Below are 72,089 nucleotides of genomic sequence, written 5' to 3'. Positions count from 1 at the left end.
ATTTCCCAGAATACAGTCATAGTATACAAAATTTGGAACAGAATTGGATGATAGTTATAGTTCGAGTCCCTTTCCAGGTATAAATCCCCCCTTTAAAGTGGAAGAGTATACAAATTGTGTAATACAGGTATAAATTATAGACTATACATGACTGGAATTTCAGAGGCATGTATGCAATATGAGTTTAGCATGGAGAGATAGCCAGCTGGGTAAACATAATTGATTCATGCTGCTATGAAAGATAATCAAAGCGGAAGTTGATTTCTAGTTACATATTTAGATGTTTTGTACAGCGAATTATGATAAGCAGATGCAGATTTCCTTGTTTCAGGCATTTCCCCTAAAATCCATCCTACATAAGGAAATTTCCTTTATGAATATGTCAGTTGTTGTGTCTGTTACAGGTGTTCCAAAACATACTATCGTAGGATTTGTGAATAAATATAATGGATGGAAGCAAATTAATTTTTTAGAATCTAATAAATTTTAAAAGTCATCTTAATTGAGGTTTACTTTCAACACAATAAAATATATCCAAATTAAGTACAAACATATAAAGTTATGTGGCTCCCACCAGAATCAAGATATTGAAGCTGTCTATCACCTCAAAAGTTATTTTGTACTCCTTACCCAAACCTCTGGCTCCAAGCAACCATTGATCTGCAACCTGCCACTATAAATTCAGTTTCCAGAATTTCATAATAATAAATTTGTATAATATGGCTACTGTTGTTTCATTCTCTCAATATGTTTTAGGCTAACTTATGTTGCAAAAATCAGTGGTTCATTCTGTTTTATTCTATTGTATGGAAGTACCACAATATGTTTATCCTTTAGCCTGTTGGTGAACCATTTGCAAATGTTTCTATTCTTTGATTATTACAAGTAAAGTGGCTACCTTCATTTGTATGCACATGTTTTCATTTCTCTTGAGTAAGTATCTAAGAATGGAATATTCTGGGTCAAATGGTAAGTGTATGTTTAACTTTATTAAAAAAGCTGCCAAACTGCAATCCAAATTGATTATGCACTTTATACTCCCACCTAAATATGATAATTCAGGGTGTTGTATGTCCTCTCAAACATTAAGAATTGACATTTTCTGGATCCATTATAGTTTCTGTGCAGCATTATTACATTTTGATTTTAAATTCCATTCCCAGATGATTAATAATGCATTTTTAATGCTTATCAATCATTTACATATTTTTTGTTGTTGTCTACTCAAATCTCTTGCCCATTTTGTTATTGGTTTGTCTGACTTCTTACTATGGAGTCTGATATGTTTTTTATATATTCTCAATAAAGTCTTTGTCAAACTCTTTTTCTTTGTTTTTCTTCCTCTCTAACCATATCTTTATCTATTCATCTATATCTATACAATTATAAAAGCACAAACTCATACGACTCAACAACATTACACAAGCAAGCCACAATACAAGTCAGAGATAGGAAGTCTGCAGGGTTTAAAAAGTGCATAGCAGGCAGGGCTGTACATCAGGTCTAGGCTACAATGCGAGCAGCCCTGCTGCTTGGGCCGTATGATCTGGCAGGACCTGTATCCTTGAAGGTGCCAGTGGTGGGAGCAGCATAGCACACATGGCTATTCTCAGTGAAAGAATTACAACACCAGCTCTTGGGATCCTGAAACAAAGCCACGCCCTCCATAGCAGAGAATGCTGTGGACCTGGGAGAGATGCTGTGCTTGACAAGTGACTATGCATCTGGCACTGTCTCTTGCAGGCTGAGTTCTATTGGAAACACCAAGTCATGACATGGGAAGGGGCGAGAAGTAGTTCATCATGAGGTGGAAACCGTAAATATGAGACAAAGGCTAAGCAAGATGACAGCAAGTGAATAAATTGAATAGCAGGTAACCCAGATCCTCATGCTACCCACCATGTTTGCACCAGCAACCTTCCTTCAGCTCACACCTGTGACTGCATTTGTGTCCCTGTGGCCATCCAAAAGGGGGAGAAAGGGGAAATCTCTATTTAAAGGTGTGGTTGCATTACAGCCTAATGCAAGAGTGACTCTGGAAGACAGAAGGAAGTGACAATCTTCCCAATAAGCAGTACTGGGAGCAGTGGCCCTGGCCATCTACTTTACATAGAAGGAAACGTGGCCCGAGGCAGGCATATAAACATATTGCTTTGCCCTGGTCAGTGGGTGAATCATCTGGTCAGAGGCTTAGATAGAAAAGAACTGAAATATCTGAGACAAGGAAGCCGGGTTAGAAGCATGGGAGTGGACATGCAGGAGCAGGCACAGAGTGTAAAGAATCTTGTACCACACATTAACACTCACAAGAAAGTGCTCGGGGCTGTGCGCGGTGGCTCATGCCTGTAATCCCAGGACTTTGGGAGGCTGAGTCTGGCAGATCACCTGAGGTCAGGAGTTTGAGATCAGCCTGGCCAACATGGTAAAACCCTGTCTCCACTAAAAATACAAAAATTAGCTGGGTGTGGTGGCTGGCACTTGTAATCCCAGGTACTTGGGAGGCTGAGGCAGGAGAATTGCTTGAACCTGGGAGGTGGAGGTTGCAGTGAGCCAAGATCACCCCACTGCACTGCAGCCTGGGAGACAGATGGAGACTCCATCTCAAAAAAAAAAAAAAAAAAAAAAAAAAGCACTCACCACAGAAAAGGCACTGAATAACCAATAAGACAAAATGACTTGACAAGCTGTCAGCTTTGGAGATTGGCTTTCCCACAATAAGCACAACAGTCACACATATGGAGTCACATGTATGACCACATTGGCAGACATGGACGATATATATGGGCCCCACAGCCTGGACTCCTATGTATCAAGGTTGATCTAACCACTGCTGCCTCTGACTGTCCTACTTTTCAGCAAGGTAAATCAATATTGAGACTCTTACCTGACAAGTCTTTTGATTTTGAATGACCACCTGTTCATCCTCAGAGGGTTTGGCCCTTCTGTTCACAGAGCCTGAGCCAGGACCACTTTTCTGAGGCTTCCAGGATTCCCGATCCACAGGCGTAAAATCTCACATGATATAGCATCTGACCAGGGCTCCCTGTTCACAGTGAAGCATGTGCAGAAGTGGGCCCATGACCATGTAATCTACTATTCATATTCCATATACACTTCAAGAAGCAGCTGAACTCATGGAACCCTAGAGAAACATTCTAAAGATGCAACTGAGGCACTATGCCAAAGGAGACATTCTGAATGCAGGGAGCACCATCTTTTATACATATTCTATAACAGATCTTTATATAGTATTCTTCCTCCATAGGAAGAATCTATAAGTTTGGAAAACAAGAGGTAGAAACAGGAATGTCCCTAATTACAAATGTTCCCAATAATCTTCTAAGGTTTTCCTGTTCTTCTCATCACTGCAGCTCTGGGATCTGGAAGGCAGGCAAGTCCTGCTCTCTAAAGAATGTTATCTGGTGGGTGCTTTAGATTCCCTGGGTCCAGCAACCAAAAGACAAGAAATACATTACCACTGGGGCAGGATGAATACACCCTGATGAGCAGGAGGAGGTAGGCTGCTTTTCCACAAAAGAAGCAGAGATAATTCTCTCTTTCTTTCTCTCTCTTTCTCTCTCTCTCTCTCTCTCTCTCACCTCTCTCTCTCACACATACACACACACACACAAACACTGATACACACACACACAAACACTGATACACACTCTCCCCACTCCCATACTCTCTCTCTCTCTCTGTCCCCCTCTCACGATTGGGCATTCAAAGGCAGTTCTGAGACCAATTGCTATAGCTTGGGCTAGAGCTGGTCTCATTAACCTTCCTTTTCTAAGATTCCCCTTGGGAAAGAGAGGCTTATGGGAATTTTGGAAGAACTGGTATGAAGAATGTGTTAGGACAAATATGTCTGTGCAGTGGTGGGGTTTGGAGGTGGGGATAATGGATTTTAATGATCATGGAAATTTTCAATGCGGATATTCTGACTTGGACAGCATAAGTCAATGACAGCCTTGCTTTAGCCCTCTCTCTCTCTGGAAGCACTTCTACACTTGTGCAGCAGTCATGTTTCCACAGTCATACAGCACAGTGGGGATTGTATGTGAGGACCTTTCCAGTAAGTTGTGAGATTCTCCAATGGCTAACTTTAATTTGAGGAGTCCCCACTGACCTGGCCAAAGCATTCTTGGAACCATGCTGCAGTCTCTTTCAATGCCAATCAGCCTTCCTTCCCTCTTTCCCTCTACAGGTGCACCATAGTCTGAAGACTCTTCCCACCTTCTCCCACTTCCTCCTCCTTCACTCTTGCAAATTTAATTCCATGGTAGTGTTTGCCCTCAGAAGATCTAAAGCTTAATTCAAGTCATGATCAGATAAGATGAAAAATAACTTAAGATGTCATTCATAACAGGTAAGTGGAGAGCTCTGCATGGTGGTAGGGAGGAGAGAATTCTGATAGAAATTAATTTGGAAAAAACGATGTTGTGCATCCCAGCAAATACCATCCCATCTTATCTCTGCTATGAATATTTTTTGTAGCATGCACATAATTCACTTTTGCTTCATGAAGTAAATTTATATTTTAAGAATACAACAGCAATTTGAGTGATGTTCACAGCTAGTGTGGACTGAAATTTGAGGTTGGTTATAGAAGAAGGTCAATGACAGATGGGTTAGTAGAACAAGAAAGATAGAAATAGGAAAAAGTGAAAAATCAGTAAGACAATATATTGTAAAGGGGTACAGTAGTTGGAAGAATTAATGATTCACTATTTCTAGCAAGAGTCCCCATTTAGATGATTCAAAGAGTATCCATGAAGAACTGCACATTTTATTGACTATACGGAAGTGTGATTAGTGGGGAAAGAGGGTGGATTCTGTTAGTCGTGTGACTAAGACATGTAGAGAACCTCCCATTCAAGGTGAGTGTGCAAAAATATTACAAAACGTGGAGAATTAACTATTAGAGAGATAATAAAATAATTACACAAAGAACCTTTCTAGAGATGAATTCACCATAGCAAATATGAGTAATATTATAGCAAACTAAATTTTCCTTTTAAGTGAGTACGCTAGGAATTCTCAATTGGCTTTTTAAGAAGAATAAAATTCAGGGCCAGGCATGATGATTCACGCCTGTAATCCCAGCACCTCCGGAGGCCAAGGTGGGTGGATCGCCTGAGGTCAGGAGTTTGAGACCAGCCTAGCCAACATGGTGAAACCCTGTCTCTACTAAAAACAACAAAAATTAGCAGGACATGGTGGTGGGTGCCTGTAATCCCAGCTACTCAGGAGGCTGAGGCAGGAGAATTGGTTGGCCCTGGGAGGCAGAGGTTGTAGTGAGCCAATATCACATCACTGCACTCCAGCGTGGGTGACAGAGGGAGCCTCTGTCTCAAAAAAAAAAAAAATCATCAAAAAAAATAGAAGATTTAAAAATAAAAATAGGCAAAAGACCAGGTGTGGTGGCTCATGCCTGTAATCCTAGCATTTTTGGGAGGCCAAGGCAGGTGGACCAACTGAGGTCATGAGTTCAAGACCAACCTGGTCAATATGGCGAAACCCCATCCCTACTTAAAATTAACCGGGCGTGGTGGCGGGTGCCTGTAATCCCAGGTACTCCAAAGACTGTGGTAGGTGAATCGCTAGAACCCTGGGGGTGGAGGTTGCAGTGAGCCAAGATCACACCATTGCACTTTGGCCTGGGCCACCGAGTGAGGCTCTGTCTCAAAAAGAAAAAAAAAAACAGTAAAGATTGATACCAAAAAAGTGGTCCAGCACGGTGGCTCATGCTCTTTACTTCTTACTCTTATAGTACTTTTCTAAATTTTTAAATAATAAAATTAGTGTATTACAAATATCAAGTAAAGTCTAGAAATCAGAAAAAGGCATATTGCCAAAGGAGGACTGAGTTAGTAGATTTGGGGCTCCATTAAGTTTTGTTTATGATCAAAAAACAAACAAAAACCAGGCAACAGCAGCAAAAAATGTCTCACTTTCTTGCTGGAAAAATAAACGAAACTACAAAGGATTTCCAAACTTAAAAACTGTACATTTCAAGTCCGTTCATAACTAGTGAAGTCACAGTTTCTAAAAACAATGGTAAAGTTTTAATTGATATTTAATTCACGTTTTTTATTTTTAAAAAAACTACCAATATTGAAAGACTAATTTCATGGGAAAAGCATTGAATCATTAAGTTTTGCAGTCACAAAAGTAAATATAATTTGCTTAATGCTGCCCTCAGTTTACAATGCGTCTTTAGTATTTTCTAAACTATAACATGAGTTTGCCAAAATATAGCATTGATTTGCTACATAGAATTTGCTCAGTGATAAAACACAAAGGAGTTACTTACGTGAAGATATACATGATAAATTTATGCAAAATTTAGGAAAGCGTAAATTGTAAGGACAATAAATCTTTCCATTAAATTAGTGGGAAAGGAGTTCAAAACCCAGCCGGGTGATTCATTATTTTAATGACTTCCTGCTTTACTGCAAAACCTCTCTCTTCATTTGGTGTTTGGCAGTTTGAGCCCCTGTTAAGGATTTAGGCTCACAATGAAGCTTCTATAAATTTCTGGATCTCTGTCATGCTGGCATGTAGGTCATTCTCCTTTAGGAATGATGAGGAGGCTGGAAAGCAGTTGCCCCAAGGGAAGGGGGAATTTTTCAAACCTGAGCTGTCCAAGCTCAGCATGAATTGGAGTAGGCTGCTGACTCAGGGGCTGGCAGAGGCAGCCAGGAAACAACCAAATCTGCATCTCTTCTGCCAGGTCTGTCCCAGCAGGTGTCACTAAAAGGCAGTCCTGTATGCTTCTGTCACTGTGACAGCTGTGAGAAGGAAGGAGGAAGGGAAAAGAGACCCAGGACTGAACTCCAAGCAGAGATGGGGCTTTTCTCTCTGCATATTTTCTTTCCCCTCCTAGCCTGCATTTCCAATAACAGATTGATTTGTATTTGTATTATGAGACAAAAATGATTGTAAGCAGCTATTCTTTCCTTTTACACACAATGTAAGTTCATATTTACATTCCTAGGTGAACAATGTCTAAAAAGGTACTTAAACTGACATAAAACACAGATGATCTTAGTCTGACCAAATGCTTAGTGCAAGAAAAAACTTCAAATTGGAAGAGGAGTCCCTGCAAATTTTAAAAGGACCAGTATTTTAAGAGGTATGTTATCTAAAATGTGAGGCCAGGCACGGTGGCTTACGCCTGTAATCCTAGCACTTTGGGAGGCCGAGGTGGGAGGATCACGAGGTCAGGAGATCGAGACCATCCTGGCTAACATGGTGAAACCGCCTCTCTACTAAAAATACAAAAAATTAGCCGGGCGTGGTGGTGGTGGGCGCCTGTAGTCCCAGCTACTCGGGAGGCTGAGGCAGGAGAATGGCGTGAATCGTGGAGGCGGAGCTTGCAGTGAGCCAAGATCGCGCCACCGCATTCCAGCCTGGGTAACAGAGCCAGACTCCATCTCAATAAATAAATAAATAAATAAATAAAATAAAATAAAATGTGGCAACGTAAGGAGCAGAGCAGAAAGAACCTTTAAGTTCGAAACATAAAACAAGTCAATTTCATAGTCACTCGTTTCCGTGGTCCTTCCAAAACAACCTCTGGCATCTGTTTTCTCTACAATGGAGGTAACAATAGTAGCTATTTCAGAGCATGAAAAGGCTTAGAGCCTTGCTAGACTATGGTTTTAGATATATAAAGTTTAGCTATTTGTATATTGTAGCAAGCCTACAATGTATTTTTTTATTGGTAGTCGATAACAGATTTCCTTTGGAAAAGAAGCAGCCTCCTGTCCAGGGAACACCTGCCATTTCCACTAAGTGAACATTGGTGCCTGCTAAATGCTGCCTCTCTTTCTCTCAATAATAAAGTGTCAAACTGTTTCCTGATTTAGCAATTTTATTTATTTTCTTTTCTTTTGTTATTTTGAGACAGGGTCTCACTCTGTCGCCCAGGCTGGAGAGCAGCAGTGCCATCACAGCTCACTGCAACCTCGACTTCCTGGGCTCAAACAATCTTCTTACCTCAGCCTTCAGAGTAACTGGGGCTACCTGCGCGGCCCACCACACCTGGCTAATTTTTGTGGTTTTTGTTTTGTTTTTCTGTTAAGAAACCGAGTTTCACCATGTTGCCCAGGCCGGTCTGGAACTCCTAGGCTCAGACAATCTGCCCTGCTCTGCCTTCCAAAGTCCTGGGATTACAAGGGTGAGCCACCACGCCAGGCCAATTTATTCCTTTCTGATTAATAAATTGATTGGGCGCCAATTTGTCATCAAACAATATGGGTTACCTCACTAAACCACCTCTCAAACCTCTCCTCTCGGTTTCCTGCATTGGTTACTTTGGAATTTTGGAATTTTTTTTTTTTTTTTTTTTTTTTGAGACGGAGTCTGGCTCTGTCAACGAGGCTGGAGTGCAGGGATGCAATCTCGGCTCACTACAATCTCCACCTCCTGGTTCCAATCAATTCTCCTGCCTCAGTCTCCCGAGTAGTTGGGATTACAGGCATGTGCCCACCATGCCCAGCTAATTGTGTATTTACTTTAAGTAGAGACGGAGTTTCTCCATGTTGGTCAAGCCGGTCTGGAACTCCTAGGCTCAAGTGATCTGCCCCGCTCAGCCTTCCAAAATCCTGGGATTACAAGCATGAGCCACCATGCCAGGCTGATTTATTCATTTGTGATTAATAAATTTACCGTGCACTAATTTATCATCAGAAAATATGGGTTACCTCACTAAACCACCTCTCAAACCTCTCCTCTCGGTTTCCTGCATTGGTGACTTTGCAATTTTTTTCTTTTTTTTTATTTTTCTTTTTTTTTTTTTTTCTTTTTAAGAGGGAGTCTTGCTCTGTCACCCAGGCTGGAGTGCAAAGGCGCGATCTCGGCCTTCCGGGTCCAAGCCATTTTCCTCCCTCTGCCTCTGAAGTAGCTGGGACTACGGTCATGTGCCACCATGCCCGGCTAATTTTGCATTTTTTTTTCAGTAGAGATGGGTTTTCTCCATGTTGGTCAGGCCGGTCTGGAACTCCTAGGCTCAAGCGATCCGCTTCGGTCAGCCTTCCGAAGTCCTGGGATTATAAGCGTGAGCCACCACGCCAGGCCGATTTATTCCTTTCTGATTAATAAAGTAACCAAGGGACAATTTATCAGAAAATGTGGATTTTCTCACTAAACCACCTCCCAAACCACTGTTCTTGGTTTCCTACATTGGTTACTTTGTTTATATATATATATATATATATTTTTTGGAGAAGGAGTCTTGCTCTGTCATCCAGGCTGGAGTGCAATAGTGCAGTCTCGACTCAGTGCAACCTCCGCCTCCCCGGTCCAAGCCATTTTCCTGCCTCAGCCTCCTGAGTAGCTGGGTTTACTGGCGCGCGCCACCAAGCCCAGCTAATTTTCGTATTTTTAGTAGAGGTGGGTTTTCACCATGTTGGTCAGGCTGGTCTGGATCCTGACCTCGTGATCTGCCCACCTTGGCCTCCCAAAGTGCTGGGATTACAGGCATGAGCCACCGTGCCTGGCTGTAATTTTTTTTTTTTTTCCTTGAGACAGAGTTTCACTCTTGTTGCTCAGGCTGGAGTGCAATGGTGCGATCTCGGCTCACTGCAACCTCCGACTCCCAGGTTCAAGCGATTCTCCTGCCTCAGCCTCCTGTGTAGCTGGGATTAACAGGTATGTGCCACCATGCCCAGCTAATTTTGTATTTTTTTTAGTAGAGACAGGATTTCTCCAGGTTGGTTAGGCTGGTCTCAATCTCCCGACCTCAGGTGATGTGCGCGCCTCGGCCTCTCAAAGTGCTGGGATTACAGGCATGAGCCACCGTGCCCAGCCTCCCGGCCCCATGGTCCTACTTGTTATGTTTCTCTACATCTCTGGCGGATGGGTTGCCCGGTTTCTGCCTGTTAGAATGTGTACCTCACAGCAGGAGTATGAAGTGAGCTCCAAGGTATCTCTCCTCCCACTTAAGGGATGGCAGTTGGCAAATCTTGCATAGTTTATAATAAACAGTGCAGAGCAGTTCAGATCTATCAGCCTTGAAGACAGTGAAACATACTCCTGGCTCTAAAAATACTCCCATGTGTATCATTGGTTTTCAATGCTATTTGGATTTTTATCTCTTTTAAGGCATTTGATATTTTAGCAGAGTTACATTTGGGTAAAGCAGGAACTTGTAACATTTCCAGGTTAAACATTTTAACCTGGAAATTAACACTGGATGCATATTTTACAAAAAGGAGAAAATGCTATTATTTGGGCTGCTGGCAGAATAATTTTCCTTTGAGACCTGATTTTGTTTGGAACAAGCTTTGATGAGACAGTTTGGGTTTGAAGCTGAGCCTCCAGGAGTTGGGTGTAGACAGGTGGTAGGCTACAGAAAGAGTGAGAAGGTTCTCTTAATAATAGAAGAAGGGGAATAGTTGTACAGAGAAATGTGTGCAGAGAATCCTGAATGTGTACAAAGAAAGAAAGAGAGTGCTGGTGAAATTATATGTAGCCACTTTTTATTAACACCCAACTTAAATCTAGTGTTTTTAAAAATCAGAAGGTATTTAGTATATTTGGATTATTGAACAAAAGATGGTGAAGGAACTATATTTTGCAACTCAGGGACTGGTTGAAACAGGGAAAATGAGGTGGAACAAAGCCAGCATGCTCTTCTTCAAGTGCTTCAGGACAGCACCACAGTGGATCCACAGACTGCAGCAGTTTATGTGGAGTAAGTCATCACTTTTTATCTCTGTCAAAGGCAGCAGCCTTGATTCTGCTGGAAATAGAGACAACTGACATGTTGGATGGCAACATCACTTTTATTAGGTTACTGGTTAAGCACCAAGTCAAATACCGTCCCCAGACCGCTTAAAGGACAGGGCAGTGACCAACACGTGCTATGATCCTCCAGAACTCATGCATGAGACTGGGGGTCCATTATAATGGAAAGAAGAGCTTACCTTTCTCAAAGCCAACTCCTGTAGCTACACTCCACTGCCCTCACAGGCGAACTTCTTCACACTTACTATGTTTATTTTTTCTACTTAGCGCACACTCACCAAGCAATACAGGACCACGTCATGGGAGGCTTTGTAAACATGGAGACGTGTTTTTATTACACTCCTTAAGATACACTTTTTTGATTTTAAAAGACACCAAAATATACCATTTTCTTTTTTTCTGGACCATAACACTATACTGTCTTTATCCCACCCACTCTGTTTTAAAAACTGATGAGAACATAAGCAAACATTTTATGGCTACATAAAAACTTTATTGAAGTACATCATATTTATAAGTATAGAAGGAACAAGTCATGTCTTGATAAATTATCAGAAGTTGATCACGTACATGTAATCAGCACCAAGATCAGAAACATCAGACTCCCAAAAGTTGCCCATATAGGTACATTTGTCTTTCTCACGGTAACTAATGTCCTCACTTCTATCAGCATACATTTGTTTGCCTGTCTCTGAATTGTATACAAATAGAATCACACCAAAATCACTGTTTTCTGTCTGACATCTTTCAGTCAACATCACTTCTGAGATAAATGCCTGGGATGTGTCACAATCGTTTGTTGGCTTCATTCCATAGAATTCCATTGTGTAAATACACTCCAATATTTTAATGTTGATAAATGTTGGATAGTTTCCAGTTTGGCAGTGTGGCTTCTATAAACACGCTTGCCTGTCTTTTGAAAACTGTATGTACGTATTTATGATTATATGCCTGAGAGAGGAACTGCTGGATCATAGGGGATGCCCATGTTTAGCTTTTAGTAAGACATTGTTCAAGAGTTTTTCAAAATCATTATATTAACACTCCCACCAGTTGTATAAGAGAATTCTTGTTGCTGTTTATGTTTGTCAGCACTTTGTACTGTCTTTTTATTTTACCCATTATAATGAATGTCTTGTGCTATTACACTGTGACTTTACTTTGCATCTCCTGAGGATTATTAAACATGGACATTTTTTGGCCAGGTGCAGTGGCTCATGCCTGTAATACCAGCACTTTGGGAGGCCAAGGCAAGTGGATCACAAGGTCAGAAGATCAAGACCATCCTGGCTAACATGGTGAAACCCCGTCTCTACGAAAAAAACAAAAAATTAGCCCAGCGTGGTAGTGGGCACCTGTAGTCCCAGCTACTCGGGAGGCTGAGGCAGGAGAATGAACCCAGGAGACGGAGGTTGCAGTGAGCAGAGATGACACCCCTGCACTCCAGCCTAGGCGACAGCAGGAGACTCCGTCTCAAAAAAAAAATTTTTTTAAAGGGTATTTTTCGTATGTTTGTAAAATAGTTAATGTCATATTTTTTGAAGTACTTGTTCAAGTTGTTTGGCTATCTTCAAAATTACATTGTTTTCTTTATCTTATTAATTTTTAGGTATTTTTTATTTTGGATATTTATTTTGGATATGAGTGTTTAGTTTGTATACAACACACTGTGGCCTATCTTTCCACTCTCTCAATGGAATCTTTTGATAAAAGTTTTTAATCCTAATATAGTTTGAGTTATCATTTATTCTCCTGTGGCTAACTAGAGGTTCAGTTTATGAACTCATATCCTATTCTAAAGTTATAAAAATGTTTAATATTTTCTTTTAAATATTTATTGTTTTGTGTTTCATACTAAGATCTGAAATTGATTCACTTAACTTTTTGTTCTTTTCAATTTGCTTTAAGGTAGAAGTGAAGATATTTTGTGTTTCCATGTGGCTGTCCAACTGGTTACAAATCATTTATTGAAAATGGTGCCCTTTCCCTATTGCAGTACACAGTCACCTTTGCCATTAACCATGGTCATATATATGTGGATTTGGTTTTGGACTATTATTTTCATTGGCTTATTTCTTCCCTCCCTCACTCCCTCCCTCCCTTCCTTCCTTCTTCCTTTCCTTTCCCTTCCTTTCCTCCTTCCTTCCTTCCTTTTCCTCCTTCCTTCCTTCTTCCCTCCCACCCTCTTTCCATCTCTCCCTCCCTCTCTTTCTTTTCCTTTCTGTTTTTTTTTTTTCCTTTTGCCAGCATTACTCCATCTTAACTACTTTAGCCTACTATACACTCTCATATCAATCAGGTAATATAACTCCTCCATTCTTGTCTTTTTCCCTAAGATTGCCTTAGCTACACTTGAACTATTGAGTTTCTTTAAATTTTAGAATCAGCTTCTGAATTTCCACTATGGAATGTCCTGTGATCTTGTCTGCAATCATACTAAATTTACAGTTTACTTTGGAACTGTATAACTTCTTTATAATGTTGAATCTTCTGATACATGAACAGTTTTACTTCTTTCAGTACGATGTGCATTTCTTTCTTTCTTTCTTTTTTTTTTTTTTTTTTGAGACGGAGTCTCGCGCTGTCACCCACGCTGCGGTGCAGTGGCCCATGGTCTCTGCTCACTGCAAACCCCACCTCCCGGGTTCATGCCATTCTGCCTCAGCCTCCTGAGTAGCTGGGACTACAGGCGCCCGCCAACATGCCCAGCTATTTTTTTGTATTTTTTTTAGTAGAGAAGAGGTTTCACTGTGTTAGCCAGGATGGTCTTGATCTCCTGACCTCGTGATCCGCCCATATCGGCCTCCCAAAATGCTGGGATTACAGGCGTGAGCCGCAGCGCCCGGCCTGATGTGCATTTCTTTAGGGTAGATAGCGAGCCCATTTTTCTTCGTTCATTTTCATTCTTGGTGATTGTTCAGTTCTGTGGTCTAAGTATGTTCCTTCTGGCCTATCAATGCTCCAGGTTTAACAAGTCTTGTTAGGGGTTTATCTTTTATGATTTTTCTTAAAGAAACAACTTCTGGTTTTGTTGATTTTCTCTAATATGTTTGTTCACTGGATCATTGATTTCTGCTTTTACCTTTATTTTATCACCTTGAGTCTTTGAATGAGGCTATCTTCTAAGGGAAACAGGGGCCACCTTTTACTCTCCTAGGCCAACAGAGTGTAGGGCTGGTTCCTTCTCCCAGTCAGGAACAGGCGAGCAGAGTGTAGGTTTGCTGAGACTCAATCTGTGTGTGATTTTTTTACTGTTGCTAGGATGTAGTCCTTCAGACTTTCTTCTGAGAATCCTGCTCTGTTGCGCAGGCTGGAGTGCAGTGGCACCATCAAGGCTCACTGTAACCTCAAACTCCTGGGTTCAAGGGATCTTCCCAGTTCAGCCTCCTGCGTCACTGGGACTACAGGTGTGCACCACCACACCTGGCTAAATTTTAAAACTTTTTGTGAGATGGGGTCTGGCTCTGTTGCCTGGGCTGGTCTGGAGTTCCTTGCCTCAAGTTATGCTCCCGTCACAGCCTCTCATAGTGTTGGTACTTGCACGTGTGAGCCACTGGGGCCATTTCTCTTGATCATCAAGATGTTGTGGGAAATTCTACTGTGCTTCTCAGAGTGTGTTATGACTCTTGCACTATAGATCTTCAGAATTAGACACACACACACACACACACACACACACACACACACACACATATATATATATTTTGGAGACAGAGTGTTGCTCTGTTGCCCAGGCTAGAGGGCAGTGGCATGATCTCAGCTCACTGCAACCTCCATCTCCCGGGTTCATGCCATTCTCCTGCCTCAGCCTCCTGAGTAGTTGGGACTGTGGGTGCCCACCACCACGCCTAGCTAATATTTTTGGTTTTTTCATAGAGACAGGGTTTCACCGTGTTAGCCAGGATGGTATCGATCTCTTGACCTCATGATCCGCCCACCTCAGCCTCCCAAAGTGCTGGGATTACAGTTGTGAGCCACCGCGCCCAGCCTAGATAAGTATATTTTTACATGACTGACACAGAATAATTGTACATGTTTTGGGTAAAATGTGATGTTTTGATACATGTATACATTGTGCAATGATCAAATCAGGGTAATTAGAATATCCATCATCTTAACATTTATTTCTTTGTAATGAGAACATTCAGAAATCTCTCTGCGAGCTGTTTTGAAATATACATTAGTACTAACTCATCATCCTGCTCTACAATAGGACAGCACAATTTATTCCTTCTATTTTAACTGTAACTTTGTACCTGTTGACCAATGTCTCCCCATCTCCCTCTCCCATCTACCCTTCCCATCCTCTAGTAATCACTCTTCAATTGTCTACTTCCGTCTGAGAACAGCATTTCAGATTTCGACGTATGAGGGAGACCTTGCAGTATCGTCTTTCTGTGGCTGTTTTATTTCACTTACCCTGACCCTCTTCCAGGAGGAGCATTATTCACAATAGCCAGGATATGGAAACAACTTAAGTGTCTATTAATGGTTAAAAATCAAGGAAGATGTGGTATATATTCACCATGGAATACTATGCAGTCATAAAAAACCAATGAATTTGATAAACATCTTGAAGGAGAAACCATCATTGGATTGAGGTCCCTTAAGTGTCCAACTTGTACACTGTGTGACTATTGCAATAGTTGGTGTTTTGTTCCTCTCCAGATAAGTCCCATCTTCTGGAGGGTACTCTGAGATTTTGAGTCGCTAGATATTTAAAATCAGGAAGTGCCCCACAGCACACAACTTCAGATGACCACACAGGTCCACAGCTCCTCTCTAGCCCTTTCAACCGTGGCCTAGTGCATCCTTAGCTGGCTGTCCACTGGGTGAATTTTTGTTTCTCCTGCATCCTTGGGCTCTGAGAAGTTACTCACTAATTTACAGAGGTTTTGAGTTAGCTCTTTATCTTCCAGCCCCATCATAGCTTCAGGCTACCGTAAGTGCTGCAAAGGGAAAGTCAGATGTATGTTGAGGACCTTGACTCTCCATTTTTTTAAAATCACAATCCCCCACAGCAACCCATAGCTCTGCTGCTGCCTCAGCAGCACTCTCTGCCTGGACCAAGCCCAAAATCTCAGCCCAGAATTACAAGTGGGCTGATAGGAAAAGCAACAAATGACATCCAACTCACTTCTGAGGAGTGTTCCACCACCTAGAATTCACCTCCTCTAGCTAGTCTTTGTGGACTCTTCACTTTTCCGAGGTGTCTCAACACACAGTGTGGCACAATGTCTGACTTTCCCAGTCATTAGTGGAGCTTTGTCCTGCCTGAATTTGTTCCATCCTCCCCAGTTAGTCAAATTTTTCTCAGATAGATTAATAACCAAACATTCTTCTACTGATTGCCTTGGGGATTCAAATATAAATAAATGACTGACTACAATTAAATATAAATTGGAAACCTTGCCATTTCACACACTGTTCTGGAAATGTAAAATGCTAGCTCAATGCACTCTTGCCCCTACTTTGTATAATTTTAATGTTTCATTCTGCATGTATTTTAAATCTTATAAGGCCTTGTCATGATTGTTGTACAGTCAATATTTATTTAGTTTTGACCAGACATTTATGGGTCCTTGTAGTCTTCATTCTTTCCTGAATTTTCAGTTTTTTTCTGTTACTTTTTCTTCTGCTTAAGGAATCTTTCTACTTTTATTCTTCTCAGGCCTGCCGGTGAAAATCCTCTTAATATGGGCTATTAACTCTTCCAATATTGCTACTAAAGAATTCTCTCTTTCTCTCCTGTCTTTATGGGAGTTTGATTACAAGAATGTCACCATCTCCTATATATTTCATATGCTCTTTTTTGTGTGTGCATGTGCACAGGCATGTCTGTTTTTTGTTTTATTTTTTGAGATGGAGTCTCGCTCTGTCCCCCAGGCTGGAGTGCAGTGGCGCAATCCCGGCTCACTGCAAGCTCTGCCTCCCGGGTTCATGCCATTCTCCTGCCTCTGCATCCAAAGTAGCTGGGACTACAGGCGCTCGCCACCACGCCTGGCTAATTTTTTGTATTTTTAGTAGAAACGGGGATTCACCGTGTTAGCCAGGATGGTCTTGATCTCCTGACCTCGTGATCCACCTGCCTTAGCCTCCCAAAGTGCTGGGATTACAGGTGTGATCCACAGTACCCCACCGGCACGTCTGTTTTTAAGCCTTTCTCAGCTATAAGCTTCTGCATGTATACCTTATTTTGTTTATTTACTAATTTATTTAATTATTTTGAGATGGAGTTTCGCTCTCGTCATCCAGACTGGAGCGCAATGGCATACTTTCAGCTCACTGCAACCTCCGCCTCCCGAGTTCAAGTGGTTCTCCTGGCTCGGCCTCCTGACCAGCTAGGATTATAGGCACCACCTATGCCCGACTAATTTTTGTATTTTCGGTAGAGACAGGGTTTCGCCATGTTGCTCAGGCTGGTCTCAAACTCCTCACCTCAGGTTATCCGCCCACCTTGGCCTCCCAAAGTGCTGAGATTACAGGCATGAGCCACTGTGCGGGGCCCGTATAACTTCTACTGATTTTTTTTTTTTTTTTTTTTCCCCAAGACAGAGTCTCGCTCTGTCACCCAGGCTGAAGTGCAGTGGCGCAATCTCGGCTCACTGCAACCTCTGCCTCCCAGGTTCAAGTGATTCTCCTGCCTCAGCCTCCTGAGTAGCTGGGATTACAGGCGTGTGCCACCACAACCAGCTAACTTTTTGTAATTTTAGTAGAGACGGGGTTTCACAGTGTTATCCAGGATGGTCTTGATCTCCTGACCTCAGGATCCATTTGCCTTGGCCTCCCAAAGTGCTGGGATTACAGGCGTGAGCCACCGCTCCTGGATCTACTGATCTGTTTTTTTCTGCTGACCAGTAATCCTGTCTTCAGTTTGCCCAATTCCTGTATAACCCCTTCATTAAGTTTCCATTTTAAAATATATAAATTCTTAGTTCTTCATTTTCACTATATTTTTTAAAGATCCCTGTTCATTGGTATAATTACACCTTTTGTCATCTTTTTGTTTCTGTTTAAAATTATTTTTATAGATTTAAAGGGTACAAGTGCAGTTTTGTTACACGGGCATGCTGCACGGTGGTGAAGTCTGGGCTCCTCATGCAGCCATCACTGAAAATAATGAACATTGTAGCCAGGAGGCAATTAGGTTGCAGTGAGCCTAGATCGCACCCCTACAGTCCAGCCTGGAGACAGAGCGAGACTCCATCTCCAACAACAACAACAAAAAAAGATAAGGGCCTCAAGTTTCATCCATGTTGCTGCAAAAGGCATGATTTCATTCCTTTTCATGGCTGAGTAGTAGTTCTTGATGGGTATATATACATACACATGATATATATAATTACATTATATATTTAATAATATATGAACTTATGTAATTATGTGATTATATATTAAAATGTGTATTAACATATAATCACAAATATGAATACATATAGATATATTGCCTTTTCCTTATCTGGTCCACCTTGATGGGTGTCTAGGTTCATTCTTTATCTTTGTTATTGTGAATAGTGCAGCAATAAACATACAAGTGCAGATGTCTTTTGATATAATTTTTTCTTTTCTTTTGGGTAGATATGCAGTAGTCGGATTGTTATATTAAATGGCAGATCTGTGTTTAGTTCTTTGAAAAATATCCATACTGTTTCTGTAGAGGTTGTACTCATTTACATCCCACCAACAGTATGTTCCTTCTTCTCTGCATCTTCACCAGAATCTCTTATTTTTTGACTTTTTAATGATAGCCATTCTTACTGGTGTAAGATAGTACCTCACTGTGGTTTTAATTTACATTTCTCTGATGATCAGTGATGCTGAGCATGTTTTCATGTGCTTGTTGGCTCCTTGTATGTCTTCTTTTGAAAACATGTCTGTTCATTTCCTCTGCTCACTTTTCAATCTACAGATTCAGTGCAATCCCCATCAAAATACAAACATCATTTTTCGAAGTCTTAGAAAAGACAATCCTAAACAAAAAGAACAAAGCTGGGGCAGTGCATTACCTGGCTTCAAATTGTATTACAAAGCTTTAGTAACCCAAACAGCCTGGTACTGGTACATAAATAAGAGACATAGATCAGTGGAACAGAGGGAATCCAGAAATAAAGCCACGTGCCTACAATGAACTGATCTTTGACAAAGTAGGCAAAAACATATCCTGGGAAGCAACACCCTAATCAGTACATTATACAGGGAAAGCTGGCTAGCCACCTGCAGAAGAATGAAACTGGACCCATATCCCTCACCATATACAAAAATTAACTCAAGATGGATTGAAGACTTAAATGTAAGACCTGAAACTATAAAAGTCCTAGAAGAAAACCTGGGAAAAATTCTTCTGGATATTAGCATAGGCAAAATAATTCATGACTATGACCTCAAAAGCAAATGCAACAGAAGCAAAAGTAGACACATACATGGAACTTAATTAAACTAAAAAGCTTCTGAACAGAAAAAGATGTAATCAACAGAGTAAACAATCTATGAGTTGGGACAGGATATTTGCAACCTATGCATCCAACAAAGGTCTAATATCTGGAATCTACAAAGAACTCAAACAACTCTACAAGAAACAACCCCTTTTGTCATCTTTCTAATTCAACATATGTAATGGTGTTTTTAAAGTCTATATCCGATAACTTCAATATTTCCTTCACTTGTGTTCCTATGTTTTTACCTTTATCTCTAATTATTTATTAAATTTTAGAAATTGCTATGAAGACTTGTAGCCCCTCTGAATAATGTTTTCTTCTTCCATAAAGTTTTCACCCCATCTTCTGGTAGGCAACTCAGCCAGGGGAGCCAATCACCATATTCCAGTCAAAGATGGAGCTCACTCAAGCCTGGTTTCCAGTGTTGCAAGGTTTCATCTTCCTCTTTCCATCCCTTCTCCTGTTACTGTCCTAACTTAGAGCTTTGGGTATTACCTACGGTCTTTAAGTCTTTGCTTACTCTCAAACTCCACTTTATTTTTTTTCCACATCAGGACTATGGACAGCTGTATACTATGATTTTCACTGACTCACTGCTTGTCTTCTTAGTTTTTGGCCCCATGGACCTTAAAAAATGCAGCAAATGCTTTAATATCAGACAGTACTACCTTCTTTTAACTCTTCCTCTCTCCAGGATCTTGACTTCACAAATTCCGAATTCCTTGACAGTCCTGCCATGCGATTTTTATTTCTTCAAAATGGTCAGATTGATGAATCTCTGATCATTGTTTTCCTCTTAGCAGTAGCCCTCTATAATAATTCTCAGCTGCTTTGCCCTGTACACAAATTTGGCAAGTATTCTCAAAAGTTTGAAAAAGAAAGAAAAGCCATATTGCATATTAATTTATTTCTCTGCAGTTCTCATTCCTCTGCTTTCATATCCTGGCTGCCTCAGTAGCTCTCAGATATCTTCAAACATCTCTATGTTTAAATTTATTCTGCTATTCCAGCTGTTCTTGCTAGTGATACTGCTTGCTACAAACTACTTCACCGTAGCCCAAGTGGAAAACTCCCATTGAATACTTTTAAGAAAAAGATATGTTTAGAAATGCCAGATTGGTAGCAGAGTTTACATTCTCTGACTGGCTCACTTGTTTATAAATGGTCTAAAGGCCAAAATTTGTAAAAAGGCATATATAGATAGTACCTCCTCATGCTGCTTTCTCCTATGTTGCAGGGCAGTACAGTGCCATTGGGTGATATGCTTTGAGAGTGAATATAGATTTCCATAGGGTCCATAGTACTCTGAGCTTCACTGGGAGAACCAGTTGTGGATCTGCAGGGTCCCCTGGAAAATGAAAATGCAAGTCCCTTGTTCAAAATTTATTTAATATTTCTAGACACTCCCAGAAAGCTTATACCAGATGCAGAGTCCTTCTAAGTATGGAGTCCTTTGCAACTGCACAGGCCACACATCTTTGTCCCTGACCCTGGTCTGTGGACCACTAGACTCAGGAAACATTGAGAAGCAGAGAAACTCACCCCAGCTCTTCTTTCTTTTACTTTTTAAAAAATGATAACTCATTGATGAGGTCCAAGATATTGCAGATGGTTGTAAAAACATAATCACATATTTCTATCTCCTTGCTGAATGCACACACTTGTAGTTGAACCTCACTTTTTGCAAGAATGGAGCTGTTGATACAATGAGCAAGGATAAGTTTTTATTTCTATTTTTATTTATTTATTTTGAGACGGCACCTCAGTCTGTCTCCCAGGCTGGAGTGCAGAGGCGCAATCTCGGCTCACTGAAAGCTCCACCTCCAGGGTTCATGCTTCTCCTGCCTCAGCCTCCCGAGTAGCTGGGACTACAGGCACCCACCACCACACCCAGCTATTTTTTTTGTATTTTTAGTAGAAGCAGGATTTCACCGTGTTAGCCAGGATGGTCTTGATCTCCTGACCTCGTGATCCGGATGGTCTTGATCTCCTGACCTCGTGATCTGCCCGCCTTGGCCTCCCAAAGTGCTGGGTTTACAGGCGTGAGCCACTGCGCCCGTCCCAAGGATAAGTTTTTAACGTAGTATTTTTAAATAATTTATATCTGGGACTGCCGTCTCTAGCTGTTGACTGGGAGAGTGTTGAAAGTGTTATTCCCCAAAAGAATGAGAATAAAATCTTCAAAATATCATAAGGAGCAGTCATGAAATTATACACATATGTGGAGACATTAGACATCTGTGTCCCATCAAATCTTTGTCTTTCTCTGTAAGGCTCTTCTTAGTAATTTCTCTAATTTATGGTTACAGTTGTCCATATTTTGTGGGCTGCTAATGTCAGCATTCTGCATACAGATGCCTCATGCTTTTAACAACTCTGACAGAGGTTTTCACTGCTCATGTACTAAATGGTACTAATCTGTGAAATAATAAAAAGTGCTAAATGGTACACAGCATGATTCATTTGCATAATTCTTTGAAATCCTTCATGTCTCCTAAAAATATTATTAGAAGACTTTTCATGTCCCCCTAGCAGGATTTTCTCCATGTTTGTACCAAGCATGGGAACTGTAGCTTCCCTATGATTTGCAGGAATTGTGTGCCATTGAAGAAAACAAAAGCCTTCATGAGCTTCTCAAACCAAGAATAGAGAGGACTCAACCCTAATCCTCCTCCTATGATTGCAGCTATGATGTTCAGTAGTTCCTGAATGTTTGACAGGAACATATAATAGACATGATAGAGATTTTGCATCTCTGATGCCCAGAAGCCACTGCTTATTATCACAATATAGAATTTCATGATTAACTATTTTAAACACTCCAGGCTTCCAGTGAAAATTCTAATTGAGTCGAGTTTCAAGCAATAACTACCTCCTCTGTGGATCCTGGGATGATGGTTCTTTCTCTGAAGTGTTGTTGAGATGACAGAGTTCCCTGGATGCCCCTGGTTCAACAGAGAGGCACACCCCTGTTGCATGATGTGCAAACAGCAGGTGCAGGAGCCAAGGTGAGTCCTTTGGGCTCTAGCCCCACAGTAGTGACTAGGGGTGTGTGTCTGTGACTTCATAAGCCCAAGTGGGCGTGTGTTACAGTTGTCTTTTCGCTCTGATGTCTGCAGAAAAAGCTTAAGTGTTTACCAGCTGAGTACCCTCTTGGCACCCTGGTTCTTGTCCAGAGTCCACAAAGAATCAGGTCACACACGGACTTGAAGAGGGAATATGGGGTTTTACTGAGTGGTGTAGATGGCTCTCAGTGGGATGGATGGAAAGCTGGAAGGGGGATAGAGTGGGAAGATGATTGTCCCCTGGAGTTTGGCTGTCCAGTGGCAGACTCCTCTCCGATTGTCCCCAGCCGAACTCCTCTCAGCATTCAGATGCTCCTTCTCTTCTCTCCTTGGCTGCACCATTCTGCTGCTTGTCTGCTCATCGCCTTCTGGAGCCTGAAGTTCAAGGTATATATGGGTACAGGTAGGGGGGTGTGGTGGGTCAAAAGGCAACTTTTTGGGCATGAAAACAGGAATGCCTGTCCTCTTTTATGGCTGCTGGTGTCCAGGCTTGAGGGTGGGACTTTTGCCAGGGAACCGCCCTCTTCTACCCAATATTTCTGTCTCCCATCCCTATCATTGTACATTGTCAAGACAGGCAAGAGAACTGCTGTAATTCAGCTTCTCTTTCAAGGCAGTTTTCTATCACCAAAAATCGTAACATCACCCTACATGAAAATCTCTAATTGACCAAACTCCAATCATCTTAACACAAGAGATAGAAAAATGTTGCTGGAAAATAACATCTGCTATGCACTCCCATAGAATCAAATCAAACAAAAATTATTAATTCTTTAATGTATTATTTTTTTTTAGTTTCACTCTGTATTTTAAAATGTCTGTGGTGGGAGGATGAGTGTATGTATCTCTCCAGCTATTGATGTTGATACACACAAAATGCATTTTATAAACTAAAGCACAGTTATTTTTATGAAACCTATAGCATTCTCCCTATATTTATTTTAGATAATAAGAGATGCACTATATATAATTAATTAAGAAATCATTTCTATCCTTTGGAAAATAATTTTAACAACAGCAGATGTAACAGTAGCAGCTATTTTGCCTCATGAGAAATAATTTTTCATTGTTGTCTCTAACTTATCATCAGTATTTTTAAGAAAAGACATAAAATCTTTCCTTAGCCTCCTCCAGCTCCACAGATCTGCTCTGGGGGTTACTTGTTGACTTAGTTAAAACTGTGAGGTTAAAAGGCCATTCGGTATTCTGAGCGCTTAAATATAAATAGCAGAAAACACTGAAGCAGAGACAAACCATCAGTGCTAATCATGGAGGGTCTATTGGTGAATAGAGTTGTATTTTAAAAATATTTGTCTTTCTAATTGTTGATAATGAAACTTTTTTTTTTTTTTTTGAGATAGAGTCTTGCTCTGTCCCTCAGGCTGCAGTGCGGTGGCGCGATCTCGGCTCACTGCAACCTCCGCCTCCCCGGTTCGAGCTTTCTCCTGCCTCAGCCTCCCGAGTAGCTGGGACTACAGGCACCCGCCACCACGCCTGGCTAATTTTTTGGTTTTTTTTGTTTTTTTTTTTTTTGTAGAGACAGGATTTCACCGTGTTAGCCAGGATGGTCTCGCTCTCCTGACCTTGTGATCCACCAGCCTGAGCCTCCGAAAGTGCTGGGATTACAGGCGTGAGCCACCGTGCCCAGCCTGAAATTTTAAACACTTGCTTTTTTTTTTCTGAAAGACATATAGTATGTTTACTTCATGATAGGGTTTTTTTAGTTTGGTGTATTTTTGTGTTTTAATTTAGTTTTTTGGTTTGTGAGTAGCTTTTTTTTCTTTTTTTGAGACTGTCTCACTGTCTTGTCCAGGCTGGAGTGCAGTGGAGCAATCTCGGCTCACTGCAACCTCTGCCTCCTGGATTCAAGCTGTTCTCCTGCCTCAGCCTCCTCAGTAGCTGGGGTTACAGGCACATGCCAGCATGCCCCGCTAATTTTTGTATTTTTCGTAGAGATGGCGTTTTAGCATGTTGGTCAAGCTGGTCTCGAACTACTGATCTCGTGATCCACCCACCTAGGCCTCCCAAAGTTCTGAGATTACAGGCGTGACCCACCGTGCCCGGTTGAGTAGTTTATTTAATTGTTAAAAAGTTTTGGTAAAAACAATGCAAAGAACCATTTGAACTTTGAACAGTGTTTGATTTTATTGACTTGTAAATCAGTTCTCATATTCCAAATATTAAAGGCTCAGTCCCTCTAAATATTTATATATTACGAAAAAATCATAAATCTGAATGCATTTAAGAGGTTAAACATTTTGTTAACACATGTATTTACTAAAAATGTAATTAACACATTTAAATTTTTAATTAAAATCACAATTCCGGTCGGGCGCGGTGACTCAAGTCTGTAATCCCAGCATTTTGGGAGGCCGAGACGGGCGGATAAGGAGGTCAGGAGATCGAGACCATCCTGGCCAACACGGTGAAACCCTGTCTCTACTAAAAAATACAAAAAACTAGCCGGGCGAGGTGGCGGGCGCCTGTAGTCCCAGCTACTCCGGAGGCTGAGGCAGGAGAATGGCGTTAACCGGGGAGGTGGAGCTTGCAAGTGAGCTGAGATCCGTTCACTGCACTCCAGCCTGGGCGACAGACGAAACTCCATCTCAAAAAAAAAAAAAAAAAAAAAAAAATCACAATTCCAGCAGACCATATTCTTTAAAATGCTTTAACATCATAAAAGCAGACAAATCGTAAACATACCGAGAGGTGACAACGTGTTAGCAGCCCTCGCTCTTGGCACCTCCTCTGCCTTGGCTTCTACTCTGGTGGAGCTTGAAGAGCCCTTCAGCCCCCCACAGCACTGTGGGAGCCCCTCTGTGGGCAGGCCGAGGCAAGAGAAGGCTCCCTCTGCTTCCCGGGAAGTGTGGAGGGAGAAGTGTGGCGGGAATCAGGGCTGTGGGGGCGCTCGCGGCCAGCGCGAGTTCTGGACAGGCGTGGGCGCGGCAGGCCCCACACTAGGATAGGCCAGCCAGTTCCACCAGCCCCGGGGAGTGAGGGGCTTAGCACCTGGGCCAGCAGCTGCAGAGGGTGCCCCGGGTCCCCCAGCAATGCTGGCCCGCCTGGGCTGCACTCAAATTCTTTCCTGGCCTCAGCTGCCTCCCCACAAGGCAGGACTCAAGACCTGCAGCCTGCCATGCCCGAGCCTCCCTCCTCTCCCCCTCCACCTCAGGCGTGGGCTCCTCTGCGGCCCAAGCCTCCCCGACAAGCCCTGCTGCTGTGGACCCCAGTCCCATCAACCGCCCAAGGGCTGAGGAGTGCAAGCGCAGGCACGGGACTAGCAGGCAGCTGGTGTGGGATCCACTGGGTGAAGCCACCTGGGCTCCCAGGTCTAGTTCGGACTTGGAGAACCTTTATGTCTATCTAAGGGATTGTAAATACACCAATCAGCACCCTGTGTCTAGCTCAAGGTTTGTAAATACACCAATCAGTGCTCTGTATCTAGCTAACCTAGTGGGGACTTGGAGAACTTTTCTGTCTAGCACGCAACGTCTAGCTAAAGGATTGTAAATGCACCAATCAACACTCTGTCAAAATAGACCAATTAGCTCTCTGTAAAATAGACCAATCAGCAGGATGTGGGGGGGGGGTTCAGATAAGGCTATAAAAGCGGGCTGCTGGAGCTGCAGCGACAACCCTCCTGGGTCCGCTTCTACAGTATGGAAGTTGTTCTTTAGCTTGTTATGGTAAATCTTCTTGGTGCTCACCGTTTTGGGTCCACGCACCCTTTATGAGCTGTAACATTCGCGCAGCTTCACTCCAGAAATCAGCGAGACCACGACCCCACCAGAAGGAAGAAACTGCCCACACATCTGAACATCTGAAGGAACAAACTCCGGACACACCATCTTTAAGAACTGCAACACTCACTGGAAGGGTCCACCGCTTCATTCTTGAAGTCAGCAAGACCAAGAACCCACCAATTCCAGATACAATACTATGATTATAAAAGTGATTGGAATGCTTTGTCATATCATAATCTAAAAATACTATTTATAAATGCTTTTATAAGTACTATTGATTTAAATCCTTTTTTGTTACTGTTTTTATTTCTTTCCAAGTTTATATTTCTGTGATCATCATAAACATACCAGGTTATAATGAAAAATAAATAATTGTTATAGACAAGTTAAGATCTGGAATCAATGTTTTCTTATCAAGGCACAGGTCTAATTTATGGTTGAGCGTAAATTGTGCCAAATCGATAATGTTTAATGTCCACACCTTCACAGTAGCTTTTGTTTTGTGCAACTCACAGTTCACCCTGAAAGAATGTGCCATACTGTTATCATTACACATGTTCTTGTAAGTATATTGATCTGCTCTATTGTCACTACTAAAATTGTATATTTGTTATTTCATTATAATTTTTAGATGTAGCTAGAGAATTCTTTCTCCTGGGAATAAGTCTACTCTGCGTTGAAGACATTTGACTAATTTGTTTCCTTAGAGTGTGGTTAAAAGCTTTTTCTACTTATTTTTTCTGTGTGATGACCAGTACCAATTAACAGTGGGGCTCTCTTTCTCACAAGTTAACATGTGTGTCAACCACTGTATATGTTGTCCTTTATTTAGGGTAGGCATTGGTAAACTATGTTGGGCTTCCCACTGATTTTTCTTTTTTTTTTTTTTCTTGAGACAGAGTCTCTCTCTCTCACCCAGGCTGGAGTGCAGTGGCATGATCTCAGCTCACTGCAAGTTCTGCCTCTGGGCTTCATGCTATTTTCCTGCCTCAGCCTCCCTTGTAGCTGGGACTACAGGCACCCGCCACCATGGCCGGCTGATGTTTGAATTTTTAGTAGAGATGGGGTTTCACCTTGTTAGCCAGGATGGTCTTGATCTCCTGACCTCGTGATCCACCCACCTCGGCCTCCCAAAGTGCTGGGATTACAGGCATGAGCCACCACACCCGGCCTGTGTTTGTTTTGAGATGGAGTCTTGCTGTATTGGCCAGGCTGGAGTGCAGTGGCATGATCTTGGCTCACTGCAACCTCCACCTCCTGCGTTCAAGCAGCTCTCCTGCCTCAACTTCCAAAGTAGCTGGGATTACAGGTGCTCACCACCACGCCCGGCAGTTTTGTATTTTCAGTAGAGATTGAGTTTCACCATGTGGGCCAGGCTGGTTCCGAACTGCTGACCTGAAGTGATCCACCCACCTTGGCCTCCCAAGTGCTGGAATTAGAGGCATGAGCCACCATGCCCCACTGCCACTAGTTTTTATAAATCAAATTTTATTTAGATACAGCCATATCTATTCATTTAGGTATTAATTATGGCTGTTTTATAAGACAATCGCTGAATTGAGTAGTTGTAACAGATACCATATGGTCTGAAGCCTAAAATGTTTACTGTCTCACCTCTCACTGAAAAAATTTTGCCAAATCCTGCTTTAGGAGACAGTATTTATTTTTTTCTGTGTTGACTTTGGTTACTCAGAAGTCCTTGGTTTATTTTTTTTCTTGTGTACAGAGATAGGTTTTGACTCTATTGACAGGTGATTTCAATTTCCTTTTAAGGACACAAAGTTAAGACATATTTCTCATCTTCCTTATAGTTAGTTGTGGTCATGTGACTGAATTCCAGGAAATGGAGTATGAGTGGAACTAAGATTTGAACTGTGTCATGAAGGATAAAACATAATCCTTTATTAAATTTCTGAGTTCCAGTGGTTGTTTTATGTGTTCATACTTTTAGAAATGGACTGGTAGAACAGTCTTTAAGTTGAAACTTTCCATACTTCCCCTTAAGTTTGGAAAATATCTTTGATCCTTTGTAACCAAATATTTCAGATTCATTGTAATTTTTTTTTTTTTTTTTTTTTTTTTTTTCACTTCACGACATGGAACCAACTAGCCTGAGGAGCCTGGGTTCCTTTACCGAAGGCCAGTACCAGTATTGATGTATGGGTGTTAGGATTACACTAAGAAGTAGCTTTGGTTAAAAGTTGCTGCTGCTGCTGCTGCTGCTGCTGCTGCTGCTGACAGAGATGGAAAATACATTTTGAGTTAACATTTATTTTTCCAATTTATTATATAATATTGTATTCCCACTGCTTCTAGTGTATAGAGATGCACTGGTGCTCTATTATAATGACCCTGATGTTTAGTAATCAACACTATAGTGCCATTTAAGAGACAATCAAATAACTTGTTAAATTTAGGTTTTTTTCCTTCTTCTTACTGGCTAATAATGGCATCCGTACTTTTGCAAATAAATGTTGCAGCAATATCCAGTGACTTAATTTTTTGTCAATGATATAACTTTTTGATTTTGAAAGTTGTGCAGATAGGTACAAAGCAACATAATGTTTGAACAATGTCCAATGTGAGCCCTGTACTCACTGACACAATAGTTTGTTGTGTAGATGACATGAAGGGTGCTGGGAGTCCATGCCCAAATGTGCAGAAATGTGCAGTGCTCTATTTTCATTCCTTCTATGGACTTTCTTACTGATCACATGACTTTTGAGGACAACAGATATCAAGCTCACAGAATTACTATTTGTGATCTCTGGCTACCAAAGCACATACCAGCAAACCTCCCACCACTGGATCGTACAGCAAGGATATGGTCAACATCTGGACATGCGGGTGACCTTCTGCAATTGGAGCCAAACCAGTTACAAAATAAACTTCCTCATTTAGTAAACAAAGGGAACATTGAAGGGTTTTTTTTTTTTTTTAACTGAAAATTTGTAAACATGAATGTGTCTCTTCATCACAATTTTGAAATGTCTTGAAATGCCAGGGTAAATAAGGAGTATAAATGTCTGCTTTCAGTAATTACAGTTCTCCAACTCAACGAGGAAAAACAATACTAATGTTCTTCATGCATCCTGAATGCATGCAGCACAGATACAGAAACGAAGAATCAAAACCGTGTAGAATGCAGAAATCGCACTGTGTAGTGAGAAACTGTCTTTACAAAAATTGTGATGATCCCGTTGCACAAGATGGCTCAAATAACCATTTGAAATCTAGAATGGTACTGAATCATTCCTTCTGTTTCACACACATCCACTTTTAATATCTTAATTTAGACTACAAGTAGTGCCTTTAAATGGTTATTCTTTTTTTTTTTTTTTTTGAGATGGAGTCTCGCTCTGTCGCCCAGGCTGGAGTGCAGTGGCGCAATCTCGGCTCACTGCAAGCTCAGTCTTCCGAGTTCATGCCATGTTCCTGCCTCAGCCTCTGGAGCAGCTGGGACTATAGGCGCCTGCCACTACACCCGGCTAAGTTTTTGTATTTTTTTTAGGAGAGACAGGGTTTCACCGTGTTGGCCAGGATGGTCTTGATCTCCTGACCTTGAGATCCGCCCGCCGCAGCTTCCCAAAGTGCTGGGATTACAGGCCTGAGCCACCGTGCCCGACCATGATTTTTCTTAATATACATATTGGACATAATTTCAGGTTATGTTCAGATTATTACATTCTAGAGTTTCAAAAAGTGAAACAAAATGTCTTCATTTGTGTTGAGATTGACATAATCTAAATTGTATCCCTTCATTTTCCTCTTAATTGAAAATAATAATACTTTGAAAATCAACTTCCTGGAAGAAAATTGAAGAACCCTAGGCTTTTAAAATATTTATGAATCTGAATGGAAATACAGTTTTATTAAATTTTGAAATAGTGTTCTCCATCTTATTTTTTTCCTCAATTTTTATTTTCTACCTAAATTTACTCTTTGTTCCCTTTTATGTACATGAATTACCTTTCAGTTAACAGACCCTTAACAGGTGATCAAACAAAATGTTATTTTTTAGGAAAGTTTAAGGAAAATAAAAGAGATAAAAGCTCTATTCTAGAGCATATCATATATTGAGAAAAACAAATTTCCTGGACAAATGCTATAATAAAAAATGAGATACGATTTCTAAGACTCTATTATTATAAACAACTGAAATAATGTTTTTAAAAACAGAAAATTTACAGAGGTAAGCAATATGGAAAATTGCTTTCATCTCTTCTAATCACCTTTTCACATACACTCATACACATTTGCAAACACACACACACAACCCGAAGACTATAATTTTGTAAAAGCACTGCAAAGGAAAAGTAATGTAGATGGAAAATGGAAACGAGACCCTGGCAAGTAATTGCATTTCTGTTTTATCAGAGATAAAAGATACAGTCTTTCTAATAGTCCTTCAGATGTTTCTCTTGTGAACATTTGAATATAACCCCAACGTGTGGAACAAAACATTCACCTACTTGGATTAAAGTTTATCCTGTAGAAAGAGCTAATGTCACTACTGTAGATGTGCCTCCGCAGCATACACACTTCAGAGGTCCTACTGTCATAGAAGCTAGAAGTCAGTCAAAAGAGTTGGTTTTGACATCACAGTTCTCAACCAAAATAAAATTCCACAAAGAGACTGGAAAATGTTCCACTGGTAATTTAAATACAAGCTGTATGTGCTTTCATTTTACACCCAACCACTTCACAGCAAAAAGACATTTTTTTTTTTATTGCACAGACAGAAATAATACAACTTAAAAGCCAAAATCCTGAAATCAGTTTAAGGCTTATAAAATACGTTTATAGGATATTGCTTGAGTATGACAAAATTTTACTTACATATATCTTTAAATCTTTCCTCATAATAACTGCATCTTGTCTATGTCAACATTTGCTCTTTTCAAATTCTAAAATTAACAAAAGTCTATTTTTGCTCTAAAATATACATTTCAAATTTAATTTAATATAAAATGCCAATTCTAATTCTCATTTTTTCCTTAGCAAGCAAGTATCCCAACCTCATATTTTTTGCCAAGTCTTGACCAAGAAATGTTGTATTTAAAAAGCAAACAACACAGACTTGTTAAAACTCTCAGAACGTTTGAGCCTGCAACTCCAGGAAAGGCTTTATCTAAAACCAATGAACTTTTCAGGGCTGTTGAAAAATGACCAGAGGGGCCAATTAGCTGTTGCACAATTGGAATCTTCCTGACGCTTTGTCAATAATTTATAAAATGGAGAGGGCAGAAGGGGTCACTGTCACTGAGGGGAAGTTAAAATTAAAATGTTCCTCTTACATATTGTGCTCTAGAAAGCAAGAGGATAATTTTCTTTTTTTTCTGGAAGAAATTCATTTTGATGTAAATCAGACAATAAATTTTACTTTATCAAAAGCTAACAATTGTGCAGTAGTTATAATCTCTTTCTATATACTCTCTTTCTTACCTGTCTTAGATTTCAAATTGTTGGTTGATGCAAATATGTTGTTTTTATTCTTTTTCTCTGTTTCTATCCTTTCCTATAATTGTACCTATTCCCATTGATTCATTTCCTTGAAGAAGAATCAATCTTTATTTTTTTTTCCATCAATAAATGAAGAATCTTGGTAGACAAAAATATTTTTCACTTACCTTTGGATATAAGGCTTAAAATTTTATATGATTCACAAAGAAATGAATGTGAATTTCTCATTCTATTTCCTTTTTAGCATACCTTGAAACTAAGAGTCCTATCATGAAAGTCTAACATTCAATTTAATTCTTAAACTTCTTGACAAATGAGAAAAATTATGTGAAGCTTTTGTCATTTGGTAAGCTCATAAAAAGGCAGGATTGAATGAAAAAGGCTGTATTTACAGAACATGAAGGCCAGGAGCGGTGGCTCACGCCTGTAATCCCAGCACTTTAGGAGGCTGACGCGGGCAGATCACCTGAGGCTGGGAGTTTGAGACCAGCCTGACCAACATAGAAAAACTCTGTCTCTACTAAAAATACAGAATTAGCCGGGCGTGGCACATGACTGTAATTCCAGCTACTTGGGAGACTGGGACAGGAGAATCGCTTGAACCTGGATAGTTGGAGGTTGCAGTGAGCCAAGATGGCGCCATTGCACTGCAGCCTGGGCAACAAGAGTGAGATTCCATCTCAAGAAAAAAAAAAGAACAGGAGCTGAAAGGAAATGCGTGATAACCTGGTACATTAGCTTTGTGAAGGTGTGCATTTAAGGACTTTTGATAGATAACATTTCATGGTCATGAGAACTGAGTTAAGACAGACCTTGATGAAAAGGTATTAATAGAATGAAGTGAAAACAGGTGAAGCTGAAAATGATCAGGTCAAGCTTATGGGTCCATTTACTTAATTTTTTTTCCTCTCTTTTTTTTTTTTGAGACTAAGTTTCGCTCTTGTTGCCTAGGCTGGAGTGCAGTAGCACAATCTCAGCTCACTGCAACCTCTGCCTCCTGAGTTCAAGTGATTCTCCTACTTCAGCCTCCTGAGTAGCTGGGATTACAGGCATGTGCCACCACACCCAGTTAATTTTTGTGTTTTTAGTGGAGATGGGGTTTCACTATATTGGCCAAGCTGGTCTTGAACTCCTGACCTCATGATCCACCCACCTCAGCCTCCCAAAGTGCTGGGATTACAGGTGTGAGCCACCGCGCCTGGCCTTATATTGCTCTTTATCCCTAGTCTCCTAAAATAGAAGCTCATTGATTTTAGATTTTTCTTTTCTCTAATAAATGCTTTTAATGTTATACATCATCCTCTAAAAAATACTTTTGCTGTATCCCACAAATTTGGATGTTTTATTTTTATTTTATTTTATTTATTTGAGACAGAGTCTCACTCTGTTGCCCAGGCTGGAGTGCAGTGGGGCAATCTTGGCTCACTGCAACCTCCACTTCCTGAGCTCAGGTGATTCTCATGCCTCAGCCTATCATGTAGCTGGGACTACAGACACACGCCATCATATTCTGCTAATTTTGATATTTTTATTAGAGATGGAGTTTCACCATGTTGACCAGGCTTGTCTCAAACTCCTGGGCTCAAGTGATCTGCCTGCCTCAGCCTCCCAAAGTGCTGGGATTACACACATGAGCCACTGTGCCTAGTGTGGAATTTTATTTTCAATTAGTTTAATATATTTTAAATTTTTAACTCAATAAGTCTTTGACTAGTGGATTATTTAGAAATATGCTGTTTAATTTCCATATATTTAGGAACTTCCTAGCTAACACTCTGTTACTGATTTCTAGGTTAGTTTCATTGTGGTCTGAGAACGTAATTTGTTATGATTTCTATCCTTTTCAGTTTGTTCAGGTGTGATTGATGGCATAGCATTTGGTCTATCTTAATGAATACTTCCTGGGTCCTTGGGATAATGAGTATGCTGTGGTTGTTGGATGGACTACGGTGTGAATGTTAATTTGATTCCATTGATTGATATTGCTATTCAGGTCAAATGTCTCATGGATTCTCTGCCTGCTTGATCTATCAATCACTGATAGGAGGATAAGGAGGTCTCTAATTATAAAAGTGAAATTCTCTGCCAAGCACAGTGGCTCAATCCTATAATCCCAGCACTTTGGGAGACCAAGGTGGGTGGATCAGGAGGTCAGGAGATCGAGACCATCCTGGCTAACATGGTGAAGCCCCATCTCTACTGAAAATAGAAAAAATTAGCCAGGCATCGTGGTGGGTGCCTGTAGTCCCAGCTTCTTGGGAGACTGAGGCAGGAGAATGACATGAACCCGGGAGGGTGAGCTTGCAGTGAGCTGAGATCATACCATTGCCCTCCAGCCTGGGTGACAGAGTGAGATTCTGTCTCAAAAAAAAAAAAAAAAGTGAAATTCTCTATTTCTTCCGCTAGTGATTTTAATTTTTGCTTTATGCATGTTTTTTTTTTCTTTTTTTCTTTTTTTCTCCCAGTGCAGTGGTGTGATCTCGGCTCACTGCAACCTCCACCTCCCAGGTTCAAGTGAGTCTCCTGCCTCAGCCTCCTGAGTAGCTGAGATTACAGGTGTGCACCACCACACCGGGCAAATTTTTGTATTTTTAGTAGAGGCAAGGTTTCACCTGTTGGTCAGGCTGGTCTCTAACTCCTGACCCTGTGATCTGCCTGCCTCAGCCTCCCAAAGTGCTGGGATTACAGGTGTAAGCCACTGCACTTGGCCTGCTTTGTGTGTTTTTATCCTCTGTTGCTAGGTCCATTAAAATTAAGATTGTTATGTCTTCTTGCAGAATTGGCATCTTTGTCATTACCCCTATTTGTTCCTGAAAATTGTCCAGACTGCTTTCTCCAAAATAAATTTGAATACTCTAGCTTTCTTTTGATGAGTGTTAATGTGGTTAGCTCTTTATACTTAAAGTGAGTATCTTGTAGACAACATATATTTGAGTCTTACTTCTTTCTCCACTAATAAGAAGTCTCTATCTTTTAATTTGTGTATTTAGACCATGAATATTTAGAGTGATTGTCTATAAAGTTAGGTTAATACCTACTATGTTTATAACTCTTTTCTATTTGTTGCATTTGTTCTTTGTCTTTTCTTTTCTCTTTTTTCTGCTTTTGGTGATGTTACCAGAACATTTTATAAAATTGCATTGTTTTCTTAGTATATCAGTTGCACTTCTTTATAAAAGCATTTTTCAGGCCAGGTGTGGTGGCTTATGCCTGTAATGCTAAGCACTTTGGGAACCCGAGGCTGGTGGATCACGTGAGGCCTGGAGTTTCAGATCAGCCTGGCCAACATGGCGAAAACATATCTCTGTAAAAAATACCAACATTGGCTGAGTGTGGTGGCGTGTGCTTGTTGTCCCATCTGCTCAGGAGGCTGAGATATGAGAATTGCCTGAACCCAGGAGGCAGAGGTTGTAAGGGCTGAGATTATACCACAGCACTCCAGCCTGGGTGACAGCATGAGACTCTGTCTCAAAACAAAACAAAACAAAAGAAAACACTGTTTTGGCTATCCTATAGGATACAATATTCATTTTGAACTAACTGAAGTCCATCTTCAAATAGTTCTCTGCCATTTCATGTGCAGTACAGGCATGGTACCTTATAACCAAAAAGTCTCTATTCCTCCTTCTGTCCTTTGTGACACTGATGTTAACAATTTCATTTTTCTATATGCTATCATCAACTAATGCAGTGTTACCATTATTGTTTGAAACAGTTACCTTTTAAATCAATTAAGAAATAAAAAGAATTAAAAATTTTATTTTACTTTCATTTATTACTTGTTTGATGCTCTTTTTCTATATACTTACAAGTTCCTGCCTTATCATTTTTCTTATGCCTAAATAACTTATTTCTATAAGAACATTTCTTACAGAGCAGGTCTTTTAGCACTGAATTCCTTCAGCTTTTGTTTTGCTTTAATTTTTTTCTGAGATAATTTTCATTAACTCTTTGCATTTTAAGGAAAATTTTACTGAATATATAATTCTACATTGGTTGTTGTTTTCTTTCAACACTTTAAATATTTCACCCACTGTTTTTGCTTGCTTTTCCTGAGAAGTCCACTATAATTGTTATATGTGCCCCTCTGTAGGTAAGGTGTTTTTCTTGCTATGGCTTCTTTCAGCATTTTTTGTCTTTGTTTTTGTTGTTGTTGTTGTTGTTGTTTGTTTTGTTTTGCAGTTGGAATATCTTATGACTAAATGTGTCTTTTCTGAGGGGTGTCTATAAGAGAGGTATGGTGTAGGAGATAAGGTTATTGTTCTTCTTGATGATCTCTGGGCTTCCACACCTGTGATTCCATATCTATTATATAATTTACAAAGTTCTCAGTCAGTATACCTCAAATATTTACTGTGCTCTCTTCTGTCTTTATTCTTCTTCCGGTATGTCCATCAATCATACATAACACATTTAGAAATTTTCCATAATATTTGATTCTCTATTCTCTTATTCTCATTTTTCTTTCTCGTTGGACTTTAGTTTAGAAATTTTCTATTGGCCCGGCATAGTGACTCACGCCTGTAATCTCAGCACTTTGGGAGGCCGAGGCGGGCAGATCACAAGGTCTCAAGACCATCCTGGCTAGCACCGTGAAACCCCGTCTCTACTAAAAATGCATAAAAAATTAGCTGGGCATGGTGGCAGGCACCTGTAGTCCCAGCTACTCGAGAGGCTGAGGCAGGAGAATGGCGTGAACCCAGGAGGCAGAGCTTGCAGTAAGCCAAGATAGCACCACTGGACTCAAGCCTGAGTGACAGAAAGAGATTGTCTCAAAAAAGAAAAAAAAAAGAAATTTTCTATTGATCTCTTTACAATAACACAGATTATTTCCTTGTCTGTGTAGGGTTCACTGATGAGTCCATCAAAGGCATTTTTAATTTTTTTGTTTGATTTATAGCATTCTTTTTTTTATTCTTTCTTAGAGTTTACATCTCTCTTCTTTCGTTATGTATCTGTCTTTTCTTTTTCTTTTTTTTTTTTTTCTGTGATAGAGTCTTGCTCTGTTTCCAGGCTGGAGTGCAGTGGCGGATCAGCTCACTGCAACTCCGCCTCCCAGATTCAAGCAATTCTCCTGCCTCAGCCTCCTGAGTAGCTGGGACTACAGGTGTACACCACCCCGCCCAGCTAATTTTTGTATTTTTTGTAGAGGCAGGGTTTTGCTATATTGGCCAGGCTGATCTCAAACTCCTGACCTCAAGTGATCCACCCACCTCGACCTCCCAAAGTGCTGGGATTACAGACATGGGCCACCATGCCTGGCCTACCTATGCCTATCTGTTCCTATATATTGTTTACTTTTCTATTATGGTGCTTGAGATATTTTATCATTATATTTTAAAATTCCTGTTGGATAATTCAACATCTGTGTCATACACAAGTCTAGTTCTGATGATTGATTTGTCTTTTTGGAGTGTATTTTTTTTTTCTTGATTTTTGGCATCCTTTGTAAATGTTTGGTTAAAATCTGGATATTTTGGATTGAGTAATAAAAACTGACATAAATAGGTGCTTAGTGTAAGGTTTCATGTTAGTGTGGCTAAAACTTGGACTGTGCTTACTATTTGCTGTAGCTGTAGGCACCGCAAGCTTCAAATTCTTCTTATGTCTTTGTTTTTGTCTCCTCTTTTCACCTTGGGCTACCTTAAAAAAATATTCTTCCAGCCAGACGTGGTAGCTCATGCCTGTAATCCCAGTACTTTGGGAGGCCGAGGCGAGCAGATCACGAGGTCAGGAGATGGAGACCACCCTGGCTAACACGATGAAACCCCATCTCTACTAAAAATGCAAAAAAATTAGCCGGGTGTGGTGGCATGTGTCTGTAGTCCCAGCTACTCCGGAGGCTGAGGCAGGAGAATGGCATCAACCCAGGAGACGGAGCTTGCAGTGGGCTGAGATCACGCCACTGCACTCCAGCCTGGGTGACAGAGTGAGACTCCATCTCAAAAAAAAAAAAAATTATTCCTCAGAGAGGGTCTGTGTATTACAGTTTCTTTCCATTATAATCCACTCTATAAGTGGATATCCTGGAGTACTATAAGTGTGAGAAGGGGGAGTATTAAATAATGCTATAATAATAAATAAATTATAACAATTATAATAGTATTTCTGGGGGCTAGTGTCTTTGGGCTGTGACCTTCATAAGAGTTTCTCCAATAGTGTAACTTATTTCTCCCCCTTTCCTGCTTATTTCTCTTTCCTAGATGTAAGATTTCCATTTTCTTCCCTTGAAACCTTGATTCTTTTGTCTATGTACATATTTAAATTTTATGTATGTATGTATTTATTTATTTATTTAGAGATGGAGTTTCGCTCTGTCGCCCAGGCTGGAGTGCAGTGACACAATCTCGGTTCACTACAACCTCCGCCTCCCGGGTTCAAGTGATTTTCCTGCCTCAGCCTCCCGAGTAGCTGGGACTACAGGTGTGTGCCACCATGCCCAGCTAATTTTTGTATTTTTAGTAGAGATGGGGTTTCCCCATGTTGGCCAGGATGGTCTTGATCTCTTGACCTCGTGATCCACCTGCCTCGGCCTCCCAAAGTGTTGGGTTTACAGGTGTAAGCCACCATGCCTGGCCCTTAAATTATATTTATTTTTATTTTGAGATAAATGTAGATTCACTGCAGTTATAAGACATAATATAGAGAGATCTTGTTTACCTTTTATCCACTTTTCCCCAATAATAACAACTTGCACATAACAATAAGAACTTTGCTCGCCTCGGCCTCCCAAAGCGCTGGAATTACAGGCATGAGCCACCGAGCCTGGCTGGAAGAATATTTTTTTAAGGTAGCCCAAGGTGAAAAGAGGAGACAAAAACAAAGACATAATCCTAACCAGCATATGGACATTGACACAATCAAGATACGGTAAATTTTCATTACCTTAAAGTCATCTGTGTTACTCTTTTATAGCCATGTCTACTTCCTTCCCAAATTTAGCCCATCCTTAATCCCCAGACACAACTTCTCTGGTCTTCATTTCTATATATTTTTTGTTTTAAGAATGTTATAAACATATATGGAATCATACAGTATGTAACCTTTTGGGATTGACATTTTTCACTTACAATCCAGGCTGTAGCATGTATAAATACTCTGTAACTTTTTACTGCTACGTAGTGTTTCAGTTCAAGCAATGGATGTATCACAGTTTGCTCACCCCATCACCCACAGAAGGACGTTTGTTTTGTTTCTAGTTTTTGGCTGTTATGAATAAAGCTGGTGAAGAATATTAGTGTACAGGATTTTATGTGACTGTAAGTCATTCTTCTCTAGAATAACTGCAGTGTATATTTTCTGGTTTCTAAGGTAGTTGCATGTTTACTTAGTTTGCTTGTTGTGATGTGTTGTGTTTGTTTTTAAAGAAAGAGTCAGGGACTGGTGTGGTGGCTCACACCTGTAATCCTAGCACTTTGGGAGGCCAAGCCGGGTGGATCACTTGAGGTCAGAAGTTTGTGACCAGCCTGGCCAACTTGGCGAAATCCTGTCTCTACTAAAAATACAAAAATTTGCCAGGCATTGTGGCATGTGCCTGGAATTCCAGCTACTCGGAGGCTGAGGCAGGAGTATTGCTTGAACCCAGGAGGCAGAGGTTGTAATGAGCTGAGACTATGCCACTGCACTCCAGTCTGGGCAACAAGAGCAAGACTCTGTCTCAAAAAAAAAAAAAAAAAAAACCACAGCAAAACAAAACAAAAGGAAAACACTCACATTGTTTTCCAGAATGGCTGTACCATTTTCATTTACATCAACAATGTAAGTGTGATCCAGGTTTTCTGCATCTTTGCCAGCACACAGCACTGTCACCATTTTTTTTAGCTATTCTGATAAGTGTATAGTGGTATTTTATTGTACCTCTAATTTGTATTTCCCTCATGCTTAATGATTTTTAACATTTTCTCACATGCTTGTTTGTCACTGTATATCTTTTCTTTCTTTTTGAGATGGAGGTTCGCTTTATCTCCCAGGCTGGAGATCTCAGCTCACTGCAACCTTTGCCTCCTGGGTTTGCATGATTCTCCAGCCTCAGCCTCTGGAGTAGCTGGGATTACAGGCATGCACCACCACATCCGGCTAATTTTTCTATTTTTAGTAGAGACCAGATTTCACCATGTCAGCCAGGCTGGTCTCGAACTCCTGATCTCAGGTGATCCACTTGCCTCAGCCTCCCAAAGTGCTGGTATTACAGGTGTGAGCCACCATGCCCAGCCTGTCACTGTATGTCTTGCTTAATGAAAAATTTCTCTATGTCTGTTACTCAGATTCTATTTAGTTATTTTTTTGTCTTTTTTTTTTTTTTTTTTTTACTGTTGAGTTGTGAGAACTTTTTATATGTTCTAGATACTTGTCCTTCTTTGGATTTCTGGTTTTCAAATAATTTCTCACATTCTGTAGCTTATATTCTATATTCTTCACAGAGTCTTCCACTGAGTAAAGTTTTAAGCTTTATGAAGTTCAATTTATTGATGTTTTTCATTTATAAAACATATTTTTGGTATCAAGTCTAGGAACTCCTTGCCTAGTCCAAGATCCTAGGAATCTTATCTTGTGTATTTTTTTCTAAGCATTTTTACATTTACATCTACAATCCCTTTGAATTAATTTTTATATAAGGTTTAAGACTTAGAATGAGGTTTTCTTTTTGCTTCTGGGTGCCAACTATTCTAGAGCCATTTATTGAAAAGGGATCTTTCCTCTATTGAATTGCTGTTACACTTTTATTAAAAGTCACTTGGGCATTTTTGCATGTTGGTATATTTCTGGACTATTCCGTTGATGTATGTGCCTCTCCTTCCCACCAACTCACAGAGTATTGTTTACGATAGATATATAATAAATCTTGAAGTCAGACTTACACCTTATTCTTCCTTTCCAAAATTTTATTTTCATTTTCATTCATATTCACATTGAGACTTCATCTTTGACAAATGAATTATTAATAAATGTGCCCTTTAATTACCAAGTGCTTGGAGAATATTTTCTGCTATTGATTTCATATTTGATATCCTTATTGTTGCAGAATACACTCTGTACATTTACAATAATTTTGTTGAGGCTCATTTTTTGGTCCACATCATGGTCTGTCTTGGTCTTCGTTGCATGGATACTACTGTTGTCAGTTGGCATGTTCAATACATATTGATTAGATCCTGTTTGTGGATGACGTTGTTGAGTTTTGCTGTATTTTGCATGCTTACTAATGTTGTCTAGTTGTTTTAGCAGTTGTTAGGAGAGAAGTGTTGAAGTCTTCAAGTATAACTGTCAACTGGTTTATTTCTCCTTTCTGTTCCTTTCTATTTTATCCCCTTTTTACCTCCTATATTTTATAACTTTTTTGTTCAATGCATACATATTTAAGATTGCTATGCCTTCTTTGTAAATTGACTCTTTTCTCTTTATATAATGTTATTTTCTGTCTCTGTTAAGTTCCTTAGCTCTAATGTACTTTATGTAAAGTTCATATAGCTAATTTTAAACTGGGCATGGTAACTCATGCCTGTAATCCCAGCACTTTGGGAGGCCAAGGCAGGCGAATCACAAGGTCAGGAGATGGAGAGCATCCTGGCCAACATGGTGAAACCCGGTCTCTACTAAAAATACAAAAATTAGCTGGGCATGGTGGCATGTGCCTGTAATCCCAGCTACTCAGGAGGCTGAGGCAGGAGAATCACTTGAACCAGGGAGTCAGAGGTTGCAGTGAGCTGGGATAGTGCTACTGCACTCCATCCTAGAGACAGAGTGAGACTCTGTCTGAAAATAAACAAACAAACAAAAAAAACAGTGTGTATATATATATATATATATATATATATGGCTAATTTTATTTCTTTTTATTAATTTTTGCATACTATATATTTTTTCTATTTTTACTTTGTACCTATCTTTATTATCACATTTGAAATGAGTTTCTTATAGACAGTATACAGTTAGATCATACTGGTTTTTGTTTTACTGTGAGGAAGTCATATTTTAATTTATTCTGCCAGGTTCTGTCTTTTCTTTGGTATACTTAGACCATTTATACTTAATGTGATTACTGATATTTTAGTGGTTAAGTCTGCCATTTTTTTTTTGTTTTCTATTTATTCTTTCTGTTTCTTGCTTCTCTTATTTAATTTATTTTTTATTTTTTTGTTGCCTTTCTGTGAGTTACTTGAACTTTTTGTTTGTTTGTTTGTTTTTTTGTTTTTTGAGATGGAGTTTCACTCTGTCGCCCAGTCTGGAGTGCAGTGGTGCGGTCTCAGCCCACTGCAAGCTCCGCCTCCTGGGTTCACGCCATTCTTCTGCCTCAGCTTCCTGAGTAGCTGGGACTACAGGCACCCACCACCACACCCGGCTAATTTTCTGTATTTTTAGCAGAGATGGGATTTCACCGTTTTAGCCAGGATGGTCTCGATCTCCCGACCTCATAATCTGCCCACCTTGGCCTCCCAAAGTGCTGGGATTACAGGTGTGAGCCACCACCCCCGGCCACTTGAACATTTTTAAGAATTCCATTGTGATTTATCTCTAGTGATTTTACATGTATCTTTTTATATAGGTTTCTTTGTAGGTGCCCTAGGTATTAGATTTTATGTTATATATTCCACATATAATCTAATATTACATTAATTATATAATCTATAATAATTTATGTGTGTGTGTGTATATATATATGTATATATATAAAAAACAGTTTATTGGTGTTGTCATTTTACCAGTTAAGTGAAATATATAAATCTTATCTCTATTTCTCTTCCTTTCCTCTCCTATATTTATAATTGTCTTAAATATTTGCTGTACAACCATTTAGCAACCTATCATACAGTGTTACAATTTTCACTTCCACCATCAAACCTAATTTTGAAAACTCAAGAAGAAAGGTCTATTTATCAGGAGCTCAGCTGAGTTGGAGACAGCTAAGCTGTCAGGTGTCAGAGTAGCCAAGTAAAGTGATGAAACGGGAGAGTTCACTGATTCCCCTCGCAGGATGTAGGACATGTGGCAGGGGTGTGGCTTGCCTGTTGAGTGGTGTGGCTGCTCAAACCTCTTGCAGGAGGGAGAGCATGCAGACAGGCAGGTGCAGAGGCTAGGGCGAGCGCTTTGGGCTCTGGTCCCTCGGTAGGTAGTGTCTGAGGAGGGTACCTGCAGCTCTGCCATCTGCAGAGGCTTGAGTGTTAGCTCAATGGACCCTCTGCTTTTTGGCAAGGGCAGAGGACCAGTGTGACAGCTTTCTCTATTCTGAACTCTTGCCCAGCGTCATGGAAAACTTGGGTCACACACGGGCTTGAAGGATGAATGCGAGGTTTTATTGAGTGGTGGAGGCGGCTTTCAGCGGGATGTATGGGGAGATGGAGTGGGAAGGTGATCTTGCCCCGGAGTCGGGCCACTCAGCTGCTGGACTCCTCTCCAACCGCCCCCGCTAGACTCCTCTGGGGGTTAGATGTTCCTCCTCTTCTCTCTTTCTCTGCCGCATCCTTTCGCCATCCATCTGCTGGTCTGGTGGCTTACTGGAGCCTGGGGTTCAGGGTATATATATATGGGTGCAGGATAGGGGGTGTGAAAACAGGAATGCTTGTTCTCATGTAGGGCCCAGGGTATACAAGCTCGAGGGTGGGGCCTTTGCCTGGGAACTGCCCTCTTCTACCCAGTTTTCCCTGTCTCCTGTCCATATCAGTGACAAACCAGAAATGAAAGTCACTGGGCAGTGGTTTTAATCCGTTACTCTAATGGTATCACCAAGAGTCTGAAACAGACAGTGCTGGCTCTCCCCTGCTCTTCCTTCCCCTGTGGATTGGTGTAATGGCTGAGGGCCAGGTGGATCCGCATGATGTGGAGATTGCCTCAAGTAAAAGGTTAGTGCAATATTACAGACCCTGCGACCGGGGACCACCAGGAGGATGGAAAAAGGGAAGCGCATGGCTGGAAAGTACTGAGTACTGAGTCAGAGTAGGAAAACGTGACTTGAAACTTTCCCCTTTCTCTCTGATAAGTTCTCAGCAGAGGCCAGTGAAGAAGACTTCTGCTCAAGGCCTCAGATAGAGAGTTCCAGGAATGGACAGGTCTTGCCTGGGAATATGCCCAAGAGCATGCCTGGCCCAGAGGACCCTGAGTCCCTGACATGAACTCTTGTTAGAACTACATTGCACTGGCTGGGCGCAGTGGCTCACACCTGTAATCCCAGCACTTTGGGAGGCTGAGGCAGCAGATCACGAGGTCAGGAGATGGAGACCATCCTGGCTAACACAGTGAAACCCCATCTCTACTAAAAACACAAAAAAGTAGTGGGACGCACCTGTAGTCCCAGCTACTGGGGAGGCTGAGGCAGGAGAATCACTTGAACTCAGGAGGCAGAGGTTGCAGTCAGCCGAGATTGCACCACTGCATTTCAGCCTGGGTGACAGAGTGAAACTCCGTCTCAAAAAAAAAAAAAAAGAAAGAAAGAAAGAAAGAAAAGAAAGAAAAAAGAACTGCAATGCACTGGCTGTGCACCAAGCCTGGTGTGGGGAGGGCAGCTTTCCTGTGTAAGACCTGCCAGGTAAAGGCATCGGACTTGCTTGTGGACAGTCTTGGAAGATCACATGCAGGTTAACCAGGAACTGGAATCCCAGTGTGAACCCGTATTTCTGCCTGCTGTATTCTCCTTCCTTTATTTTTTTGAGACAGAGTCTCACTCTGTCGCCCAGGCTGGAGTGCGGTGGGGCCATCTCAGCTCACTGCAAGCTCCGCCTCCCGGGTTCACGTCATTCTCCTGCCTCAGCCTCCTGAGTAGCTGGGACTACAGGCGCCCGCCACCTCGCCCAGCTAATTTTTTGTATTTTTAGTAGATACGGGGTTTCATGGTGTTAGCCAGGATGGTCTCGATCTCCTGACCTCGTGATCCACCCGTCTCGGCCTCCCAAAGTGCTGGGATTACAGGCGTGAGCCACCGAGCCCGGCCGTATTCTCCTTCCTTTCTGATGCTCCAAGGTTCTTTATTTTATTGTTTCCTTTGTGCTTTTGAGAACATCCCTAGTCATTCTTTTAGGATAGGTCTTCTCGTGACAAATAGTCTGAGATTGTCTTCTTCTGAGAATATCTTTATTTCCCCTTCATTCTTGAATATTATTTTTATTAGGTACTGCAATCCAGATGACAGGTCATTTTTTTAGCAATTGGAAAATATTGTGCTATGTTCTTCCATCCTCCATGGTTTCTGATGAGGAATCAGCTATCATTCAAACTGCTTTTGCTTGATAGGTAAGGTAGTGTTTATCTCTTGCTATTTTCAAGAATTTTTGTCTTTAATGTTTAGAAATTCATTTATGATTTGTCTGGGTATGATTTCTTTAGATTTACGCTTTTTTTTTTTTTTTTTTTTTTTTCAGACAGAGTTTTGCTCTTGCTGCCCAGGCTGGAGTGCTGTGCCAGCATCTCGGCTCATTGCAACCTCCGTCTCCCAGGTTCAAGCAATTCTCCTGCCTCAGCCTCCCAAGTAGCTGGGATTATAGGCATGTACCACCATGCCTGGCTAATGTTTTTTTGAGATGGAGTCCCTGCTCTGTCACCCAGGCTGGAGTGCAATGGCGATCTCGGCTCACTGCAAGCTCCGCCTCGGATTCGCCATTCTCCTGCCTCAGCCCCGGGTAAGCTGAGACTTCCTGGCGCCGACCACCACACCCGGCTAATTTTTTTTTTTTGTAATTTTTTTTTAGTAGAGACAGGGTTTCACCATGTTAGCCAGGATGGTCTCAATCTCCTGACCTCGTAATCCGCCTGCCTCAGCCTCCCAAAGTGCTGGGATTACAGGCGTGAGCCGCCGCGCCTGGCCAATTTTTGTATTTTTTAGTAGAGACGAGGATTAATCATGTTGGCCAGGCTGGTCTGGCACTCCTGACCTCAGGTGATCCACCACCTCGGCCTCCCAAAGTACTGGGATTACAGGCCACCCTCTTTTGAATCCTCTCAACTTCTCCAATCTGTACATTTATGCCTCTTGCCAAATTTGAGAAGTTTTCAGCCATTATTCCATAAATTATTATCTTCAGCCTGGCCCTCTTTCTCCTTAGTTGGAATTTCAATAATGTGAATGTTAGATCTTTCTTATATACCACAGATTCCTGAGACTTTGTTCATTTTTTCAATTTCTGTATTCTTTCAGTTGTTCACATTTGATAATTACATTTTCCCTCTTCCAGTTCACTTACTCTTTCCTCTATTTCTTCATTCTGGCACTGACCCCATTCACTGTGCCTTTAAATTAACTGTGCATCTTTTAATTCTAAAATTTCCATTTGGTTCTTCTTTATATCTTCTGTTTCTTTGCTGAAGCTTTCTACATTTTCATTTCTTTAAAGATTGTTTGTGATGGTTAGTTGAAGTATTTTTATTAGGACTGCTTTAAAATATTTCTCAGATAGTTGTGTCATGTCTGTTATCTTGATATGGGCATGGACCTTTTTTTAATTCAGTTTGATATCCTCCTGATTGATGGTATGATGAGTGATTTAATATTGAAACTTGGACATTTTGTATTATGTCATAAGATTCCACGTCTGTTTAAATCTACCGTTTTATCTGGCTTTTTCTGATACCAATCTGGCAGGAGGAGAGGAAGGCACCACCTTATTACTTCCAGATAAGACAGAGTTCAGGTTTACCACTCAGACCCCATGACACCAGATGGGAGACTGAGTAAGGGGTGGATGGTCCTGCTCCTCTGTGTCCCCCACGGTCATGATGTAGTGAGTGGCCTTGTTACCACTAGGCAATGATAACTGTACCAACTCTCTAATAAGATGCCTGTCACCAACGCATCAGGAGGGTGAGGATTGTCTTGTTACAGATGGATGGGGGTAGAATTCCAAGTTCTCACGTAGTCTTCACCAACGCCTTGAGAACACTTGTTACCAGCAGGTGAGGATAAATGTCACGGCTCCCTACTTGTCTTCTCCAACAACCCTGCAGGGATTTAAGGCACTTCATCACAGCTGGTGAGGGTGGCAGTCTGGGCTTCCCACATGGCCTTTAGTAGTATGGTTGGAGTTGGGGCCACATGCTTGTTTATTTTTCTCTGTTGTGTTTGTCTGGAATATAAAATATTTTCCTAGAGTTTCCTTTCCTGCTACACCACCCCTTTTGTGATCCTCTGGCTAGGAGAGCAGGCTTTTGTTGGGAGTTGTATTGTCTCTGCCCTTGGCATTTCCAAACTGCTGCCTTCTCTAGCTGCAAATCATAGTTATATGACGCAGAAGGCAAACCTGGAAACTCACCACCATATGTCATTCCTTGTGTCCCAAGTTGCCCAGCTCAGTTACCTTCTTCTCCCCACCTTCCAGAGTCTCCTTGTGTTTGTTGAATATATAATTTTTAGGGTTGTTAGCAGGAGGAATAGCGAATAGCAGATCTACTGCAATTTACAGAATCAGAAGTCATATTTTGTTTGTTTATTGTTTTCTTGTTTTTCTCTTAGGAGAGACTGGAAGGCTGGAGGGGACTGGAGTAGAAAGAATTACCATTCTTCAACTGGAATACCACTCTGACAAAGCTCTTTTCCCTGGAGGCTAAGGCTTTGTTATGGAAAACTCCCTGGTGCATTTCATAAGAATTCCTTTCTCCTTCTCCATGCCAGAGCTGAGAGAGCATCTTTCCTGGCTCCTTCTCATGAGAACCTGATTGAGTACCTGGAGGTAAAGCCTAGGAAATCCCGGGGACCCAGTTAAAGCTGCAGGTGCAGAAAATTTTTGCTCTCACACTAGTCCACACAGTCTCCAACAATTTTTAAAAATGACCATTTATGGATTTCTACCAGTTTAAGTCTCCACTGACTTCTCTCCAGATAAGCAGATCTCAGCTGCCTGTGGCATTTGGGATGCTCTTTTGTCTAAATTTGAGTGGTAGTTTGTGCTGCAGCTTCAGTCCTCTAATGGGTCCTAGAAAAGTGATTGATATTTATTTTGTTCAACTTTTTCTGTTTTACAGTCAATTTTTGAGTGTAGATATATATTTAAAATAGATTTCGGTGCTTCTTGGTAGAGATTTTAAAATGGCAATGATGAATGTAACATGGGAATAGAAAACCAAAACACAGACACAGTCATGTATAAGGCAAATATCTTAATAGAAAAGAAGTGTATCTCAAGCACAAAAAATTGGAGAAAGGGCTAACATTTCTGTCTTCCTGAGGTCTGGGTCCTGATTCAGGTAGCAACAGTACAATTTTTTTTTTTTTTTTTAAGTTCTGGGATACATGTGCTGAACGTACAAGTTTGTTACACAGGTATACATGTGTCATGTGCCATGGTGGTTTGCCGCATCTATCAACCTGTCATCTAGGTTTTAAGCAGTACAACTTTTAAAGTCTATTTTCCCGAAGATTGTTGCTCAGTATGTATTAATGCTTCACTGAACTGCATTCTACATTTATCTAGGTTCCTATGTGTAAGAATTTCTCTAGAGAATACAGCTAACAAAGGAATTGCTGAGTCACAGGGACAATGTACCTTTTGAAGTTTTCTGGTTGCTGTCAAATTGCTTTCCAAGTTTTAACAATCTATACTCCACAAGCACAGTTATGATCATTTCTATTTCTCCATATCTTCCCCAAACCAGGTGTTGTCAGACACTCCCCACCTCATGTAATGGAAGTAATGTGATATTTCATCATTCTCATTTGCGTATCCTTGATCACAGAGACTGAACCATTTTTTAAAATAGGGATTTCGAATTTTGTCTTTTGTGAACTTGCCCGTTTATACCTGTAGCCCATTTTTTAAAATGGGTTTCTTTCATGCTTATGGCTTTTGGAATTCCCCACACATTTTCATCCTGGCTACAGTCTAAATTTCCTTTTGAGCACTTTACTGACACTGTGCCAAGGTCACGTGCGTAATTCCAAATCTCACAAACACTCTGGGTTCTCATCCCACTCAGTACATCCACATTATTCATGAAGTTGACTACCCCCTTCCTTTTGTCAATTTATGCTCTCTTGAAGTTTGTGGCTTCTTACTTTCTTTTTTCTGTTCCCTTTCCTTTTGATTCCCCTAGAGATTATGATTTTTTTAAACCCATGAATTATCAATGCCAAGAACATTGTGCAGCATGTATGGAATAATTAACCAATACATTTAAGTGCATAGTTTCCAGTGACTCATTTGCAATAGGATCAAGATACACATTGCAGCTCTTATCCTGGGTCTCTCCTCAGCTAAAAGGGACACTCGTGCAAGCGTCTAGGTTCCATCCAGGTTTGACATCCTGTTAATTTCCACGAAGCTTTGTTCTTCCCTTTCCCCTAAATGTATTAATCAGGTGTTGCAATCAGTGGACTTTTTAAATAAACTTTCATTCTGACACTTGGTAATGTTTATTCTAACAAGCTTGGGTACAGGCACGAGCAATTCTGTTAAACTGTGAAGTGAGTATGTGATGTACTAAAATAGCATCTAGAAGAGGTCATCATACTCTCTTGCCCTGGTAACTAAGATAGAATTCAAGGCCAGCTATCCACAGGAAAATGGTGATTATTTTACCTACTGAGGTCTCTCAAATTCCTGAACTAAAATGGTTCGCTTTTTCTTTATTAATTTTCTTTTATTCTCCTTCCTCCTCCTCTTCCCCCTTCTCTTATTCTTCTTCTTTGAGGTGCAGAATTCTGAAAATACAACAAAAACATTTAAGACTTCTTCCAAGTTTAAAATATTTTAAAGGACTAAACCCTTTTTATTCCAAAATATCAAAATATTAGAAAATATGTGAAAATGTTTTCCATATTTTATTAAATAATTACAATTTACTGATATCAGAGATTTAAATATTAATAGCAGAAGAACTGAAAATTTCTGGTTAGTCTTCCATAACTACAAATTATCAAAAGGTACTAAGTTTTTTGTTTTCTAAAAATTAAATGTGACCAAATCTGATTTAAGAGAAACTAAATAAATGTACATGTCTATTATTATGAAAATAAAAATCAATACTTTTCAGAATTTAGAGTATAACTTGATTTGTAATGATTTTAATTACTTCTATATTTGAACCAAGAAGTCAAAAGTGTGGTGTAGAAATAGAATTAGGACACCTTTCTTTTCTGTCTTCTTCTCATCTCTCCTCCCACAGACCACTCAATGGAATAGTAAATGGTGAAATTACTTCTCTTGCATCTTGAAAACTATTATGTATTGGGGATTAAACTAAATTATTTGGATGGACTTCTCCATTATATTTTGAAAAAAGGGATCTCTGACAATAAAACATTGATTTCCTTTTAATTTTATTTTAAAAACTGCAAAGTATGGTGATGAAACACATGGAAAAGGGCAGCTATATATTTTATATGTGTGTATATATATATATATGGAATGGAAGGACGCACATTTGTATTTATATACAAAATATATATGGTCGGATGCGGTAGCTCACACTTGTAATCCCAGCATTTTGGGAGGCCGAGGAGGGTGGATCACCTGAGGTCAGGAATTCAAGACCAGCCTGGCCAACATGGTGAAACCCCATCTCTACTAAAAATACAAAAAATTAGCCAAGTGTGGTGGCAGACACCTGTAATCCCAGCTACTCGGGAGGCTGAGGTAGGAGAATCATTTGAACCTGGGCGGCGGAGGTTGCAGTGAGCTGAGATGGGGCCATTGCACTCCAGCCTGGTCAACAAGGCAATACTCCATCTCAAAACAAAAAAACAAAACAAAAAAAAAACAAACTGAAAAGTGTGATGATGAAACAGAATGGAAAGAGGCAGCTATATTATATATATATATAAATAGGAATGGAGGGACATACATTTATATTTACACATAAAATATATAAAAATATATAATATACAAAATATATAAATATATACAATATACATATAATATATGTATTAGAAGTGGTGCTAAGAGTGGGGAAATAAAAAGCAAGTCCACATTTTACCTTTTATTTTTTAATCACAAGTGAAATGAGGAAGTGGAATGAATAGGCAGTGGAGGCCACCCGGATGGCAGGGGCGAGCTGGCTTTCCTCTTGGCCCACATGTCTGTGATGCTGTCCTTCCTAAACAAGCTGCACGGAAATTTCTCCTTTCTACTTACCCCTCGCCAAATGTTACTGCAACACAGCCAGAGCCGTGTAAACTACACGCGTGAGGGCAAATGAAGAGAAAAGCCCTGGATTTTAGTTTCTGAAGGGGCCGGCACCTCAGAAACATTGCCTCCTTTTAAGAAACAAGGTCTTCGGTGACTTGCTCCTGGCAAGAGAAGGAAGACCCGCCATCCTGGCAGGTAGAGGTGGAAGTGGGTAAAGGTGAACTCTTTATGGTTCTGTGAAAATCTCTGTCTCACTCATACTGTTTCATGTGTAGTAGTGAGGTGTCACTCTTTTTGAAAAAATTTAGTTTTTGTATCTTTATCAGGGACCACCCACACTGAAAAGGAAGAATAACATGAGAAATTAATTTAGTGTTCAACAAATGTAGTGAAACTCACACATTCAAATAAACTTTTTCCCTTTATTGTTTTATTTTATTTTATTTTATTTTTTATTTTTTGGTTGAGACGGAGTCTCGCTCTGTCACCCAGGCTGGAGTGCAATGGCTCCATCTCGGATCACTGCAACCTCCACCTCCCAGGTTCAAGCGATTCTCCTGCCATAGCCTCCCATGTAGCTGGGATTACAGGCACCTGCCACCACGCCTGCCTAATTTTTGCATTTTTAGTAGAGACAGGATTTTGCCATTTTGGCAAGGCTGGTCTCAAACTCCTGACCTCGTGAACCACCCTTCGGTGGTTCCCAGAGTGCTGGGATTACAGGTGTGAGCCACTGCACCCGGCCTCCCCTTTAAATTAACTACCTAGAGAGGTTCTAAAATTACGGTTGACCCTAGAACAACCTGAGGCTTAGGAGTGCTAACCCCTAGGCAGTGGAATACTCTGGTATAATTTTCACTTTCCCCAAACTTAACTGCTGATAGCCTACATTTAACCAAAAGCCTCACCCATAACATGAATCATCAATTAACCATATTTGTGTGTTATGTGTACTCTATATTCTTACAATCAGTAAACTAGAGGAAAGACAATGTTATTAAGAAAATCATAAGGAAGAAAATAGGTTTACTATTCATGAAGTGGAAGTACATCATGATAAAGATCTTCATCCTCACCTCCACATTGAGTAGGCTGAGGAGGAGGAAGAGAAGGATTTGCTCTTGCTGTCTCAGGGGTGGCAGAGGCAGAAGAAAATCTATTTATAAGTGAGCTGGTGCAGGACTGACCCATGTTGTTCAAGGGTCAACTGTATAGTAATGTTGCTATTACCCAAAATATTTCCCCAAATTCTTTTTTGTTTTTGCAGTCTTTTTCAAGAGAATTGTCTCACACTTGCAATTTTTTTATTCTTTTGGAAATAATTTTAGTTTTATGACAACCAGTCCTAAATTTTAAGTAGCATCTTATAAATAGTTTTAAACAATGTGAATTTTTTTATATTTTTAAGTTTTGTACTTACATAATTATGTGGCTTATATAATGGCAACAGAAATAATTACCACTATGATCAAGATGCATTATTGACATTAGTCAACAGTGGGTAGCTATGCAGAAGTACAATATTTACTTAAATATATATTTTAACATGCTGTCACTTTATTTTAGTATCACAATTCAAAAGAAAAACAATTCACCCAAGTGGTATAAATTGGTATTTCCTGGAGTCATGAAGATCGTGAATACAGTGAAGACCCATTACATTTGCAGTTATCTTTGTTATAAATCAAATTTAAAAGCTGATGCAAACTATAAAGCATTTCATTTGAATTCTTAGCATTTTCCATTTGTTCTGTGTCTACGACCAAAAAGTATCATCTATGAACTTTGAAAACATCTCCCAATGAAAACTTGTGGGCTCCGATTACTGTAGACCAGTCCTTTTATATATAAAATTGTTGCTGCTGACCCTCTTATAAACATGATGTGGTCTCTAAGTTGTTTTTTCAGTTTGGGTGATGGGTTTATTCCATTGCCTTCAAATGCTCTATCCTGTCCCTTTATAACCCACAGCACACTTTTGCCAGACTGCTGCCTGGAGTTTAAAGAATATGTGTTGTAACTGTGGGTCTATGCACAGCAAATTGAACTATACAGTGTCATGCAACAGTTTGGCCCTACATTTTTATAAAAGAGCTTTGATATCTATTTGAAAATGAAGTGCACCCTTGTTCTATAAGATCACATACAGGAGCCTACCTACCTGGAATATTAATCTGATGACCAAATCTGATGACCAAATAAGAGAGATGGAGAGGAGAGCTGTAGTATCCATTACATGACATCCAATTTAATCATGTAAATCATGAGTTCATATATTCATATATATCATGCAGCTATAAATTTTCTTTTCATGTTGTCTTTTATAAAATGATAAAATTCCCTGAGCATATCCATCCTTATAATCTGAAGCTTAAAAGAGAAAGCTAATCAACAAGCGCAATGTATTGACAAGATATTAATATCTAACAGGCATCCCATCTATTGTATTTGACTGTCATGTATTGCTGGGCATTTTTTCCATTGTATCCTTTGGATAATCTTGATTATAATATTAGCTTGAAGTATTTTTTTTCATAAAATTCAAAATTTAATGTAAAATGTCATTTTAGCAAATTTTCAAAATATTGTGCCTTAAGAGAGAAGAAAAGCATATGTCAAATCGCCTTAGCTACAGATCCTTCAGGCAAAATGCATCTCCCCCTTTTATTTGGCACTGTCAAGAAGTTAATTAATCAGAGATAAGTGAGTTAAAATGTCAGTGACCACTAGGACGGAGAAAAACCTACACTTTTCCACAATTCAGTAAAATACATTAACCATGGTACCCCAGTTCTTTGTGTATTAATAAGAAAACAATATCTTCCTAATCACTGGAAGACATTGTCAAATTTCCAAGAGACTAGAACTATTGTCATAAGAGATTAACCTGGGTGATATAAATGTTCTTGCTAAAAGGGTTTAAGTCTTTGCTTATTTATAGACATAATCCTTTCTCCTCTGCCTCATCAATCACTGTTTTTAAAATATCAACAGTGTGGATGTGCAATTTAGATTCCTACTGCTTTTAAAAATTGTTTGCTATTTTAAATCACCTAAATGTGACTTGGTGAATTTCAATAGAAAATTATTTTCTGAGGACTGTAAGTAAACTCATTAAAACTGGGAAACTTGCTAAACCTAGAAAGATAGGCTAGGGCTAAGGACACTGGCCGGCTCATTGATCACCAATGACAGCAAATAGTGACCTCATGCCAACAGAATGTAAACTTCCAAACTCATTGATAGCATTCCTGGCTTGGGGTTAGAATTTATGTCCTCTCCTTATAAACTGTTTGACTTAAATGATGAATGGCGGTAAAGGTAAAAGTGCAGCAAAACTGATGAAAATGCAGCTGCATTCAGATTATTTGAAGTCTGGCTTTCTTTGAAGTTCAGTGTAAGGCCTTGAAATACTACAAAAGAAAAGTTATCAGCATTGCCTTGTCTTTTTTATTTTAGGAAGGAAAATTCATCTTACCAATATAATTTATGCCAAGTCATTTTGTGAAAATAATTTTTAACTTCCAACTTTGATTTTCTTTTTAATTTGACAAGATATAGATTTTGACTACTCATAGTTGTTTTTTTTTAACTGTTATATATTCAGACTAATTTTAAAAATGTTAGTTTATCTACTGTTTACAAAAGAAGCCTAAAGAGATTGTTTGGGAATTCTTTTACTTGTAGTCACTTTTTTTTGTTAGTTTGTTTTTTTGTTTGGGACATAGCAGAAATGTTTCTAAATTGGCTGAATCTTCCAAAATTTTCCAAATAATTTGTCATTTCAAAAGAATATATTTTACTCCCTCCAAATATTCTCTTTTATTTATCCATGTTTAATTCATCGGACAAATGTTTATTGAGGATGTGTCTGTAGGTTCAGCTACATAATATGTTCTAGTAAAGATGATAAAATAAAACAAGATTCATAAAAATACAAAAGGAGTAAAAATAATAATGCACACATTCACAAAACTATTTCTACTATTTATTGAGCAACTGGTAATAATGTATAGCATTTCACTTATGCTATAAGTGACATCTCTGCAAGGCTGAATGTTATAAGACTATAGAACCTGTATTAGGTCTTCTATTTCCTTATAGATGAGGAAACTGAGGTTAAGAGAGGCCTCTGCAAGGCAGGAGCATAATAAGGAGCATATCCAGGATTCAAACAGGCCACAGGAAAGTCAGAAAGGAGTAAACACAAGGTTACTCACTAGAGGGTATGGGAAATCAGAGGGGAAACAGCCCTTATGATTAAAGTGAATGTCAAAGGATCAATGCAAGAGGTGGAATTTAGATGGCATCAGAGATTGGATGTGCCCAACCAGATGGAGAGAAGGGATAGCTGGATGTGGTCACACCTGTACCTTATAGTAATCTTTCAGAGATTAAAATACTCTGGAAAGAGTAGAATACTCTCTTTGAATGTTCTGGAAATCCCTTTACTTGGACACATGCTGGTTCATCGTATCTCACATGTTGACTTTTACTCTTGACAGAACAGTCATGTTTAATAAAGTAACTTTCTAAGGCCTCCAAATCCTCTTAACAGAAGGAATCCAGCACTTCAGTGGTTTCTTTTTTCTATTTTTTAATTGACAGAAATTGTATTCATATATATTTATCATGTACAACAACGTTTTGGTGTAGGCATGCATTGTGTAATGCTCGATTGAGCTCATTAGCATATGCTTTCCCTCGCGGGCTTATCATTTTTGTGTGTGTGGGGTGAGAACACTTAAACATGTGCTGTCTTTACAATTTTCAAGAATTCAGCACACCGTTAACTATACTTCTGCGGTTTCTTTAAATGCTAGTGAATAAGTATGAATAAACTCCGCATAACAAAGCGTAGCAGAGGAAGGTCACCTAGAACCACTGGAAGACTCAGTGTACTTCTGTGGTAATTATAAAGAGGCCGTTTGCCATGATTGCAGCTCCAACCCCTCCCCTGAGCTCTAGACTGGACGTATCTTTGCCTATTTGGGTGTCACTTGAAATTAAACTCTTGGTTTCACCCAACAAAACCTTTCATCCCAATCTTCCTTATCCAGTAAATGGCAACTCTGTGTTCATTCAAAACCAAAACCCTGAAGTCACTTCCGACTCTCCTCTTTGTCTTGTACAAAAACTCATTTGCTCTTTCTTCAGAATATATTCAGAATAGGAGTGAGTATCACCGATCTCTCCAATATTATCTTAATCCAAAAATCATCCTCTGACTCGGGGGTCCTCAGCAGCTTCCTCACAGACCTGCCTGTCCCCACCTGCAGTTCCCGCGGTCCATTCTCCCTGCAGTAGCTCAGAGGGACCTTCTACAAATAAATACAATGGCATCACTCCTCTGCCCCAACCTGCAATGGCTTTCCATTTCACATCAAATAAAATCTAAAGGCATTTCAGTGTCTTTTTGGGAACTGAATTCTCTGCTCCAGCTCACTCAGTCTCACTCAGATTCGCTGGCTCCCTGACTCTGCCAGGAGCACACGAGGTACATGCCCACATCAGGCCCCTGGCACTTGCCCCTCTTGGGCCTGGAATGCACACCCCCAAACGTCTGCAGAGCCAGCTTTCTCATCCTGTTTATGTCTCTGTTTAAATGTCCCCTCATCAGAGAGTCTTATCCCGACTACCCTGTATTAAATAATACTTCTCCAAAGATCCTTCTCCCCAGGTCACCATGTGTGGCAGTGCCTTGTACCTGACACATGGGTGCCTGAGGAGGAGGTGGGTCAGGCCTGTGACCCACCTTGAAATTCTTAAAAACGGTGTCTTAATTTTTTTTTTTTTTTTTTGGAAACGGAGTCTCACTCTGTCGCCTAGGCTGGAGTGCAGTGGCACGATCTCAGCTCATTGCAGCTTTCACCTCCCGGGTTCAAGTGATTCTCCTACCTCAACCTCCCGAGTAGCTGGGATTACAGGCACATGCCACCACACCCGGTTAATTTTTGTATTTTTAGTAGAGATGGGATTTCACCCTGCTGGCCAGGCTGGTCTCGATCTCCTGACCTCGTGATCCACCCGCCTCGGCCTCCCAAAGTCCTAGGATTACAGGCGTGAGCCACTGTACCTGGCAAAAGAGTGTCTTTTTAACTTACAGTGGGGTTATGTTCCAAAAAACCTATTATAAGTTGAAAATATCATAGTTGTAAAATGTATTTAATACCCTGATAGACCTATCATAAAAATGAAAAATCGTATCATGGGTCAAACCATGGTGAGTCAGTGACCATCTGTTTATATATACATGCACACGCATATGTACACACACATACAATATCATATATACATGTTTACATAATAATTACACATATGGTTATATATATAAAATCTCTCTCCCACCAGAATATAACCTAACCTTCACCAGAATATAACCTTAGCAAGACAGAAACTTTATTTTGCTGTATTCTAGGTCACCCAGCTTCTAGAACAGTGCCTAACATTTGGTGAGCAAAAACAAATAAATGTCTGTTGATGAATTAATGGATAAGCCAATAAATAAATTGTATGTGTGTGGGAAAAATGTTGTAAATGGATCTGAGCATAGAAGTTTCAAAAAGATTTAAGATATTGAGAAGCTATCATAATATTTAAAACAAAACTCATTGCTCAAAGAATGAAGGCACAATTGAGATAGTGGATTAAGTTAGAAAGGGTGATATGTGAAATGTTTGTTGAATATTGGTTGAAAAAGATAGGTTTTAGTTTTTGTAGACCTGCACATTTCTTTTTGTTTGTTTGTTTTTATGGTTTTTTAAATTTTTATTTATTTATTTATTTAGACAGAGTCTTGCTCTGTCACCCAGGCTGGAGTACAATGGTGTGACCTCGGCTCACTGCATCCTCCGCCTCCCAGGTTCAAGTGATTCTCCTGCCTCAGCCTCCTGAGTAGCTGGGATTACAGGCACACACCATCATGCCCCACTAATTTTTGTAGAGACAGGGTTTCACCATGTTGGCCAGGCTGGTCTTAAACTCCTGATCTCAGTTGATTAACTCGCCTTGGCCTCCCAAAGTGCTGGGATTACAGGCATAAGCCACCACATCCAGACTCTGCACATGTTAATTCGGGGTAATTGCTTTCATTTATGTGTCCAAATGTGGCATATTATAGAATGGTTGATTTGGTTCGAATGCATTTAACCAAAGTCATAAAAAGGGAAAATTATCTTGCTTTGTAGGAATTTTAATAAAAAGTTTATTTCCTTTATCTCTAGCCTTTACAATCTGCAATGAAGCAAATGACTAACTCATTTTATTCTTGAAGGTCTAGTAGAGCATTTGCATCAGATAGGTCTAAAGAGTTATATAGATGATAATTCTTATAATATTATATATTACAAGATGGATGGTTAAATGGAAACCCAGAGGGTTCAAGTGATTTGCCACATTGACATAGGAAGCAGGGACACAGCTTGGACTGGACTCGAATCTCCTGCTGAGCCTACTGCTCTTTTGACAGCAGAGTGTTTTCCCTTTATGGAACAGATGTCACCACTCCCTGTTTGTACAAAATGTTCCACAGCAGCTCCAGAAGCTCAACCACCTACTTCATCTGGTTCCTTCCACCTGTGTCCTTTGGAAAAATAAATGGACATAATACATAATCATTAGGACAACCGCTTGCTCTGTCACTCTTCCCATCCCATGTCTTTACCATCCTGATGCTATTAGCCAAGAGACAGCCAAAAAGCTGCTTCTCCTCCCTACGATTTAATTCCTAGCTTTTATTGTTCATTAAATACATCTAAATCAAATCTTTACTGCCTGTTTTATGTTCATGCAGGTACTGAAAACTTCTTGCCTGGGTCAGCACAGACGCTCAGAGGTGGTGGCTCTACCAATGGTATAATCTTTCAAGCTGAAGCTGATTAATAGATATTCTGGCTGGGACTTTTCGAGAGCCATTCTAAACTTCTCTTATCTGTAGGTCTCTTGCTCTCTTTCTCTCCCTCTCTCTTTCACACACACACACACAGACATACACACTTGCATGCATGCTCACACACATATATGCACAGAGCACTCAACACTCGGTAGCACCTGGTAAACAAGGGTATGAAATTAACCCTCATTAGGCTTTATCATAAAAAGAGCATGTTTGGCTGCAATGGGTCTTCCTAATCTGTTTTCATTCCTCAGAAACCATACATTGGCCTACCATGAATACTCTGCATCATGCAACAGGAGGAAGTGTTTTTGTGAGTTGTAATTGAAAGGCTATTTATACCCCACATGCAATTATCAGCTCTCTGTTCCTAGCTCTTAAAGATGCCAAGTTCGAAGAAACCATTCAATTAGTTGCACATGTGAATGATTTTGCTGCAGTATTACCTGCAGCTGCTGAGGATGGCAAAGTTTATCATTCTATTAACCCCACAATTAACTCTCATTACATGGCCTGCTCAGTACAGGTGCACCCCCAGAATATGTTCAGTTTCTGAATGGCCAAACCCATTACACAAGGAGACACTGTTGTGGCTGAAGAGTATATGCCTACTACATGTGCTTCTGGTTTAGAGAGTGACTGACTGATTGGATTGAGCAGGGTGTCTTTAGCAACAGCAGATGAACAACAGGGGTACACCATTTGCAATCTACGTAATTTCCAGCTTGGCTGCTTGCCACCGCAGAGTACTGACTCTCACAGCTGTGGCCACATAGCCACTGTGCCCATAGAATGCAGGCCAGACCCTCCTCCCACCCCAGATCATCATCACCCTAGGCAGGAAGAACACACGATGTCCTGGGTAAGAAAGGTGAGCAATGGAGCTGGTTTTACACTGACCTTTTGCCTCCTTTAAATATTGTCAGGATCCTTCGAAGTCATAAACTGGACCATTTTAGGGGGAATATTTTTCTTGTTTGGAACATTATGCTTTATAAGGTGTTGGTATCAAAATGGCTAACTCCAGTGCCTTCCTTATTCTCTTTGATTTTTGTTGTTGTTGTTTTGTTTTGTTTTTGAGAAACAGACTTCTGTTGAACCGACCTAATCCATGCTATTAGAACAAATAACATTTCTTAATTTGATCGTCAATAAGATTAAGTGTATCCTACAATTTGGCACTTAAAAACCATTTTATTTCTTAGGAGAAAATTTTTCCTTCAGCTCTACTTTTCTTCTGCGTTGAATTTGTCTCTCTTGCATGTGGAGGGCATGGCACATTGCTAACTGCATCACATCCACACCCATCACCCCAGAAGGTCAACAGAGGCTGGCAGGGTGTGATACTGGATCTCTTGACTTGCACAAAAATGGGTCCAGTGACTCCCAAAGCAGATATTTCCCACTGGGAGGAGTCAGACTTGGTGGCCAGTGAGTCAGATTTTGGCTTACCAGCATTCCTCTCACTTCCACCAACTTTGCCGGAGTGGATTCATGAGTCAATGCAGAATCCCTTCTTTATTTATCTTAGACCTACTGACCTCAGTGAATGAAAAACAGCTGTTTTCACACTGCTGGCTTCGATGGCCAGGGGAGTTCAATGTCCATGATAACTGCAGAGTGGTGATTTGAGTTATATGATCAAAGTTTATGTTAAGTCATCTTCAGTTAGCAGGACTATGTCTTAAATTGCTAACTCTGTGCAGTGGTGATGTAATGAAAAGCATACTGTGTTGAGAGCCAGAAAATCTGGCTCTGCTGCTTACAGAATCATGGTCTTCAACAAGTCAACTTAACCCTTCCAGACCTCAGTTTTCTCTTCTGTTGAATGAAGCAAATAGACTGAATCCATGCATTAGAAAACAAAACAATGTATATATGACAGAAGACAATGGTGAACAAAAGACAAATAGACTGTGTTTCTATAAAGTCCAAAGTCTGAACACATGAAATAAACACATGTATGATTAGAGATGATTATTGATTGTATTACCTTTGAGGTTCTATAAGAAATGATCAGAGTGAGAAAACAGCTCTCTCTGAGGAGGTGATGATTGAGAACTGATATGAAGAGGACAAAAATCAGGCATGTGTAGAAGGTGGGTGGTGACAGAGGAGGGTAGATGTTGGTGAGCTTGAAAAACCAAAGAGGGCTTCATGTGCAGAGTGGTGAGTGAGAAGAGCAATGAGAAAAGATTCTACAGCAAAGATGAGGATGAAATCTTGCAAGGCCTATGGTCCTGGTGAAAAAAGCACAGCGGGAAAAGAGTTTGAAGCAGAGAAGTATGATGATTCCAATACATTTTTTTTTTTTTTTTTTTTGAGACGGAGTCTCGTTCTGTCACCCAGGCTGGAGTGCAGTGGCGCTACCTTGGCTCACTGTAAGCTCCGCCTCCCGGGTTCACGCGCATCCCAATACATTTTTAAATAGCTCTCTCCTTGCAAAGTCAGAGGACGAATTCAGGGATGCAATCCACTGCACTGGGAGAGACAAGGAACAGGGCTAATTAGTATTATGTTGGTGCAAAATAAATTGCAGTTTTCGCCTTTTAAAAGTAATGGCAAACACTACAATTACTTTTGCCCCAACCTATTACATAGAAATCAAGTTTGCAGGAATATATAGCCAAGAAAGTGATGAAAACTTATGAAGAGACAAACAAATCAGAGGGAAGCAGTCAGAATTGTAGAGTGCCTTATGTTCTTTCAATAATGAGAATCAAGGGATGTCAGTGAAATGAGGGTGCTGGAATTTAATCCAGTAAAGACCAGTCGCCTTCACAATGAGCCCCCACACTTTCATAGTGATGATATAGTAAAAAGGAAAAAAAAAAAGAAAGCTTATGAAGTAAATAATAATTAAGATCAGACCTACATATGGCCCCTCTAGCTGCCCCTTGGGAAATGTGTGTGCCTCAAATAAAAGATGGGACCATGAAGGGAAGAATTACTATTTTGAATAGAAAGAGTGAATTTTGTCTGCCAGCTCAAATGCTTCTGGTGGTGTTGCAGACCTGCTGTGGCTGACACTGGTTTACTTACAACTCATGTAAACCAATCCAGGCTCTCAAGGCCCTCCACCTTCCACCCCACCTTCACTCCCAAAATATTTTTTAAAGACTTTAAAAACCACTCTACTACAGTGTGCAAAGGCATCACCTGAAGATGTGGAAATGCAGATTCCAGGTCAGAACATCTGGAGTGCAGCCTGCGAGTCTTCATTTCTTTTCTTTATTTTTTATTTTGTGAGATGGAGTTTCCTTCTTGCCGCCCAGGTTGGAGTGCAGTGGCACGATCTCAGCTCAATGCAACCTCCGCCTCCCTGTTTAAACGATTCTCCTGCCTCAATCTCCTGAGTAGCTGGGATTACAGGTGCCTACCACCATGACCAGCTAATCTTTGTATTCTTAGTAGAGACAGGGTTTCCTCGTGTTGACCAGGTTGGTCTTGAACTCCTGACCTCAGGTGATCCACCTGCGTTAGCCTCCCAAAGTGCTGGGATTACAGGTCAGGTCAGAGATAATCATGGCATCTTTGACTAAGACAATGACCACAAAGATGAAGGAAAAAAAAAAAAACAGATTGGAAATATTCTGAAGGCCAAATTAGCAGAGTTGGTGCCACATGAACAAAATGAGAGAAAAGCCCCTAAATGTCCAGCTTTTGGAAGTGAGTGAGTGTGTGCCACTCCAGAAATAGGGCAGGTTACATGAACGCTGAGGTCCCTGTTGGCTCTGAAATCTGGAATTCTAGGCCACCATGAGCCTTAAGTGCTCTCTGCGGAGTCAATATTTCCACAGATAGAGTGTTATGCAGCTATAGAAACACTTACAGCATAGCAATTTACCAGCATGACTTTGGAGTAAAGCAGACTTGAGTATTTTTCTTAGCTCTAATTAAGTCGATAGTCCCTCTAAACCTCACACATCTGATCCATAGAACTTGGATAACATAATATCGACACATGAAGTCATTGTGAGAACAAATTGAGAAGATGTAGAGGAACATTTAGCCCACTGGCCAGCACATTATCACCATCATCATCATTAGTATAGAACATTCTGTATTTGAGAGGAGGTCTTGCTATGTTGCCCAGGCTGGTCTTGAACCCCTGGGCTCAAGAAATCCTTCAGTCTCAGCCTTCTGTGTATCTGGGATTACAGGTGTGAGCCACCACATCCAGTTGATTTCTTTTTTTTTTTTTTCGAGATGGAGTCTCACTCTGTTGCCTAGGCTGGAGTGCAGTGGTGTGATCTTGGCTCACTGCAAGCTCTGCCTCCTGGGTTCAGGCCATTCTCCTGCCTCAGCCTCCCAAGTAGCTGGGACTACAGGCACCTGCTAACACGCCTGGCTAATTTTTTGTATTTTTAGTAGAGACGTGGTTTCACCAGGCTAGCCAGGATGGTCTCGATCTCCTGACCTCGCGATCCGCCCGCCTCGGCCTCCCAAAGTGTTGAGATTACAGGCGAGAGCCACTGTGCCCGACCCCCAGTTCATTTATTAATTAGCTTTCTCTAAGAACAAAAAAAATTTAGTATAAAATTATGTATTTTTAGTAAATTTAAAGTTGAATTAAAATATATGAAACATGAAGAAATAACTATAAAAATATTTAACTTTTTTACTTTAAAACATTTTTTAAACTGATTCTTCTGTTTTTATTTAAAAACTCTCAATGTCGGCTGGGCCTGGTGGCTCACATCTGTAATCCCAGCACTTTGGGAGGCTGAGGTGGGCAGATCACGAGGTCAGGAGATCGAGACCATCCTGGCTAACACGGCGAAACCCCGTCTCTATTTTAAAAAAAATACAAAAAATTAACTGGGCATGGCGGCGGGCGCCTATAGTCCCAGCTACTTGGGAGGCTGAGGCAGGAGAACGGTGCGAACCCAGAAGGCGGAGCTTGCAGTGAGCCGACATCGTGCCACTGCACTCCAGCCTGCGCGACAGAGCGAGACTCCGTCTCAAAAAAGTTAAATAAAATAAAACAAACAGACAAATAAAAAATCTTAATGTCTCCATTAAATGAATGAATTTAAAGTACTTATATTTTTCTTTATTATTTACCACCACTTGTTAAAATAAAGTAGCAGCAACAGTGATATGTCCCAGGGTGTAGATTTTCCCCTCTGCGTGTAAGGGCAAGGTATTCCCCTCTCAATCCAGCACTCAGTTCCCCCACCCCATGCGCTGCCTCCCTCTCTCTCTCTTTCCCTCTCTTACTAGAAGGCTGTAATTAACTTCTGTGCAGTAAATATTTGTGTTCCCAGACCTGTCACAACTTTTGGTTTTAAGGAAGTTTTTGATAAATGCTTTTGAAATGAGAGAATTAATACATGAACCAGGATGAAGCCCCTATTCTTTCCATCCAGAAAAAAAAAAAAAAAAAAAAAGATTTTCAGTTCTCTAGGTCCATTTTTATATGTGATAAAACGTTTCCAAAGGACTAAGAAGATGCCTATGGTATGACTAAATGTCTACATTTCATGAATTCCAGTATTTCGAGATTTTCTCAGCTACATGCCTAAATAAACATCACCTTCAATTCCTTGTAAACCTATAAACCTAAAACATACCAAGCCGACTTTGCTAAATAGAGCTCTTTTTTTTTTGAGACGGAGTCCTGCTGCTCTGTCGCCAGACTGGAGTGCAGTGGCGAAATTTCAGCTCACTGCAACCTCCATCTCCTGGGTCCAAGCGATTCTGCTGCCTCAGCCTCAGGAGTAGCTGGGATTACAAGTACACAGCACCATGCCTGGCTAATTTTTTTGTACTTTTTAGTAGAGAAGGGGTTTTGCCACGTTGGCCAGGCTGGTCTTGAACTCCTGACCTCAGGTGATTTTCCCGCCTTGGCCTCCCACAGTGCTGGGATTACAGCAGTGAGCCACTGCACACGGCCAATAGAGATTTGTTTTTAAGGGATGTTGTATGTGATATTTCCATTGACGTATTTTGGTAACAATTTTTGTTATTAAAGGTCAGATCTACATTTAATGACACCTAAGATCACAACAGTCCCATCTTCAGAGGTGCTGTGTGGTCCTGTGAATCACTCCCTGACCATAAAACCCTCTCAGGGCAGCAGTACTCTCAATATGATGTGCCAATTGAACTCATTCAAACCAGGAAATGCAATGCACTGCCAGTAATTAAGCTGAGCGTTTTTGACAGGTCACTGCATTTTTTTCCACTTAAGTTTCTGGTGTTTATTCATGGCAATAGTAGGGGGTCAAATGTTCCTATGGTGCAATATGGTACTTGAGAAAAACCTGGCATGCAAAATGGCCATTCTGCCCAGGTCATTTCCTGTGGGCATGTTGGAGACAAACTGGTCCCATGTTTGGTCACTGATGTTAACCAGGTTGAAACTCATGTTTGCTGACTGAAAATATTTGTTATACATTTGCTTTTGTGATGTTTCATTTTTCAATCAAATTCAGGTCTGGCAAGAAGTTTTGGGTTGAGGCAGGATTTATCCACCCATCAGCCACCACTATAAATCTGCCAGTGAGAAATTGGGTAGAAACCATATGGAGGCCTTTCAGACGTTTTCCCAACACACGAAGCATTTTATGCTTTTAGAATATTTATTTAACCAAAGGAAGCACATGGAAAATGAGAGGAAATGGACATCAATTTGTGTTTTTACTAACTTCCCCCCAAAGCCTTTTGGATTATATAGTTTAAAAATACAATTTTTAAAATCTTGTAGGGAATTCCAGTTAAATATAGTTTAAAAGAGTGGTTAGGACTCACCCTATTTTTATTTTTAGGTAGAATTCAATAAAATTATCTTGTGATAACTGTCTTCCAGACAAAAATCTATTTGAATTTTACTTTTTGGTGTGTCCAGAAAGCAGAAAGAAGTTGGCACTCATTATTTCATTTTGTCAAGTTTTTAATGAGACTGATTATCAACAGACAAGAGTTATTACAGAAACTGGAGAGCACTGAGTTTTAAAGACCTCGCATTTTGTGATAGTAACGCATTATATAAGACTGCCCAGGTTCGTGGCAAGAGAGTACCGTTACAGAGGCCAGAATGTGGTAGAACTTTTGTTTTTTAAGATGGAAAAAATGATCTGAGTTACTCTTTTCATTTCTGGCTTCTCAGAATACCCTTTGGCATGTGCTTTTTCTTCTTGGTACTGGAAAGTTGTCAGAGCCAGACAGAGAGTGCCTGGCTCTGCTGAGAGCTGGCTAGCCAGGAGAAACCACTCAAGCCTGCCAGAGGGGAGCTGGATGAGATGAGCTCCAGGGCTCCCTCCAATAGTGACAGCCTATATTTTATCAGTTCCTCCTTTCAGAAAATACCACTTCTCCCATAGCTGGCCAGGTGCATTCTAATTCACTTTCAGACATATGAGGAGAGCCTTAAAACTTGGACAGATCTAGTTTCATTTATTGTATTAATAATTTGGGAAAATTAAGAGACAAGGAAGTTAACTGATTTCTCTAAGTGTGCTCACCTTATATGATGCTAAGTTAGACTCAAACATCCTAGTGCAGGGAACTTTCCAGCCCATAATAGTGATGTGACAAAGGACAGGGTCAGGCTGGGTCAGTCAGTGGAAAATCCAATCAGTGGACTATGCCACTTAAACAAAAACACTTAACCCTGTAGTCTCTGTCTCTGTCTCTGTCTGTCTCTCTCTGTATATATACTGAGACACTGTATATATATATATATAATCTCTACCTCTCATCTCTCTCCATTCTTTCCCACTCAAGGGTAAGAACTAAGACAATTCATCTAGTGAATATTAAAATGTCAGATAATAGGATACAGATCCATTTTTTTCAAGGCCCATGGATAGAACCTAAAGAACAAGTCTGCCTTGTATACTATAATATATATTTTAATTATTAAAAGTTAAACAAAATACAAGTTTTAGTTGCAGAAAACCCCTAAACTATGTTGGAGAAAACAGTAAGCATTGCTTGGGAGCTAAAATGCAATCGAATGCTCTCACTCACATCTCTGTTCTCATCTGTCGTCAAATCATGTTGTCTTGATGTTCAAAAAATTAAGAATATGGCTATCCTTACCACCTCCACTGCTGCCACTCGGGTCCAATCCATCACCATCCTGTGTGGGTCATGTAACTTGAATCCCAGCATTTGCCTCCACCTCCCTGTCTTATGCTTTCAACAGCAATACAAGTGACTCTGTTCAAAGCCGAAAACAGGTCATACCATCCCTCCATTTAAAATGTATCAGGCCAGGCCAGGCACAGTGGCTCACGACTGTAATCTCAGCACTTTGGGAGGCCGAGGCAGGCAGATCACGAAGTCAGCAGATCGAGACCATCCTGGCCAACATGATGAAACCCTGTCTTTACTAAAAATACAAAAATTAGCCGGGCACAGTAGTGCACACCTGTAATCCCAGCTAATTTGGGAGGCTGAGGCAGAAGAATTGCTTGAACCTGGGAGGTGGAGGTTTCAGTGAGCCAAGATCACGCCACTGCACTCTAGCCAGGGGACAGAGTGAGCCTCCATCTCAAAAAAAATAATAATAAAATGAAATAAATCAATAAAATGTACCAATGGTGCCCTCTCACATCTTGAGTGAAAGTGCCAATTCTTAGAACAGCCTATGGGATCCTCCAGGGCACCTGATTCTGCATTCCCTCCCTGACTCATGTTGCCACATCCCCACTTCAGGTGACACCAGGCTGCTTGCTGCTGTAAGCATGAGGCAGTCTCCAGCCTCAGAATCACTGCTTCCTTCCTCTTCCTTCAGGTTTTCACTAAGATGACCCTTTCTCAGTGCCCCTTTTCTGGCTATCTTATCAAAATCTCACATGCCTTTCTTCTGTCTTCTATCCCTATTCTATCTTATATTATTCCTCCTCAGCTCTTATCACGATCTAAGTAATGTTTGTGGTTTTGCCCTGGTCTTGTATGTGTTGGTCAGTGGTCCTTCACTAGCAGGCGAAGGTGTCCACCAACAGAGGGATTTTAATCTGTTTTCTTCATTGCTGTATCCTCAATGGATCATAGGTTCTCAGTAAACATTGCCTGAGTTAATGAATGCACCAGTAAACAAGAGTGCAGGCACACTCGTGACCCAAGAAAGAAGGCATCTCCAATCTCTGAGGAAGGATTTGACCCAGGAAGACAGGGATTAGTCAAAACAGATTCCTTGCCTGCATCAGAGGTCTTAGGTTATTGAGAAATATGTCTGATACAGCAGAGAAAAGTGTCCCTTTAACATATCCTGGCTTACCACATAGGGAGCTTTCTAAGTCTTTGAATAGAGGAAACCCTCCACACTAATGGATAGCTGGGTGGGAGATGGGGAGAAATGCCACCTTCTGGCTTGGATACAGTTGTAACTGGGACTTCAGGAACACTGGCAGTCAGAGCTACAAACTGAGTCATGCCAGGGCTTGTGGCTCAGTCCATCCATGTAGAAATATTAAAAACTGGCCTCAGTCAAGTGCAGTGACTCACACCTGTAATCTCAGCACATTGGGAGATGAGGCGGGCAGATCGCAAGGTCAGGAGTTCAAGACCAGTCTGTCCAGCATAGTGAAACCCCGTCTCTACTAAAAATACAAAAAATTAGCTGGTCATAGTGTTGCATACCTCTAATCTGAGCTACTGAGGAGGCTAAGGCAGGAGAATTGCTTGAACCCGGGAGGCAGAGGTTGCAGTTAGCTGAGATCACGCCATTGCACTCCAGCCTGGGTGACAGAGCGAGACTCCATCTCAAAAACAAACAAACAAACAAACAAACAAACAAAACAAAAAGAAAACCAAAAAACTGGCCTCAGGCCTATTCGGTTTCTGAGACAACGAACATAAAGTGTAGGATTGGATTAGGAGCCTCACTCGACTAAGGGACACAGACTAGGAGTGGGCCACATGCCTGATCATAGTAACCTGCCTCATGCTCTGGCCAGGACTTGCAGCCCCATGTGGATAGAAGAGGTGAGAGTGGTATCCTTGCCTTGTTCCAATCTCAGAGGAAAGCTCTCAGCTTTCATCATTGAGTATGAGTATGATGTTAGCTGTGGGCTTGTCATATGTGGCCTTTATTATGTTGAAGTGCTCTTCTTCTAACCTAATTTCTTGAGCTTTGATTATGAAAGAATGTTGAATTTTGACAAATGCTTTTTCTGTAACCATCGAGATAATCATATGCTTTTTGTCATTCATTCTGTTAACGTGGACATATTTCTGTCTTTTTTTCAGTCTAGCTAAAATTTTCTCAATTTTGTCATACCCAAAATCAACTATTACTTGTGTTAACTTTTTCTATTATTTTTATAGTCACTGTTTCATTTATTTCTTCTCTAATCTTTATTACATCCTTCCTTCTACTAACTTCGGGTATATTTTGTTCTTGTTTTTCTAGTTTCTTGAGGTGTGACGTTAAGTTGTCTATTTGAGATCTTTCTTCCTTTTTGCTCTTGGTGTTTACTGCTACAAAACTTCCTCATAGAAATGCTTTTGCTGCATTTCTGTGAGTTTCAGTATGTTGTGTTTCCATTTTTGTTTGTGTCAAGAAAAATTTTATGAATTTTCCTTTTAATTTCTTTACAGACCCATTGATTTCTTCAGAACATGTTCTTTAATTTCCACGTATTAGTACATTTTCCAAAATTCCTACTGTTATTCATTTCTAGTTTTATACCATTGTAGTCAAAAATGATACTTGATATGACTACAGTCTTCCTGGATTTGTTTAGTGGCCTAACATCTGATCTATGCTGGAGAATGTGCCCCATGTGCTTCAGAAGAATGTGTGTCCTGCTGCTGTTGGATAGAATGTTCAGTGCATATCTGTTAGGTCTCTTAGGTCTGAAGTGTAGTTCAATCTGATGTTTCCTTATTGATTTTCTGTCTGGATGATCTTTCCATTTCTGAAAGTGGGATATTGAACTCCCCTATTATTTTAGTATTGCAGTCTATTTCTTTCTTCAGATTCTTTTATATTTGCTTTATATATTTTGGTGTGCATCTAGCCTTAAGATCTAATAAAATTAGCCTTGCTAGGTTTTAGAGCTTGGGACCAACTACTCCTTCAATTTTCCATTTTCTGCATTTTGGAACAGGACTCATCTTCTTTTATTTTTCTGATTACTCCCTTTTGAAACAGAAAAATCTATTTTATTTGTGTCCTACTATTGTATTTTGTAAGCACATATCTTGTCTGATTTTACCGGTTGATAGCTGCAGAAGAATTGTGCTTCAGGATAAATCAAATCTTGAATCTCACCCATACCTAACTTAGTTGATACTTAGATGAGACTTTGAACTTTTACTTTAGCATTGATGCAGGAATGAATCCATATCATGGGAGCTGTTGAGGTGAAATAAATGTATTTTTTTGCAGGTCTAAGGACATGAATTAGCCAAGGGTAGAATGCTATCAACTGAATTGATCCCCAATAATCAAGTTTCATATGTTGAAGCCCTAACTCCTGATGTGACTGTATTTGGAGAGAGGGTCTTTTGGATGCAACAAAATTTAAATGGTATTATGGGGTAGGGCCCTAATCCAGTAAGACTGGTGGCCTTATAAGAAGGCGAAGAGAAGGAGAAGATCTTTCTCTCTCTCTCTCTCTCTTTCCCTCTCTGCATGCACACACCAAGGAAAGACCCTGTGAGAACCCAGAAATAAGGTGATGTGCAAACTAGGAAGAGAGCTTTCCCCAGAAACTGACCACACTGGTACCCTGATCTCATGCTTTCAGCCTCCAGAACTGTGAGAAGACACATTTCTGTTGTTTAAGCCACTAGTCTGTGGTATATTTTTATGGAAGCCCAAATTGACTGATACAAACCCGAAGCGAGAGAGGCATGTTGAGGATTGTGGATCCAAGGGTTTATAATGGAGAAGGGCCAGAAGAGTAGGGTAGGAGCAAACAAGAAATGGTCTGGAAAGTCTCTTCAGGTGGCTCTGAGTTTTCTGTGATTCTTCTCTATGGACCAGGGTTGCAGGAATGTAGGCAGGCTGGCTTAAAGGACCAAGGGACAACCAAACAGTAGTCTGCAATGATGTGATTCCCATGCTAGTCACAGTCCTTTGTTGTCACCATTGTCACTTAATCCTTACCTCAGAATTTCTTGCTTAGCACTTTCTCCTGCTAAAGAGACTGAATATGAAATTCCATAATGTCTTTTTGTTTATTGTTTGAATTTTTCTTTAAAAAAATTTTATTTCCATAGATTTTTGGGGAACAGGTGGCATTTGGTTACTTGAGTAAGTTCTTTAGTAGTGATTTGTGAGATTTTGGTGCACTCATCACCCATGAAGTATACGCTGAACCCAGTTTGTAGTCTTTTATCCATCACCCCCTCCCACGTTTTCCCCCAAGTGCCCCAAGTCCCCTGTATCATTCTAAGCCTTTGCATCCTCTTAGCTTAGCTCCCACTTATGAGTGAGAATATATGTTTGAATTTCCATTCCTGAGTTACTTCACTTAGAATAATGATCTCCAGTTCCATCCAGGTTGCTGAGAATGGCATTAATCAGTTCCTTTTTATGGCTGAGTAGTGTTACATTGTATATATTTACCACAGTTTCTTTATTTTCTTGTTGATTGATGGACATTTGGGCTAGTTTCATATTTTTGCAATTGGGAATTGCACTGCTATAAACATGTGTGTGCAAGTATCTTTTTTTTTTTTTTGAGACAGAGTCTCACTCTGTTGCCCAGGCTGGAGTACTGTGGCACCATCTCAGCTCACTGCAACCTCCACCTCCCAGATTCAAGTGATTCTTCTGCCTCAGCCTCCAAAGTAGCTGGGATTATAGGCGTGTGCCATCAAGTCTGGCTAATTTTTTGTATGTTTAGTAGAGGCAGGGTTTTACCATGTTGGTCAGCCTAGTCTCGAACTCCTGACCTCAGACGATGCACCCATCTCAGCCTCCCAAAGGGCTGGGATTACAGGCCTGAGCCACCAAGCCCGACCACAAATATCTTATTTGTGTAATGATTTCTTTTCTCTGGGTAGGTACCCAGTAGTGGGATTGCTGGATCAAATGGTAGTTCTACTTTTAGTTCTTTAAGGAATTTCCATACTGTTTTTCACAGTGGTTGTACTAGTTTACATTTCCACCAGCAGTGTAGAAGTGTTCCCTTTTCACCATATCCATGCCAACATCTATTATTTTGTGATTTTTCAAATTATGGCCATTCTTGCAGGAGTAAGGTAGTATTGCATTGTTGTTTTGATTTGCATTTCCCTGATCATTAGTGATGCTGAGCATTTTTTCATATGTTTGTTAGCCATTTGTATATCTACTTTGGAGAACTCATGTCCTTAGCCCACTTTTTGATGGAATTGTTTGTTTTTTCTCTTGCTAATTTGTTTGAATTCCTTGTAGATTCTAGATATTAGTCCTTTGTTGGATGTATAAATTGTGAAAATTTTCTTCCACTCTGTGGGTTGTCTGTTCCTTTAGCTGTGTGGAAGAAGCTCCTTGGTTTAATTAAGTCCCACCTATTTATTGCTGCTTTTGTTGCGTTTGCTTTTGGGTTGTTGGTCATGAAATCTTTGCCTAAGCCAATGTCTAGAAGGGGTTTTCCAATGTTATCTTCTATAATTTTTATAGTTTTAGGTTTTAGATATAACTCCTTGATCCATCTTGAGATGGTTTTTGTATAAGGCGAGAGATGAGGATCCAGTTTCATTCTTTTACATGTGGCTTGTCAATTATCCCAGCACCATTT

The 72,089-nt window shown here is 40.4% G+C and overlaps 1 long non-coding RNA gene across 1 annotated transcript; it reads left to right on the top strand.

Moving 5' to 3' along the window:
* Window positions 1-22,218: 22,218 nt before the first annotated feature.
* On the top strand, window positions 22,219-61,698 carry LOC108580509. The gene is made up of 3 exons (XR_001891652.3): window positions 22,219-22,642; window positions 46,895-47,111; window positions 58,297-61,698. It is a non-coding gene; the product is annotated as an uncharacterized LOC108580509 (long non-coding RNA).
* The last annotated feature ends 10,391 nt before the right edge of the window (window positions 61,699-72,089 follow it).

Source organism: Papio anubis, chromosome 11 (genome assembly GCF_008728515.1).
Source record: "Papio anubis isolate 15944 chromosome 11, Panubis1.0, whole genome shotgun sequence".
Taxonomy (NCBI): domain Eukaryota; kingdom Metazoa; phylum Chordata; class Mammalia; order Primates; family Cercopithecidae; genus Papio; species Papio anubis.
Note: the sequence above shows the minus strand (reverse complement) of the source record. Positions and strands in the feature narration are given on the sequence as shown.